This window comes from Rhinichthys klamathensis, unplaced genomic scaffold (assembly GCF_029890125.1).
Source record: "Rhinichthys klamathensis goyatoka isolate OS25496 unplaced genomic scaffold, OSU_Roscu_1.1 h1tg000191l_1, whole genome shotgun sequence".
Classification (NCBI taxonomy): Eukaryota; Metazoa; Chordata; class Actinopteri; order Cypriniformes; family Leuciscidae; genus Rhinichthys; species Rhinichthys klamathensis.
The window spans coordinates 1,759,606-1,831,694 of record NW_026606717.1 but is presented as its reverse complement, the minus strand read 5'-3'; the positions used below and the strand labels follow the sequence as shown (position 1 = coordinate 1,831,694).

The 72,089-nt window shown below is 40.0% G+C and overlaps 3 protein-coding genes across 4 annotated transcripts; 2 read left to right on the top strand and 1 right to left on the bottom strand.

Moving 5' to 3' along the window:
- The first annotated feature begins 13,009 nt into the window (after positions 1-13,009).
- adra1ba (adrenoceptor alpha 1Ba) lies at positions 13,010-19,972 on the top strand. Its single transcript, XM_056262040.1, has 2 exons — positions 13,010-14,280; positions 19,219-19,972. The coding sequence occupies exons 1-2, from the start codon at positions 13,353-13,355 to the stop codon at positions 19,788-19,790; spliced, it is 1,500 nt and encodes a 499-aa protein (XP_056118015.1). The 5' UTR covers positions 13,010-13,352; the 3' UTR covers positions 19,791-19,972.
- Positions 19,973-32,056: 12,084 nt separating this feature from the next.
- On the top strand, positions 32,057-41,306 carry ttc1 (tetratricopeptide repeat domain 1). Of its 2 annotated transcripts, none has more exons than XM_056262038.1 (8): positions 32,057-32,107; positions 32,648-33,249; positions 33,369-33,429; positions 34,673-34,785; positions 36,929-36,965; positions 37,128-37,276; positions 37,576-37,630; positions 40,775-41,306. In XM_056262038.1, exons 2-8 carry the CDS (start codon positions 32,734-32,736, stop codon positions 40,906-40,908), a joined length of 1,065 nt encoding a protein of 354 aa, XP_056118013.1. In that variant the 5' UTR covers positions 32,057-32,107; positions 32,648-32,733; the 3' UTR covers positions 40,909-41,306. The 2 variants fall into 2 exon arrangements, with proteins under 2 accessions (XP_056118013.1, XP_056118014.1); XM_056262039.1 differs by having other exon boundaries at positions 32,058-32,107; positions 32,710-33,249.
- Positions 41,307-45,134: 3,828 nt separating this feature from the next.
- On the bottom strand, positions 45,135-55,913 carry pwwp2a (PWWP domain containing 2A). The gene is made up of 2 exons (XM_056262037.1): positions 54,805-55,913; positions 45,135-47,451 (listed from the first exon to the last, which is right to left on the bottom strand). Exons 1-2 carry the CDS (start codon positions 55,881-55,883, stop codon positions 45,519-45,521), a joined length of 3,012 nt encoding a protein of 1,003 aa, XP_056118012.1. The 5' UTR covers positions 55,884-55,913; the 3' UTR covers positions 45,135-45,518.
- Positions 55,914-72,089: the final 16,176 nt, after the last annotated feature.

The following is a 72,089-nucleotide window of genomic DNA, read 5'->3' as shown; positions in this document are numbered from 1 at the left end:
TATGGTGGGAAGAAAAACACACCAGGAGATATACCAATATAAAATAATGTCTTATTAGTTAGAAGAAGAAGCCTGAACAATGAAGAAAAAACTACAAATCTTGTGTTTTATTGCGAGTTTTTGACAGTTATCGGCTATGTATTTATTTTATGCTATTCAATAAAGCCACTAAATTTAAATATCTAAAAGCAAGTTAAAGAGCCTCATGGTCCCTCTTGTTTATTGAACACAGATGCATCAGTGGACACCAATACATAGATATCGCAGTATGTCAATAGACTGTACTGAGAATGTAAATGACCATCCTACTCGTTTATTTTGCATACACATACAAATATAAATCTAATATTAATTAAAGGCATGTCTTTTTACCTCATTTTTCCCTCTCTTTCCTCAACTTTTCCAGTCATGCTCCTACTCTGGATTACTCATGAAATTGTGATTGCTTTTGATTTTCAAGGCATGTCGCTTTGGATAAAAGTGTCTGCTATGTAATTATGTATAATGCAATGCAGATCTGATGACTCTTTTCCATTAATTTGATCTTTAGAGTACTCTTTGCCTTTGCTGTGGATGCTCTCAAATGAGTGTAAAGAATTAGTATTCATGTGTCTGTTCACTGTGATCTTCCATTTCTGGAGTTTTTCCTTTATCAGGGCAATATGACCCTTGTATAATTTCCCACATCTCTATCTTGCATCTCTCCATTCTGTCCCACATTAAAATCTGGGGGAAAGAGTGATAGATTAAGTGCATTTCCCAAAGCGGGAAGGGGAAAGGGGTTCTGAAATGCAGGAAAGGGAAAAAATCATCAATATGTAGCCTACATTTATGTGAATGCCTTTTTCCTAGAAATCCAATTCTGCAGTTTATGATAATTTACCTATTTTTATGCATTACTTTTAGATAAAGCTTGTTACATTACCAACAATGGGTCTGGGTATATGATAGTCATTTGATTGTATTTCCACTCTATATCTAACTATCTCATATCTACTACGGAATTCAAATGGAGCCACTTCCTGCAATGGGCGAATTATACCGACGTCTGGTACTTTGTGTTCCAGCGCTAATGTGTAAAGCACAAAAGAAAAGGTAAGAGATGCTATCCTCATAACATCCAGGATATTAATACTAAGATAAATCTCATGGACTGATGGCTCGTGTCCCATGATAAACTCTTGGCATTCTTCTCTTCTGCCTTTGAGACTGTGTGATATTTCCAAACACGTGTTTTAAAATAATGCTCATATTCGAATATTCCACAGCCGACCAGAGCAATATTATTTTTGCAGGTATGTGCATATATCTTACAAATTTGCCATATATTTGACTGCTGAGAGAGCAATGTGACCAAAGGCATTATGAAAGCATTTAGACAAGATATGCTGGAAAATGTCTTGATAAATTAATGATTTAACTATAAATCGACATTATCGTTCAAAAATTGAGTTCAATTTTGAGTTTAATTCTTTTGAAAGAAGTCTCATATAAAGTCTCACGAGGCTTCCTTTATTTAATCAAAATACAGTAAAAACAGGTATATTTTCTAATATTGTTATAATTTCTTTTTCAACATTTCTCAAATTAATGCATCCTTGCTGAATAAATACATTTCTTTTAAAAATGGGTAACACTAATGGTTAACATGAACTAAGACTGAACAATACTTCTATAGCATTTATTAATCTTAGTTAATGTTAATTTCAACATTAATAATACATTATTCAAATCAAAAGTTGTATCTGCTAATAATAGTTAATGCAATTTGAATAAACATTTTCAATACCCAGTTTTAAAAAGGCCATGGGAATAAGACATGAGGACAAACAATAGTATATTGCAGTAAAATACCATTTGCGGCATATGTAGATCCTCTAGTAAATTTATAGTCCTCTGGGGAATCATTAATATACATCTGAATGTATATTACTGCATATTTATACACCAGTCATTTTATAAATGCTTTGTGTGTCGAAGGGAGGGTTTTGAGATGGTAGGGTGGCAGCAAAATTCAAACGTTCCCACACATGTAGGCAAACATTTTTATATTGTGACTCTGAGTTACATAACTGTCTAGCTTCATCATCTCCATCACAGAGTTTTTAAGAAATGCTCAAGAGAAATTCACTGTCAATGACTAAATTTTAACCTTATCACTTAAACCGGCAAGAAGTTCCTAGCGATAAACAAAACTTACAATCTTTTACTTGATTAAACAAACCTTTGTAATCTGTATACCTATAGCCACAGTATTTGAGCATAATATTGTTTGCCTTTCTCACTAAAACCCTCACAACTCTGCAGCTAAATGTCTTGTACCCTTGGCCACAGTCCAGACAGATGAAATACGATTAGTTTTTCTTGCTACCATAACAGGAGTCGCTCAGAAAAGCTTGGACTCCATAATGGTCTGTGCCCTTCATACAAGACTGGGGGATTAATGTTGAACTCCTAATGGATACCATAATATCCTTCTCAGCTGTCTAATTCATACATGATGAAATAGCTCTTAAGATCATAATAATTATTTCAGCACTTAGTCCTAAATAAACCTTTCAAGGGTGTGACAGACACTGTGTTTTTGGTGTCCCTAAGATGGTAAACCGTACTAACCAGCCTAACAATATTTGCACTGATGTAGATGAAAACAGGTGAAATTTCTCATTTATTTGAAGGAGTCCTAATTCCTTTGACTAAAATACCCCTGTCTACCACTACTTTGCAACATACACTCTTAAAAATGAATACTTCAGATGCAAATACCTCCGTCAAAAATGATATAACCAAATTGAGCAAATGCTTTCCGCACAGTATACGTTCAAACCCGCTAAATCCCAGCCTCAGCCCATTCAGAAATACCGGTTCACTGGCAGAAACCTCTAAACTCCACTTCCCTTTGCCACCAAAAGCCTCTAAGTTCACAGAACCAATCAGAAGACGAATCATATGATTTCAAGATGAATGACGGCGTGCGTATGAGCCGAGATTTTTTGGGCACACAAACTCGTGAAACAAGGTGGAGTATGATGAAATGGATGAACCTGTCTTTAGAAAGTCCAAAAAGTCTTTAGCAGTGACCAGGGAGGGTTGAGGCAGGGAGGCTCAGGCAGGTCTGGGGTCCTGGGAGGAGTAGGGCGGAACCGGAGGGATGGACCAGGCCAGCTCCGGTGGTTCTCGATTCCTGGCTGAGGGCCCGGGCGATGCAGTCAGCAAGGACGGAGCCGACAGGACAAGACATTTGGGCGGCTCTGTGACGACAGCGGGCTGCTCGGGGTGACAGACTGGTCCGTGGTCAGTAGAACCCATGTGTTTTCTCCATGCATGCAGAACGGCCAATGCATAGAAAGTGAAGACAGCCCTCTTGGCCATGGCAGGACTGATGGTAGAAACGGTTGGCTCAGGAGAGGATGGAGCTGAGGTAGCCAACAGGGAGGCATGTGCAGCCCAGACACACATAATAGCGGCAGCGTAAAGCGGCCGCGACAGGACAGACAGGGAGAGCAGGCTGCTCTGGGATGGCCTCCATGGCCATAGCAGGGAGCTCTGGGACCACAGGACATGGTGAAAAAGCCTTCTTCCTCCTCCTCCACTTGCGAGGGTGAGGCAGCGCTGCAGCCTCTTCGGCCGCCACTGGGGGTGCTGCAGCCTTCTCAGCCTGAGAAGCGAGAAAATCCACAAAACCCCGAAAAGTTAGATGGTCCAGCCCTCTCATTCGCCACCAGGTGAGGGGACCATCAAGGGCACAGTTAAATAAGTCCTTGAGTGCTGCATCATTGAAACCCAGCCCATCAGCAGCACTGCTAAACTCCAGGGCAAACCTCCTCAAATCAGTCCCCTGTTGATGGAGAGATCTCAACGTCTTGAACTGGCGGATGCGCTGGTAGAGAGGGCTGGAAACACTGGATGTTGGTGGATGGAGTAAGCCCTTCCTCCGCTGAGTCCTCATTATGGCTGGTTCGTTCTGTCAGGTGTGGTGGTGGTGAAAGGAGCGACAACCCAGGTGCAGAGTTGATGGGCTTTTAATGATAATAAAATAAAACAAAACAGACAACAAAAACTACCCCGAGGGGGAAAACAAGACAGACTTGAACGACTTGACTGAAGCACACAGCAGGGAAACACACAGTGTACATACGATGACGAACCAGCACAGGACTGCAAACACATGTATGTTACGTCTGACACCGACGCTCCGAAGCTTGCTTCAAACTCGAACGGTCCTACTTGCATTTTATGGTTGTCAGCTTTGTTGCATTACATTTACTTCACCAGGAGATGGTGCTGCAATTTCTATCTGAATAAAGCTTCGAGTAATGAACCGTACAACTGATACTTCGAGTAATTCGACACAATTGTATCAGAAAGCAATAATGCTCCGAAACGCTTCATTTGGCCATCACTACAAACACAAGGAGAATAAATAGGGAGCAAACAAGGCAGGTAACGAGGGAGGAAAGGTGGGGCAAATCAATCAATAATCAGGTAACAAGATGGGAGGGGCTAGAGAATTGACAGGAGAGCACATGGCACAAGGAAACACATGACAAGCCATGTGCTCACAACAAACAGGACTAGAACACAAGCACATGGTCAGTAAACTAAATCACCAGCCATGTGCTGGTGAACAGCTGGTGAACAACCGGGAACACTTCCCATAAATCCTGATGTACTCGTTACATCATAAGAAGAATGGCATCTCACGCTAATATTAGTTTCTCTGTTTATCCCGAGGTTTACCGCAGTCCACCAGATCCAGGCCGTATTCAGATCTGATGAAGGACCTGCGTCTGGACGCGACGACAACGCAGTCCTGAAGTATCAACTAGTCCCTCCCTGTAAAGGCCTCCTTCCCTTTACCTCTGTATAGATAATCGTTGTCGGGATAATTACGGTTCACGTGGCTACACCGAAGCGATAAAATTCTGTATTATAAATTTTAAGGCCAAACAAGTAGTTTGTTGAGGGTTGGTTTTTTTAGGGAAGGACTACATGCCTGCGCACATATATTCAAACGCGCATACCTATAGAATGAACTCTTAATGCACATTTGCACGCTATCAGGGTTCTCACAGGTTCGCATTTTTAAAGTTTGCATAATGAGAACTTAAGAGTTTTCTGTTAAAACGGTGTCGTGTTAATAACTAATGATCGTTGCGACGGAAGAGAATCAATCAAAACTGTATTAGCTGGAAAATAACTTCATTTTAGAGCTGCCATAAAGCCAAAACAATCTGTTACTTTAATTTATTATTTAACCATTATCACTGTAAAGCCGCTTTGGAACAATCTACATTGTTAAAAGCGCTATATAAATGAAGATGACTTGACTTGACATGTGCTCACACAAAACGAGACATGAATGAAAATACTCATACGCCACGTGTTCATACAAAACATGAAAGCACACAGATAGTGGAAAACACAAGCTGTGTGCTACACAGCACAAGACAAAACACGACATGAAAGCACGCGGCCGATGTAAACACGAACCGCATGCTACACAAAACACGTGGACAGAAGAGAGTACGGCCTAAGCGAACTCAAAACCGCACGCTCACACAACAAGACAGAGCGCACGAGAACGAGCGTAAGCTCATCCTGTGCGCTCACTACAGAAAACAAACACAGACCATGGATGTCTGAATCCCGACACAGAACCGAAACCAAACTAGACCGACGTGCCAGGATCCAAACACCATGCCCCGCACATGTAACAAGGCATGTAGACAAGTGAGTGCACGGCTCGAGCAAGCTTGAAACCGTGCACTCAGAAAAAGACGAGACAAAACGTACTCGGTTACTTACGTAACCTTGGTTCCCTGAGAGTAAGGGAACGAGTATTGCGTAGCTAATACGCAGTGGGGGAAACTCCTTTTCCTCAAAATATTGAAACAATAATTTAAAACGCAGTGCAGCTGCACAGTGAACACAGCAGAGCGTCTAGCTCGCTCATTGGCTGTGCTGCGCGCCTCAATGGCCGAGCGCCTCAGACGCGCGACCCAATCAACTGACTTGGCGCCGAATACGTCAAAGCGTGCCTAAATGGGCGTGGCCTAAGCCTATAAAGATCGCTCATTTCGGCCAATATATCAGGTTTAAATCGACTGAAGCGACACATCCTGACAGATTGCAATAGTGCGCCAGGCTACGCAATACTCGTTCCCTTACTCTCAGGGAACCGAGGTTACTTTAGTAACCGAGTACGTTCCCTTTCGAGTACGTTCCCTTTCGAGAACGGTCATTTCGTATTGCGTAGCTAATACGCAGTGGGGACGCAATGTAAAACACCTGAAACTGGCTGAATCCAACTGGAGCCTAGGGAAAACCCCCTGAGGCTCAACAGAACAAGTCATAATAAGTCTTCCAGTATAAGTAAAACTAACCAGACAGAGTCGGGTTTCATGAATAAAGACTGGGGCTCATTAACACTCCCAGGACTACTTGTGCTTATGGACAGTAACATATAATAATAATAATAATAAAGGTTTATTCGGTTACTAAACATAAAACAGAATATATACAACAAATTCATTACAAACAAAGAAGGTAACCGAACAGGTGTAGGCTGAAGCCATGGCTTATTACGAAGCCATGACATATTAGTCAGATAAAGACCAGACACCGTCGGGTCAATTATCATACTGAGATGACCCTGGCCTGCAGGCAAGGTACCTCCAGATTATAAAATCTAACCGGCCGCAGCTCAAATATCTTGAATTGGGACACCACTGGACCAAGCCCACGAAGAGGCCATGCCTCTCGTGAAGTGGGCTTTAGCGCCTATGGGACAAACCTGGCCCACAGAGGCGTATGCTAGCGAGATGGCGTCCACTATCCATCTGGATAGTCTCTGCTTCGTGACCTGAGACTATCAAAGACTATCAATTGAAGCAAACAAAGAGCTGTTCTAACTGCCTAAACGGCGCAGAACGCTCTAAGTATATTTTTAGAGTCCTAACGGGACAAAGTAGATTAGCCTCCCCATCGTTCTCCAAGGGTGGAAGTGCTAATAATGTAATAACCTGAGCTCTGAACGGGGTTGAGAGCACCTTAGGTACATAACCATGCCCTGGTTTGAGAATGACCCAGGAGTCATTTATCCCAAATTCCAGGCAGGAGGGGCTCACAGAGAGCGCCTGCAAATCCCCCACTTGCTTAAATGATGCCAAAGCCAGCAGCGGAGCAGTCTTCAGCGAAAGTGGTTTGAGATCAACCGATTGTAGCGGTTCGAACGGGGGCCCCTTCAAGGCCCCAAGGACCGTGGAAAGGTCCCACGCCGGTATAGTGGGAGACCTGGGGGGGGGGGGGGGGGGTTCAACCTCCTGACCTCCTGAGAAAACGAACGATAAGGTCGTTTCTCCCCAGCAACTGGCCAGCCACATACACTTTGAGTGTGGATGGGGAGCGACCCGCATCCAAAAGCTCTTGTAAGAAGGAGAGTACCACTGATACTTCGCATGAGTGGGGCTCGAGGTCTCTGGCTGAGCACCAGCCAGTGAATACTGACCACTTCAGAGCATAGAGACGCTTTGTAGACGGTGCTCTAGCCTCAGTGATGGTATTTAAGACTTTTTCTGGGAGGTCCCCGGATACCGTTGAGGGGCCATACATGGAGGGCCCATAAGTCGGGGCAAGGGTGCCAGATCGTCCCGTTCGCCTGTGTGAGGAGGTCCTTCCTCGTTGGCACTGGCCAGGGAACAGTGTCCATCATCTGTGCCAGTTCTGGAAACCACGCTTGGGTTTTCCAGAGGGGGGCTACTAGGAGGACTGAGCATCCACTCTCCTTGATCAGTCTGATGACCTGAGGGATCATAGAGACCGGGGGATGGGCCTGTGCCATGGATGGGCCTGTGCGTCCCTGTTCTTCAAAAAGAATGCTGCGCAATGAGCATTGTTCCTTGAGGCGAAGAGGTCGAAAACTGCCTTGCCGAAAAATTTCATATCATACGAACCATCTGTGAGTTAAGAGACCACTCGCGTGGGGGAGTGTTGTCTCGAGACGCCATGTCCGCGCCCAAATTTTGGACTCCCTGGACATGCGCAGCTCTCAGGGAGCACAGGTTGGCATGCGACCAAAGGAGGAGCTTTCTGGCCATGACATACAGGTTGCCTGATCTGAGGCCACCCTGGCGATTTATATAGGATTCCACCGACATGTTGTCCGTGCGGACTAAGACGTGGTGTCCCCTGAGGTCTGGCAGAAATGCGTTCAGGGCTAACCAAACTGCTATTATTTCCAGGCAGTTGATATGTAAGCTCTTCTCCGGGCTCAGCCAGAACCCGGAGACAGGCTTGCCCTCGTACAGCGCTCCCCAACCTTGGTTGGAGGCGTCTGTGAAAATCACCTTCCTCCTGGAGGCCACACTCATTATCACGCCAGACTGGTACCATTTCTGGGCTTTCCAAGAGACCAGAGCTCTTACACAGTGCTGGTTCACCATAATGTGCAGGCGGCCTGACCGCCATGCATGGGCTGGCATACGGTGCTTTAGCCAGTGCTGAAGGGGGCGCATATGCCGTAACCCAAGCTGGAGTACTGACGATGCGGTGCCATGAGACCGAGAAGCCTCTGAAACTTCCTGAGGGGCGTGCGCGCACCTACCCTGAAGGAGGCTATCAGCTGTTGGATAGAGAGAGCTCGCTCTGGTGTTAGCCGCGCTCTCATCGTTATAGAGTCGATAACTGTGCCCAGAAAGATGTGCCCTGATAAAAATGCTCATTTAAAAGAAAAAATGTCAGATGGACTTAGTGGCTTATGCATCTGAAGTTTTCAAAAAAAGGTTTTAAAATAGGGTTTTTCCAGCGATTCCAGAAGAACCTTTTTTTTTTGGTTCCCCAAAGAACCTTTCAGTAAACAGTTCTTAAAATAACAATTTTTTCCACTGTAAAGAACCTTTAGTGGTTCCATAGATGTTAAAGTGGAGGACTCCTACAACAGGTTTACATGCATCAAAGGTAAAAAAACACTTTAATTTTCTCATAATATTGCACATCACCATATTTTTCAATGATTCTCAAACGACTCGTCGAATGAATCAGTCTCTCTAAATCCCTCCTTTCCGTGAGCCTGCTCTGCTCTAATTGGTCAGATGGCCCAGTCTGTTGTGATTGGTCTACCACTTACAGCGCTTGTCGTAATTACCATTACGTTATTTTATAGAGCCACTCACCAGGCCTTTATTGTCCAAACTGCCACAATATGTACAACAACCAACATAATAAAATGTTGGCAGATTCATGTTCACAGGTTTTTTTTTTTTTTTTTTTTTTTTTTTTTTTTTTTTTTTACATGAGCCTGGATTGGTACTAAAATACCTCAAATACTTCACGTAACACATTCTTATGCATAACAATTTAACGTTTTGGTAAAATGGTGGTGAATTTGTATGAATTTGAGCAATTTTATTCATACATTTTCACACAATCGATTCACACCCCATTGAGGGTTAGGTGTAGGGGTGGACTTTTTTAATTATTATTATTTTCTAAAAACCACATGCCTTTGTTTTAATCAAATCATACAAATTCACAAAAAATCATCCACTCGTAAAATAGTTACGTTTTCTCATGAGATCAGGTTGGCCACAATGTTTTTGATCCCAAAATTTTAGAAACCAATTTTTCTATTTAGCTTTTGTAGTTAGTTATTTAAAATGTAATACTAATACACTTAAGTGTTTGAATTTAAGGACATTTTTGTCTTTGGTACAGCGTTGGGCCTCAATTTCATGTCCAATTTTAAATCTGGGTCTGAAACAAAATCAGTTCCCATTTTATAGGCAAAGGTTTTTCACCCTTATGGAAGATGAAAAAAACAATTTGACATCTGCAATTATGGATTCACAGGATGCCAAATAATTACACTTCCTTCCCATACTTTATTTTACCCACTTAATTAAGCGCACTGCGTTGCAAAACACCTCTAGCTTTTCTTTTTCATTATCTCTTCACAACAATGAATAGGCTATGGTTCATTATTTTAAAAGCAATTCTTTATTCAAGAATGAGAACATATGTACTGTGGCTATAATGTAAATTCATTCAAGAGATTTACTCATAAAGAAATGCTTTCTCTCTGATATGGAGTATATATACTGTCACTGTGCCATTTGACAGATGCTTTCCGCCGCCGCTGCGCTGAGAAAAGATGGCGCAGTTTAGTGTGGTCTGGCTGACAGCTCAGCATTTTCCAGCCTTCAAATCTCACCTTTCACTTCAAATCACCTTATGCCATTCATCACCCAAAGCGGCGATGGTATTAAATGTAATCGCCTTAATTCACTTGGAGTGTGTTTGAGCTAATAGTTGGATGGTTTTCAAGAGCTATACAGTGCTGTGTGCATGTGTGTATTTACTGCAGTGGTCACACAGTGGCCTGGCCGCTGTTTCTCCTGAGCTCAGCACTGACGTCTGGGTTGAAATGCATCAGCCATACATTTGGTGCCATCCACAAAGGATATAAGTTTCCCCTTCACGTCACATGCTCTGCTGTTTACCATTAGCTTCTGGTGAGAGTGCAGTTTCGGACAGTGTCTATTTCATTTTGTAATGAACTATCCTTAAGGCTTGGGCTCACTTTTATGCCACTGCAAACTCTCTCAGAGTCTGTGCTCTGAATTTTTAATGAAAATGCTTATTTAATTTCTTAACAACGAGGATATTCCTGCATAACAGCAGGCTTGTTTCCTATTTCACAACTGCTAGATGTAATTTACTTTGATTTCAGTTTGATTTCAGGGGTTTTCATCCATCTGTTTGAGTTATCTGTTTTCTGTTTTTGTTTTTTGGCGCAAGCCATTAAGTGCTTCATCACTGTCAGATTCCTGTTTGGCTGGCATTTGCAAAGAGATTGAGTTAGGGGCTAGTTTATAAAATTACAGATGATTTGCGGGAATATTTGGACACTCATGGCAGTCTTTAAAGATGGCACAGCCAGGAGGCATTTACCAGTGAATGACTTTGTGCTTTCTGCAGTTCATTTGAGTAGGACCAGACTCATGAAAATGTGTTCTAGGATATTAAATTGGTACTTGTTTTTAGAAACTTGTGGACAAGTGGCATGTGTGACATTTTTGTTATTGTATATCTGCACAGTAAGTCCTTGAGACTTAAATTTGTACCTAGATAGCACCACGCATCAACAACCTTGATATTGTTTGCAAGTTTTCCATATTTTAAATCGCGAATGATCCTAAGAATAGAGCGGTTGGTATGCGTTGGCATGCTGTCCTGTTGACATTGCATTACATTACCTGACAGCACGCTGTGGGGCCTTTAGTGACCCCTTTATTATAATTTGCATGTGTCATCATGAAGACAAAATAGGTGTAATATGACAAGCCGTCGTGACATTTGTTCTTTAAAACTAACTCGTATATTTTACCTTCTAGCAAGTAATACAGTAGTCAAGAATCTTTTCACTGCTTACTATTCTTTAGATACTTATTTCAGTAGTGATATTTTAGATTCATCATTACTCTATTTATTGACTAGTCACTGTCTTAGTACTGAAAAGTATAGGCCTAACTATTCCTCAGATCACACAGGTTTGCCATTAGACTTTATTGTATCCAGCAACTTTCCTTATCTCAATGATTATGATTTGATTTTAATTAATTGTCATTTGTAAATACTAGTCAAAATGGCTCATTTGAGCTCAACTTTATTAAAAATGTAAATAACAATTATAATACCACACTGTAAAAAAAGTTGCTGCCTTAAATTTTTAAGTACAATCAACTTGGATGTTTAAGCCATTTCAACTTAAATTTTATTAAACTGAATTTAAAAAAGTTGAATCTTCTATAACTTCTATAAAAAAGTTCAAAATTGCTTAACTTGTTTTAATGAGTTAAAGCAATGTAAAAACACATGTTGTCATAACTTATTGATCTTTTAATTTTTTACAGTGCGTTGTCTAATACATAGTAAATAAACAGGGACTAGTCTATTAATCGAAGTTTGAATAGTTAACAAGTAAAACTGGAAATGAGTCAACTGGAAGATAAAGAGGGATCCAGCAAACACGTGTGGTAAAATAAACTTTGTGTATCTAATGAAAATGTATCAAAATATGTCAACGTATTTTGGCTTTCAACATCTACGCCATAGAATTTAATAGCATCAGAGTTGAGGGTAACACATTACACTTTATTTTAAGGTGTCCTTGTGGTGTAATTATATATTTAAGTACTGAGTAATATTAATCAACTACATGTACTTATAGGGATAGGGTAGGATTAGGATTTGGTTGAGGGTTAGTTGCATGTAATTATGCATAATTTACTGTTATTACTATGGTAAGTACATGTAACATTTGTAACAAGGACACTGTAAAATAAAGTGTTACCCACATTACAAGTAACGCGAGTTACATAATCAGATACATTTTTGTAAAGTAATACATTTCTTTTAGATTTACAAATAAAGTGTTACTTTTTCAAATAAGTAATACAAGTTACATTGTTTTCCCACTTATTGACTGACAGCTCATGTTGAGAGAAATTGGGAGTATGGTAAGTGTTATTGATTTTGATACTAGGCTAATTGTGAGCATACAGGTGCAAACCTGCATAACTATTAAATAATGTACTTTATGTAATTAATCTTTTTAATCTCACTTTATTAACCAATGTCTTTGCTGCTGACCTTCATTTGAAAAACAATCAAACAAGCCCAGGCCAGGTTAGAAAAAAGTAAAGTGACAGTAACGTAACACACTACTTTCCATAAAAAGTAACTAACGTTTTAGGGAGTATAGCAATATTGTAATGCATTACCTTTAAAAGTAACTTTCCCCAACACTGACTGGCACATATGATTAGCAAAGGAATATGTAGCCTACTAATGACTAATAAAAAAATGTATTAGTAGCCTACTAGTTGATGAAACTGAAAAGACTCTAATGGATTACTTAGTAAAAACAAGTATTAGTAACATAAAATAGATGCTAGTAAAGACTTTACGGAATGAAGGTTACAACGGCTTGCCATATGTACAGGTTAATAGGCCGTGAAGATGTACCTCTTTGCCAGGTCTGTATCTCCACAGGGGAGGGGGTTTGGTGGTGAATGCAGGAGTGGTCAGAAGCAGTGCGGGAACACCGGGAGAGACACTGCGGAGAACTCAGCCAACCAAGTTTGTGGACACGCACATCTTCAACTGGACTTTCTACAACCTTTACAATTATGGACTTTTCCTATTCCACGCTTGTTGCGCAACAGAACCGGGTCATTTGAATTGGTAATTTTCATGTCTGATCTTTTTTTTCTGGAATACAGAAATAACAATTTGCGCATTTGAAGGTAAAAACTGCTCTTACTTTGGTATGGAGGTACTGCAGAGGCAAGATGAGTTCTGATACAGATCATTCCGTGAACTTCTTGAGTAATGCTTCCTCCGAACTGTCCGACGTGTACAATTCGAGCTCCGCGGGAAACGGGACCGAGCCGAGCTCGTTCAGCCTCAGCCGCGCGCTTCCACTGGGCATGGTTCTGGGCGCTTTTATTGTGTTTGCTATCGTCGGCAACATTCTCGTTATTCTCTCCGTAGTGTGCAACAGGCACCTGCGCATCCCAACCAACTACTTCATCATCAATTTAGCCATTGCAGACCTGTTGCTGAGCACAACTGTCCTGCCGGTTTCTGCCACGCTTGAAATTCTTAACTACTGGGTATTCGGGAGGATCTTCTGTGACATTTGGGCTGCGGTGGATGTGTTGTGCTGCACCGCATCCATCATGAGCCTGTGCGTAATCTCCATAGACCGCTACATCGGGGTGCGTTACCCACTGCAGTACCCGAGCATTGTGACCGAGAAAAGGGCGCTCTTGGCCATGCTGGGTGTTTGGGTTCTTGCCTTTGTCATCTCCATAGGACCTCTGCTTGGGTGGAAAGAGCCTCCTTCAGAGGACGACACTGTGTGCCTCATCACAGAGGAGCCGTTTTACGCGCTCTTCTCCTCGCTGGGCTCCTTCTACATCCCTTTAGCGGTTATTCTGGCCATGTACTTCCGCGTGTATATAGTTGCCAAAAGAACCACGAAAAACCTCGAGGCCGGAGTGATGAAGGAGCACATGGACTCTAATGAGCTGACGCTCCGGATCCATTGTAAAGGTTCTCAGGCGCAGGATGACTGCAGCAAAGGCCACATAAGGAGCTCGCTGACAGTCAAATTACTTAAGTTTTCCAGAGAAAAGAAAGCTGCTAAAACGCTTGGTGTTGTAGTGGGCATGTTCATTCTGTGCTGGTTACCATTTTTCCTCGCACTACCTATCGGTACGTATGTTTTACTAACCCTCGACCAAAAATCAAAAGACAAACTTTGAAGTATAATTACACCCTCACACACCATCTTCACAAATTCATTGTCAACAAATTAAACATTTCAGTTAAAGGCAAGTTCACCCCAAAATTCTGTCATTATTTACTCACGCTCAAGTTGTTGTTCCAGTTTCTTTCTTCTGTTGAACTAAAAAGAAGACATTTTGAAGAATGTTGGTTAACCAGACAGTTGACGATAGCCATTGACTTCCATAGTATATATTTTTTTATTATTATTTTTATGGAAGTAATGGCTAACGTCTGTCTGCTTACCAACATTCTTCAAGATATCCTCTTTTGTGAAACTCATACAGGTCTGGAACAACTTGAGGGTGAGTAAATGATGACAGAATTTTCTTTTTTGGGGGGGTAAACTATCCCTTTAAATAATTCACTTGTGGTGCTACGGCCCTCCTTGCATGTGAATGTAACAAAACAACATTTAATATAATTTTAAATGTGAAAATAACAGGCACTGTTTTAAACTTAACTTAAACTTTAAACTGTATTTAAGACAGATCAGTACAAGTCAAACAATGGTTTTAGGTTTATAGCAAAGGGCTATATGTTTGATGCACTTTATATGCAAAAAAAGTTTAATTTTTTGTCTATAAATGATCTCTCCCTGTTTGAAAACAGTGTTTTTAGAACATGTTTTTTTGGTGGGCTAATGTGGTCTACCAGCCTGATCAAGGTCTTGTGGGCCCTACTAGAAATCAGATTTGTAGTTTATAAATTGCAGCAAACATATAACTTGGCTATAAACCTAAGCTCATGATCTGTTCCACATTTAAATCAGTGCATAGCTATGTTCAACATTCAGTCATTATGCGTATTCATAATTATATTTCTAAACACAGAACCACACTTGCACCTCATATATTTCATGTACAAGTATTATTGTTGTGGCATAAAAGAGTCCAGGACGTACGATTAGAGACAGTCTGCCCCATTATTTCATTAGTGTTTGATAAGAGATAAAGTTCAACCCTGTTGGACAAACAAGAGACAAACCCATGTGACATTACCACAATAATTCGATTTTTATAAATATTTGTAGCAGCATGTGTCTTCTATGGAATTTATTGTCAATTACAGCCGTTCCTGAGGTTGATTATTAACAGTTGAATGCATGCAAAATATTATTGTCGGCTGTAGAACCATGTCATAGATTTATTGCACATTATCACACTTTTAGAGAGGGAATATGGATTATGTAAATATATTTAGGGTCTTATTTAGGCCTTTCTTACTCTTTCATTGTGGCACTTTGCTGGTTTTGCTCCATGCATTGCAAGAGACCATATGATGTAAAATAGCCTTAGCGTGCCAAATTATATTTTAAATGATATATTTATAGTTTATTTTGGTTTAGTAGTAACTAATAAAACATGCAAGGGTATTATAGACAGTTGTGGATCGGTTGTAAAGTCACATTGCTTTTGGCATGATTTAAAATAATCATAGGCAGTAATTTTACAGATTGAATGTCAAGATAGTGCCACTTCTGACACTTTAGAATGTGATCCTGTTGCCAGGAAAAACTACACGTCTCCAGCTCAAATGTTTCATTGGTTAATTCAGGTTCTGATTGTGGCAGCCATCTCTGTGCTCTCAGTCCAAAATGTCTTAAACTGTTAAAGTTCAATACTGTTTACTCACGGAAAAGAATAGTGTTGAGTTCTGTCATGGACGAGATCCAGTGGAACACATGCAGAAGGTTAATTGCAAGGACATAATATATGACCTCACTTAATTTTTTTCTTTTGCAATATATTCTAATCACTGACAATGTATGAAGCCTTGACTCGTGCGCTGGTTTGAATTGAAAGCGACGCCTGTCCTGTTAATCTGATGTGTGGTCATTTAATTTAGCAATGGATGAGTTATACAGAGCTGGTCCCTGAAGCTTGCTGTGGTCTCCTGTTGGAATGCACTGGAGATGCCAATGTCTTCAGAGCTCTCTCATTCCCAGGCTCACTCCCTATCTTAACCCAGAATTTTCTGATGAGGTGTGGGAATATAGAAGAGGTACCATTCCCACCACAGAAAAATCTGGTCAAAATGTAATCACCCTCCTATTCACTTCATGACCTGTAAGTTCAGCTCCCAGTGACCTTCTAAAGGGTCATATTAGCAGATAGACCGATATGTTTTTCCTGCAAATGAGTAAGGAAATATTTTGAAGGCAAATATGTGTTTGACCTTGAGGAGTTAACTTCCCTTCTTTGAGTGGCCTTTGTTTTCATATGCCATGTTATGAATATTGGAGTTAACTGTATATGAGAAGGTTGCTTTGCATCAAGATTTGGTCTGGATGGTTAATGTTCGCAGGCAACGTTTGACTTCCTTTAACTTTCTCATTTTTACCGTGATTTCCATTATGTTTTACTTCCACAAATACTCTGTTGAGTGTTGCTTTAGCTTAAAAGGCTTGCAAATATTAATTTACTTTTTTTAGTGTTGCAGGATAACTCGTTTTCTTAATGGCAGATTGAATACAGAGTGAATACAGATCATTGAAAAATCAATGACCACTTTGCCACCAGGCCACATGAGAGTTTATCCATCAAGTAATGTTTTTTCTCAAAGCAATACTATTTTGGTCAATGATATCTAAAGTCTTTATTTAATCACGGATTAAGGCGAGGTTTCTCAAAATGCCAGCTGGACAACAGAACTGAAAAGAAAGAAACAAGGTTGCTGTAAGATTGTTTGTTGACTTCTTAGTGCAGATTGGCTTAGAGATGTCTGAGTGACATGTGATTGAGAGAAGAAAGAGGTGAGAACATCTTAGCGTAATGGAATAATTCACTTACTGGCAGAGACAGAAGCTGACCGCAGGGCAAGGCTTCACACCTGCGGCTCTTCTTGAAGTGTGGTAATGAACCCAAGTCTCATTCTGCCTTGTACTGATATACCATAGCAAATTAGACCAATCATCTCTCGCTTCACTCATGCATCCTGTTCATCCGAGCAAAAAAATGTCAGAGGAATTATTGAAAATATAAAACATATAAACTTTGAGATGAACAGAGTTATGTCTTGTTGACTTATTTTGTCTAGACTTATTTAGTAAGATCAGAACAGAGTGAAGGAGACGAGAGCCAAAAAAGATTACGGGCTGCACATCAGGCATTTACAAAACATGGTAAATTCCTCAGGGAAGAGTGAGTTAGTAGTAAACTCATTAGCGGAGATGAACTACAGTCTAGAGTCTGGAAAAGCATGATGGATTTGTGTGACCTTTTATTTAATTTTTTTTTGAGAGCGAGGGAGTGTAAACCTGAGAAAGATTTCCATTTTGAAAATGGCACCCCTAGAAGTGCCAGACTTTTTTGGTTGTTGCTTTAAATGGATAGTTGGTTGAAGCTGGAGTAAAATTGTAAAAGCACTATAAATCTTCCTTATGAGGTTTTGGAATTTAAGAACTTAAGATAACCATTTTAATAAAAGCTTACAGAGTGCACAGCAAAGAACAGGTTATTCAAATTATGCTCTTTATGGCAGGATGAGAGTGTTCAAAAATAGACAGGTTTTTAGACAGAGACCGAATTAATGCTGAATTAGAGGCTGACCGGAAAATATTAATCTCACGAAACCAGTCAAGAACATATATGGATTATATTCGAAATCAAAACAGAAATAAGGAATTATATTTTGCTCAACTTTTATTATAATATTTTATCATTTAAAATTATAATACTGTTTATATAACTGTGCAAACATCTTAGGCACGTTAATATTTTCACCCCCAAAAATGGTTTTAAGCCAGTTATTTATATCTTTTGTTGCATTGTGTTAGTTTACATTTCCAAACATTCCTTTTGCCATTAATTGTAATAATCCAGTGAGATTTTTGTATGCACAAGGAGTCTGACAACAGCCGGTATGATCCACACAGAGATCTGAATCTCACCGTCATCATGTATGTCTGTGAATACAAACAGAAAAACTGAGACAGACTAAATCCAGCAGAACTGTGGCAACATCTCCAAGACGCTTGAAGAAACCTTCCTGTAAAGCTTCCTGAAAAACTGTGCAAGTGTACCTGGCAAAAAAGCTGTTTTAAATGCAAAGGGGGTCACACCAAATTCATTTGATTTAGTTAACAGAAGTTATTACAATATTTTTGAAAGCATCCTCACTTTACAGCATTTTTACACATGTGCCTAAACCTGTTCACAGTACTGTAGCTTTGCAGGTATGTTTCTTCAAGCATCTTGGAGACATTGCTGCAGTTCCTCTGGATTTAGTTTACTGTTTCTTCATGTAATCACCGACAGACTCGATGATTGTGAGATGATGGTTTGAAAATGTAAATTGATATGTCCTACGGACACACTACAGCAAAATATATAAATAACTGGCTTAAAACCATTTTTTGGGTGAAAATACTAACATGCCTAAGATTTTTGCACAGTATGTATATAGATTTTTTTTTGCCATTGTGACATTTTAATGACAATTATGATTTCCTACCCTCCATTTGCATTATCAAAATGCAAACGAATAATAATAATAACGATAAAAAAGATCCATTATTAGTTTAAAGTAAAAAAAATCGAATGGCTGTACACATTTGTTGTAGTGCCTTTAATGCTGATTTTAAGGAAACAAAACAAAAAATCAAGTATTATGTTCACATAACGCTAATGAGAATTGGGGATATATTTACTGTCAAGAAGATTAGAAGATTAACAAAAAAAATCTTTAAGTTCTTTAAGGTAACACTGCTGATTTAAGCTTGAATATGAAGGAAGAAAGATTAGTTGTGTTTCTGCAGATACATGTGAGTTGGTAATGTCTGCCATCTATTGGTGACAGATGAAAAAAGTCTACGCATGCAGATTGTTCCCCCAAAAAATGACCTCTCGTTTCCTCTATTTGTAGGGTCATTTAACACCAGTTTACGACCACCTGAAACATTCTTCAAAGTGATCTTCTGGCTGGGCTACTTCAACAGCTGCCTGAACCCCATAATTTACCCCTGTTACAGCCGTGAGTTCAAGCAGGCTTTCATTCGGATCCTCAGGTGCCAGTGTCAGCAGAGGAAACAACAGGGCTGGAGGGCGTACAACTACCGCGTCCAGACGGGCTCGGCCATGCAGGTCTACACAGACACCAGCTCCATTTGCATGAATGGCAGCCAGCAGACCCTGGCCCCAACGCACCCCAGCCCAACATTATTCAGCAGAGTTGTGGGCTCTCGTCCAGCATCAGGCCTTCTACCAGGCTGGGGTCCCTGTACCTCATCTTCCTCTTCCTCCCTATCTGGGAGCCCTTTTCCTGGTATGATGAGATCCAGCTCCAGGGCGACGAGTCCCTGCGAATCTAACAGGATGGCTTCGCTGTTCCCCAGTGGGACCCATTCCAAAGGACCTCAGCATGCCAATGGACAGAATGGGAAGCGAGACACAGAGCATGAGCCAATATCTAGAACCGCACCTGAGACTACTATCTAGCTTGGTGTCAAGAGGGACTTACATGCCAGTGATTTCAGACTTTCAGTTTTTTTTTCCGGATAGATCTGATACATTATTGTAGATGTGAAATACATTGGGCTTCTTGTCATGCATGTCTACATTGTTTCATTTGAGAGTTGCAGTAGCTACGTAAGGGATAATGTACAGTCAGCTTCTAATTATTACAAAATAAACCCCAACAAGGTGATCAGGACGCAGACGTGAATAAGTAAATAAATACGTGGACGTGATTTATTTGATCATTTTATCTGCTTATTGTCTTAAAGCTTCCGCTAACAAAAAATAGTCCAGGGCAATGTACAAATCAATTGACCTAGCAACAAGGCGAACAATACAGTACTATATTAACACAGACTTCACAAATTGGCAGCTAAGACGCAAGATGGCTGCAATTGCGTTTGTGTAAAATGAGAGACAGCGAGACTGTGGACATGAAATAATGGTTTTACACTGAGCAGTCTGACCCCATTGCAGGCATGATGACGAATATAAAGGGCATTAGTGCCCGCCCACTTTTTCAGCAGCATTGGTTCCAGAAGTATTTTTCCTTCTATTTTCCCATAGGGAAAGTCTTTGTTAAAAAGTTATAAGCCATAAACCAAACCAACCAGCTATTAGGTGTACAAGCTTTGATTTGATGGAAAAAAAGTATTTGAAAATTGGATAAAAAGACAAAGGTACTTAACGGCTTTAGTAAGGTGGAAATAACTACAATCCCATGAAGCAATGCAAACAGCATAATCGACATAATACTAATGGAGAATATCGATTATATATATATATATATAGAGAGAGAGAGAGAGAGAGAGAGAGAGAGAGAGAGAGAGAGAGAGAGAATATATTTTACGTTTATTTCAAAATATGCATATGTGTAATCAGTGTTGGGAAAAGTTAAGTAATGCGGTACAATATTGCGTTACTCCCTAAAAAAAGTAACTAATTGCATTATTTAGCCTACTTAGTTATACTTTTTATGGAAAGTAATATGTTGCGTTACTTTTTTCACATGTACTGAACTTAATTTTATGTTATTTATAATAACAAAATAACAAAAGTTCTATTTTTGGCAAATGTAAAGGCCCTTTCACACCAAAAGTTAAATGACTCAAGAGAATAAAAGTTCAACACTCTTACTTCAGCAATAAAAACAAAAATTAAACACAAATGTGATGTTTAACTAAAGTAATTTTTGCTTATTAGTATGGTTGAATTGGATCATCAAAGGTCAACAGCAAAGAAATTGGTTGATAAAGTGAGATTAAATACATAAATGATGTATTATTTAACATTTTAATTATTGCAGCTTTTTAATAGCTTGCATTTTACTGTTTTTATTCATTAAGGAATAGTGAATCTGTTTTTGTGCATGTGAGATGAGTAAATTGCTCACATTTAGTCTAGAACTAATACCAATCATGTTCACACAGCGCACACAACGCCTCTGCTCTTACTCACCATTTTGCTCAACATGAGGACAGAAGAGCTGTCAGTCAATACAATAGAAAACAAAGTAAACTTATTTGAAAAATTAGTTTTGGCATGATTTGCTTTTTTAGAATCTCCAATTGGTGGAGATTTCTTTGCAGAATCCTAGGTAATGTAGTTTTTCCACCAGGAATTTCATGGTCAGACATGATTATTTAAAAAAATACTCTGAAATCATGCAGGCTGATATCATGGATGAACACCTTATAGCTCACAGTAAGTCTGCCTTCAAAGGTTTATAGATTTGTTAAAAATCGATTCCTGTATTGAAAAAAATGAATGGGATGAAAAGTGCTGTTGCACTCTATAAGTGAATAATGAATATAAAAAAAGAACTTTTCTAGATTTGCAAGGTTCATTTTTGTAGAAATGTCATGTCTGTGAAAAATCTGGAATGGAAATCTGGGGTTATCAAAATTAGCCTTTTAACATCCATATTGTGTATTATTGTGTAAATACTGTTTTAATTGAGTAGTTTATGAAAAGTCTATATTTGGCCTGTTTGATTGTAGTGGATATGATAGTAACGTTTGCATGAATAAAGGGATCAGTTCTGCACCTGGACTTACTGTGCACAGCTGTGAGCAGCACTGATAAAACTCAGTATGACTTGCTCACTGGTCTGTTCACCTCCTTTATTTCAATCCCTTTTTGATCTTCATGTTATTCAGATTGTGTCGGTTTTATAATAATGCTTATTGGCCTGGTCAAGATTATTCTGTTAGATTCACAGTTAGAGATAAATCCATGACGCCTTGTGATCTCCAGTTCAATAGGTGAAGGTGTTGAGGATGTCAGGTGTCTAAACTGGTTTTGCTTTTGGGTCATTACAGCACACTTTTTAACAAATGAATGGATGGCATGAAAAGCTTATGTTTGACTGAACAATTCAAGGCACAAACCAACATATTGTATGCGCTCTGAACCTGCAAATTGGATTCTTTCAAGGTGTAAATGTGTTATACAACAAGACTTTGTACTTAAAAAGAAAACATGGCCATTGGTTCTTCATTTACCATTCGATTTCAACCATTCAGTGGATATAATAGGAAAATATCTTTCAATTTCAATTTCATTCAGCCTTAATTTTTTTTTAAAGGAAACATTAGTGCATCATTAGCAAAAAGAGAAGTTGTGAATTTCTCCTGGTATGTTTTTATTATCTTATTTACTAAGTGGACCATATCAAATTTGTCACCCTATATTTAAAGTGTTATATTGTGTACATAAAGACTTATTTTTTTCCTCTCAAGACAAGTGCATAATGAAGAAATAAATTTCATTTGTGAAGGCCCCTGTTGCCGTGATTTTGTAAGTTATTGTGTTCTATTAAACAAAAAAAAAACATGAAAGTATTTTAGTGTCTGCTTGACATACAAGTTTTAAGCTGATACCAAATGTAAAACACATTCAAGGATGTGTATTAGGGTGTTTCATATGCTACATGATGAGCCCTATTGTATCTGTGATATTTACATATGGTCCATATGCAATTCACCACTTCATTAACAAAATATTAATCTCCAACACACGCGCTCTTGCAACAACGTCTGCTCTCGCGTCAGCACAACACGCATACGCCGTGGTGCTCTTGTGAACACGTGTTGGAGATTAATATTTTGTTAATAAAGTGGTCAATTATATTTTTTGCGCAAACAAAGCACTCGCACCGCTTTCTAAAATTGAGGTTAAACCACTGGAGTCACATGGATCACTTTAATGATGTCTTAACTACCCTTTGAAACTGGTAGTTGCGTAGACTGTCAATGTCTACGACTGTCAATGTCAAAGAAATCTCTCGGATTTCATTAAAAATATCTTCATCTGTGTTCCGAAGATGAACGAAGGTCTTACGGGTTTGGAACAACATGAGGGTGAGTAATTAATGACATAATTTTCATTTTGGGTGAACTATCCCTTAAACAAACTGATGTCATTGCACTTTTATTTGCACAAGGAAGGAAAATTAAGACAAATGTTGGGAAGGAACAACTAATCAGATTAGTTGTTGCTCCATTGCGTCAATCACTTTCTGTTCCTGATGAGCCTACCACGCTACCACTTGGGTTTCTCCAGGATGTGCACTTAACTTTACTTTCATGGTCAAAGTGGATATGTTTAAGTTGTGCCTCAATGATACTATACCACACAACATACTACCTCAGATACCATGTCTAATAGGATAGTGCCATTCAATGTCCTGTGGTCTGACTGTGCCGTTCATTGTGCTAAATATTCATGCTGGACCTAATTAAAACTGTTACTTCTGATTCCTGCCTCCTGTGTTCTGACCGGCACACCAGTGCGAGCACAGCTATATTGAACCAGTGCAAATACAGTACAGCCCAGTGGCGTGGCATTCCAGTTCAACTAGACAGGAGACAACTTATAGGGGTCCACAGCCAACCATACCAGACTTCATCCATCGAGACCCAGGTGAATTTACCAGGCTAAAGTTAGCTTTGGGAAACTTGTTACCAGAGGATGCAAATGAACTGTTTAAATACCAGGTGCTCATTGACCACTTGAAACGAATGGAGGCACGCCTGATAGCGGACTCGTTCTTGAACTCGCTCACCCCATATACAGACACCATGGAGGCGTTAACTGAGAGATATGGCCGTCCTCATCAACTGGCTCTAAACAAGATAGCAGCTGTTATGGATTCTGCAGATATCCAACCTGGTGACACGGTTAGCTTTGAACGCTTTGCTCTCCAAGTCCAAGCACTAGTAGGCCTCCTCAGGACATTGGGGTCAGAGGGAGAGGTTGAACTACGCTGTGGTTCCCATGTGGCGCGACTTCTCACTAAATTACCTACAGAGCTACGTTCTTGAACTCGCTCACCCCATATACAGACACCATGGAGGCGTTAACTGAGAGATATGGCCGTCCTCATCAACTGGCTCTAAACAAGATAGCAGCTGTTATGGATTCTGCAGATATCCAACCTGGTGACACGGTTAGCTTTGAACGCTTTGCTCTCCAAGTCCAAGCACTAGTAGGCCTCCTCAGGACATTGGGGTCAGAGGGAGAGGTTGAACTACGCTGTGGTTCCCATGTGGCGCGACTTCTCACTAAATTACCTACAGAGCTACGTGCAGTCTTTAGAAGGAGCATCAGTAATGAACCTGGTACCATGTACACACTCAATGATCTGGCAAAGTGGCTAAAGTTTGAGTCATGGTGTCAGGACCATGATAGCTTTGCGGGAAACAAAGCCCAGAGAGACAGAGTCAGACACAAAGTTGACTTAAACAGAGAACCCAGATTCAAGTCCAGACCAGCCACATTTCTTCATGGTGCAGATCAGACAACTTCAGCTGAAATAGTACGGCAACCATCAAATAAATTTGAGAAGAACAATGCATTCTGTCCATACTGTGATAACAGAGAACATTATCTCAGCCAGTGCACCATTTTCCAAGAACTCACTAAAGACCAAATCACAGACTGGATAAAGAGGAACAACAGATGCTGGAAGTGTGCACGCTCACATCGATCTGCGCAATGTACTTTAAAGAAGCCCTGCCACAGGTGTAATCGCAAACACTTACAGATCTTACATGACGTCAATGTTAAGGCAGCAAATGAGGGTACTTGTCTGGTGAGCTCTACCACAAAACCACTGCACTTGGACAGACCTCCAAGTTCTAAACGAGTCCTTTTGAAGGTGGTTAGAGTTGTCCTGGAGCATAACGGGCAGAATCTGGACACCTATGCCGTACTAGATGATGGATCTGAGCGCACCATCCTCCTGTCATCAGCAGCCCAAATGCTAGGACTCAAAGGAAAGACAGAGGATTTAACCTTAAGAACCATCAGGCAAGATCTTACTACACTCAAAGGTTCAGCAGTGTCTTTCAGAATTTCAACACCCACTCAACCACACAAGAGTTATAAAATCCAGAATGCCTTTACAGCTGAACCCTTGAGCCTGGCGGAGTACTCGTATCCTGTGGCAACCTTACAGCAGAAATACAGCCATCTGAAAGGCCTCCCACTCCAGCCCATTCATAAGGCTCGTCCATTGTTGTTGATCGGAGCTGACCATCCACATCTCATTACCACAATAGAGCCAGTTCGCCTTGGACCACCAGGGGGCCCAGCAGCTGTCAAGACACGACTGGGATGGGCTTTGCAAGGTCCGGCTCGTGTACTGGAGGTAACGCTTAACATTCAGCAGTGTTTACATGCCACTTTTATCCCTTCACAGGCAGAGTTGCTTCAAAATGTGGAAAGGCTTTGGCAGGCTGATGTCATTCCAATCAAATCAGAGAGGTCAGTCACACGATCAAAGCAAGACCGAGAAGCTATAGACCTTCTACAAACCCAGACCACAAGAGTATAAGTTGATGAAATGTATCGATATGCCACCCCCTTACTGCGCAAGAAGGACATGCCACTCCTTCAGGCCTCAATGGAAGCAGTGCTACCTAATTTAAGGAACACTGAAAGGTGCCTTGAGAGAGATCCAGTCAAAGCGGCTGCATATAAGGAAGAAATAAAGAAGCTGGAAGTCGCTGGTTATGCTGTAAAACTTCCCCCCCATGAAACCAGCAAAGAGGGCGAGTCATGGTTCCTACCTCACCATCTAGTTCAGCATAATGGCAAGAACCGTGTAGTTTTCAACTGCTCCTTTCAGTGTCAAGGCCAAGTTTTAAATGACTAGGGTAGGGTACCGAAACTCGGTGCCAATAGGGAACCGGTTCCGACGTAAACGGTAGTAACCAGACCGAATAAGAACGAAAATTTCGGTGCCTGATTTCGGTGCCTAACTTCATTAGGAACACACGCGCACACACACACACACACACACACACACACACACACACACACACACACACACACACACACACACACAAGGTCTATCGCTCTCTCTCTCTCCGCCGTGCGTGTGCTACACAGTTTGGATCACAGTTTCTTCTGTCTCGCATGCGCGCTCTTTCTCGCAAGGTTTGGCTGCATTTCACGTGTAAAATTACGTGTCAGAACGCCCTCTGGGTGTGCCGATAGTCTGAATCCCATATAGAATCAAGCCAATTCATTGGCTGATGGCGCGGGCGCCGCATCGACGCACTTACGTCGTCATACTATGTTGGCGCGCGCGCGCCATCTGCTCCTCAGATTTCTCTGCCGAAAAATGAAGCTGGTCGGCAGCGCGAGGAGCTTGGCAGCGTCCTGTTCCCTATTGAGAGATATGTTACACCAACCAGAGATGTTCTCTTTCATAGGTTCACTCAACGCTGCGTAGCTAAGAAGCAGTGGATTTGTAGGCTGCTGTATCACGTGCCGTTTGAACTGACGTGCTACAGCGATCTGTCACATTTCAAAGAGCCAAAACGTTATTTATTGTGTGAATCTCGTACAAATATTGACAGAATCTGACAGCTGTGGATTTGTTCCATATCAAAAGTAACCTTCTCTGTCTTGTCTGTCTTGTCTGTCAGTGTCCTCTTTGTCCGCGATTTTTCTGTGTGAAAAGGGTCATTTGCGTGAGTCTCACGGTCAATGCGTGAGAGTTGGCAGCTCTGCCTGCTAGTAATCTCTATTAATTTCCAGTATTATTACATTGTTTGATACAATATTGTTTCATTTGATATTATGTAAATATGAATTTTTATTTTATGTTGGTTTTATTATTACCATATGTTACTAGTATTTATATTGTTTAAAGATTTAAGTTAATATTGTGTCCAGTTTGGCCCTGTAAATTAAAGGGTATTATTTTTTGATAAAGTGTGTGCGGTTTCATTTTCTTAAGTACCGTTTCAAGAACCGTTTAAGCACCGGAACCGTTTAAAAAATACCGAGTAGGTACTGGAATCGGATAAAACCCAAACGATACCCAACCCTATAAATGACTACCTGCTGCCTGGTCCAGCTCTAGGTCCATCATTGCTAGGCGTCCTTCTACGCTTCCGTGAGTATACTGTGGCTGTGGGTGGTGACATCAAGAGAATGTTTCACCAGGTCCGCCTTCTACCTAAAGATAAACATCTCCTTCGCTTTGTGTGGCGTGACCTGGACAGAAACAGGCCTCCGGACATATTTGAGTGGCAGGTGCTACCCTTTGGTACAACTTGCAGCCCGTGTTGTGCCATTTATGCTTTGCAGCGGCATGTCAATGATCACAGTGACCCTGGTGATGAGGTCAGATCCACAGTTGAGAGGAACTTCTATGTAGATAATTGTCTGCGGAGTGTTCCATCTCCTCAAGAGGCCAAACAACTAGTTGATAGACTGTGTGGACTCCTAGCTACTGGAGGTTTCCAACTCCGTCAGTGGGCAAGTAATGTGCCTAGCGTGATTGAGCATTTGCCAACTGAAGCACGATCTGACAGCACTGAGCTGTGGTTATCCCAAGACCGAAATGACACCCAGGAATCCACTTTAGGATTGAAATGGCACTGTCAATCTGACACATTCGGTTACAAGCCCCGCCATGTAAAGCCAGGAAAATGTACTCTGCGTCACATTTATAGAGTATTAGCAACTCAGTATGATCCCCTTGGATTTATCCTTCCATTCACCACACGGGCTAAATTGCTGGTTCAGAGACTGTGGGATAAGCAGAGAGAATGGGATGATCCTAATATGCCCCAGGATCTCCTGGAGTCCTGGAATAACTGGGAAAGGGAATTCCCTAACCTGGCCAACATTACACTGCCTCGTTGTCTTGTGACATCAAATACAGACCAGTCTACGGTTACCAGGCAGATTCACATATTCTGTGACGCTTCGGAGAAGGCATATGGGTCCGTCGCCTATCTACGGTCAGAAGACCTACAAGGCCAAGTTCAGTTAGCCTTCATTATGGCGAAATCTAAAGTTGCTCCTAAGCGACAACAAACCATTCCCGACTGGAATTATGTGGGGCATTGAATGGTGCTCAACTGGCCAAACTCCTTGAAGCTGAACTCACTTTAGAAATCAGTAAAGTGGTCATGTGGACAGACTCCACAACTGTCCTTGCATGGATAACGTCTGAATCCTGCAGATTCAAAGTATTCGTTGGGACGAGGATTGCAGAGATCCAGGAACTGACTACTGGATGTACCTGGAGGTACGTAGACTCGTACAGTAACCCAGCTGATGACCTTACCCGAGGTAAAATGCTTGCAGAGTTATCAATACCCAACAGGTGGAGCCAAGGTCCATCATACTTGCTCCGACCCAAACCGGAATGGCCAGTTACTCCTCCTATTCAAGATCCCATGGATAAAGACGAACAGCGAAAGGGTATTTTCTGTGGATTACTAACAGAAACTACTGCCCCTAACATTCCTGAACCGGCCAACTATACTTCCTGGAGTGACCTCGTTAAAGCATCAGTTAAAATTCATAACCCCAATGAAACCCCTTCTGCAGCGGACTACCAGGCTGCAGAAATGCTCCTCTTTCAGAAATCACAAATTGATAGTTTCCCTGAGGAGTACAGACTGCTCAAAGAGAAAAGACCAATTCTCTCCACCAGCCGGCTGTTAACCTTAGCCCCAGAATATGATGAGTCTTACCAGGTAATCCGAGTTGGTGGTCGTCTTCGTCGTGCAGAAGGAATGGAGCCATCAGTGATCCACCCTATAGTGCTAGATCCTTATCACATAGTCACCAAACTACTAATAAAAGAATATGATGACAAGCTCTGCCACCCCGGACCAGAGAGGGTATTTGCGGAAATACGGCGAAACTTTTGGGTGCTGAGAGGGCGTGAAGCCATCTGTAGGAAGCAACATCTATGCAAAGAATGTCGCAAGTGGAAAGGCAAATCAGTCATTCCAAAGATGGCAGATCTGCCACCAGCCAGACTGAGACTCCAAAAACCACCTTTCTTTAGTACGGGCATGGACTGTTTCGGACCATTTCAAATCAAAATTGGCAGACGCAGTGAGAAGAGATGGGGGATAATCTTTAAGTGCCTTACCACAAGATGTGTTCACCTCGACTTGCTTACCTCTATAGATACTGATTCCTTCTTAATGGCCCTGCGGAGGTTTGCAGCCCGTCGTGGCAAACCATGTGAATTATTCTCAGAGCATGGCACAAACTTTCATGGTGGAGAAAGAGAACTTCGAGAGGCCTTTGCATCTCTCAGCCCTCAACTGCAACAGCATCTGGCCAAGCAGAAAATATCTTTCCATTTCAACCCACCAAGTGCTCCACACTTTGGGGGTGCCTGGGAACGAGAGATCCGCTCTGTAAAGAATGCTCTTCGTATCACCATCGGCTCACAGACAGTATCTGAGGAAGTGCTCCTGACAGTGCTTATTGAAGTGGAAGGGATCTTGAACAGTAAACCTCTTGGGTACACATCTTCCAATGTAGCTGACTTTGACCCAGTTACGCCCAATTACCTACTCATGGGGCGGCCTGATAGTTCATTACCACCTGTTATATATCCAGCTACAGTGCTCATGGGGCGGCGGAGATAGAGGCAAAGCCAGGTGCTAACTGATCAATTTTGGTCAAGCTTTATGCGCCATTACTTGCCAACACTCCTAGCTCGTCACAAGTGGTGTAAAGATACGAGTGACATTTCCCCGGGAACTATTGCTATGCTTGTAGACCCACAACTCCCACGTGCCATGTGGTTGGTCGGCAAGGTAGTTAAGACCTTTCCTGGATCAGATGGTCATATCAGAGCAGTGGAAATCCAAGTGAAGAATAAAGTATACACTCGGCCAGTTGCAAAACTAATCCCACTTCCAGTCCTTGCAGATGACGAACATGACAAAGACTCAGATCCCCCTAAATGACTGTCCCATTACAGTAGCAAATATGTTCAACATATTTGGGGGCGGCGATGTTGGGAAGGAACAACCAATCAGATTAGTTGTTGCTCCATTGCGTCAATCACTTTCTGTTCCTGATGAGCCTACCACGCTACCACTTGGGTTTCTCCAGGATGTGCACTTAACTTTACTTCCATGGTCAAAGTGGATATGTTTAAGTTGTGCGTCAATGATACTATACCACACAACATACTACCTCAGATACCATGTCTAATAGGATAGTGCCATTCAATGTCCTGTGGTCTGACTGTGCCGTTCATTGTGCTAAATATTCATGCTGGACCTAATTAAAACTGTTACTTCTGATTCCTGCCTCCTGTGTTCTGACCGGCACACCAGTGCGAGCACAGCTATATTGAACCAGTGCAAATACAGTCCTAAGCAAACTCATTAATAACAAATATACAGGAAAAACACTTTTGTTATCCCACTGTCGTTATTGTTTTAATGCAACTGCAACAGAGCATCACTTCCCAATAACATTTTAATACTTGTCTCCATATTTCTGACTCACTTCTATTGGCTACACACTTCTGGCAGCTGCTTGTAATGCTTTATTTGATGGTCTGCTAGACATTTGAAAAGTTTTTTTGTGTGTGTGTGTTGCTTATTTTCCCCTGAATGTCACGTTCGCCTCTGTGTCTATATTTAAATTTCACATCACATGTATCACAAGACCTTGCATGAGCATTCCAGGATGTCACACAGACTTCTGTTACTATCTTGGTCCTTCTCTGTCCTTTTGTTTTCACTGTTGTCAGTGGAAAACATGAAGTCATACACTAAAAATATGGGCTTATATGCTACGTTTCAAAGTCAATTTATTTCTATCAGTGGGTTTTATGATCCCTTGCTATGCCAGGATCTACCAGGTGGCCCAAAGGCGAGCCAGACAGAGACACATTGCAGTATGAGCCAGAACTGTCTATCATGTCATTCTCTCAGCTCCTCAACACATCAAGCTGCCCAAGTGAGAACTCGGAAATGAGAGAGGAAGACTGCCAAAACTCTGTCTGGCTTCATATTAGTATTCCTGTTCTGCTGCCCTTAACCACTGTTGCACATACACTCAGGGTCAACATTTAAAAAAACAAAATAAAATAACTAGCCCTACATGCTAACCACAATACAATAAACCATGCGGCCCATAGTTACAAAACATTGTCATGGTAGCCATATAGTTTCTGCAAACTGGTGTTAGAGCACTGATTAAAGCTTTATATTCTCAGCCATAATGTAAACATAATAATTTTGAAGCACAAATTGTGTTTGTTTGCTTAAGTATTTATATATTTACATTTAATTGTCTCCTGATATTTGAAAGACAATTAATCGTAAAAATTACTGTCTCACTTTACCTGATGTCCCATTTTTGCATGTATATTCTTTATATTTATTAGGCTAATAAAATAAAATAAATCATAATCTTTCTGTCATTTTATTTATTTACTTGTATTTATTTATGATTACATTTAATTGTCTCCTGATATTTAAAAGACAATCAATACTGAAAATTGTTTGTCCAACTTTACCTGATGTTCCATTTTACTGATAGCCTATACATTATTATTGATAGCCTATATACTGTGTATTTATTATTAACATAAAATCATTACAAACATGTATTTGTTTATTTATTTATTTACATTTAATTTGTCTCCTGATATTTAAAGCACAATCAATACTGAAAATAATCTGTCCCACTTTACCTGATGTCACATTTTTGGTGATATGTACATTATTGGTATATTTATTTATAATTAAAATTAAATTATCACAAACAATGGTCTTTATATTCATTCATTCATTGAAAATATTGATTTTGGTCACTGTGGAAAATATTTGTAATGATGAAGACAATACAGATATATTTTTACGTTTATGTTGTTGGTGTTTTTAAATATCACTCAAATATGTGTGTACTACGAACTAGAACTACATATCCCAGAATCCGTTTGTACCCAAGCGTCAGGCAGTGCACGATTAACCGGAAGAGACGGTATGGCTCATTTCTAGAAGGTGAGGAAGAAGTACTGAGTGATTGTTTTTATCTAAAATGTTCTGTTTAAAATGTGTTATCTTCACAATACTTATAAATATTAATATAAATGCAAGTTAAACTTAAAATAATGTATTCGTGTTTGCCGAATGCAGAGCTGCTGAAGTGAAATCAGTCCTGTTAACACATGTGCTAATAGTATGTTTTGACTGATATTTTGATCTGAACCTGGTAATCTAAGCTACTATCCATCACAGTCGAATGTTTTTGTGATCGCAGTTTTTTATTTAATGAAGTTTCTGGAATGCTGAAGAATTATTCCATTATAAATTAAGTATGTTACGAGGTTTAGCAGCTCTGAAGTAAGCATGACATTTATTTGATAACAATACGGCGATTCAAAGTCTGTTGTATTATTTCAGCACATTTAGCTGCACATGGTACTATAAGCTGAAGTATGTACTTTAGACTTATTCAATACTTGCTTTATATGACATGCTGTATTTTTCCCCCCCAAATAGGCTAAATGTATGATCATTTTATGGTAAATTGTTTTGCAGTGTTGGAGGAGGTGAATATGGTTTGAGGTCATTTACATTTACCTCACTTAAATACTGTTCAGGTTGTGGTGACAGCACAACTCCAGATGGAGACGGAGTCCGAGACGCTCTCAGCCGCCATGGCTAACACCTTAAAAGTGTCAGAGACCAGAGAAACCACTGCAGACCATGAAGAAGACTGTTTCTATGACTGTGAGGACAAATTACCCGGAGAAGAGGGACACACTGACGTTAAACGCACAGAGAGGGCTCACAGTGATAGACTGAAGTCAGATGCCAGGACAGAAAAAGACAACAGCGTAGAAACTGAGAGCCTAGAAAACATGGATGACACTGACCGGTTGTGTTTGGATAACACATCATCAGAGGATTCTGAAGAGCACGAGGACAGGTCGGCTGAAAAGAGACATGACTCATTAACAGGAGATCCTGGGGAAGACAATGGTGAAGAACAGGAGAAATGTGAGAGGTTTTTGGAGAACGATGAGAAGAGAGAGAGTGACTCAGATTCAGAATTTAAAGAAGAGGAGGTCAAGGTGACGGAGTATGATGAGGAATACCTGCGCGAGCTGGAGAAAGACCTGACGGAAGAAGAAAAAGAGGTTCTCCTCTTATTATTTTTCACATCCAGTTCAGCCTGTACCATATTTCATGCCATTGTCATTGATGTGCTCACTGTCTCTTGATATTTATATTCATTATTTCCTTCTTCTAATTACAGAGCAGAAGAAAAGAGAGTTTAGAGCTGAAGGAGAAGGGCAACGTGCAGTTCAAGAATGGAGGTAAGACAATCCCAGTCAAAGATAAATCGGATTCTTGCTGTCTGTTCCCACCTATTTTATTCTGTGGCACTAACTTCTGTTTGCATATGAATAGTTCACCAAAAATAATAAGAATATCTGAAGTCCTTACACAGCTCTTTTCAAAACAGTGACACTTCGTCACATCTGTCAAGCTCCATAAAAGACTCCATTAAAACAGAGATATTAGACTTCATACAAGTATTCTGTAACTTGTGTGCTACACACTACTAACATTTTGAGGTCAGTACGTAAAAAAAAAAATAATAATCAAAAGTGACAGTAAAGACATTTATAATATGAAAAAAGATTTATCAAATAAGCCTGAAAAAAATATTACGCAGCACAACTGTTATTTGAACATTGATAATAATAAGTTTCTTGAGCAGCAAAATCAGAATATTAGAATGATTTCTGAAGGATCATGTGACACTGAAGGCTGGAGCTGAAAATTCAGCTTTGACATCACAGGAATAAATCGCATTTTAAAATATATTCAAATTGAAACAACTTCTTTTAAATTGTAATAATATTTCAAGCTGTTACTGTTTCTGCTTCTTCTGTTGATTAAATAAATGTAGATTTAATTAACATAAGATACTTATTTAAAAAAAAGATTTTGAACGATAGTGTGTTTCAAGTCAAATCTGAATGCATAGAATGACACCAAAATCTAAGTAATTATGCACAATATTATGATAATCAGTGAATAACTTAACTTTTAGTGTTCCTTCCCAACATTATCATATTACTTGAATATAGTGCACCAGTCTTATGGTCTACTTTTATAAAGCCTGGAACACACCAAGCCGAAGCCGACGAACTAGCGCTGATGAAAGCCGACTGTGTTGTCGCTTCAACATGTCGAATCGGCCGAAACAAAGCCGACGAGGACCAATTTCAGCCGACGGCAAGGAACCGTGCGGAACACACCGAGGAAACTTAGTCGGCCGACGCACAAAAACTGCCCGCCGGCCGACCGTCGGCTTGGTGTGTTCCAGGCTTAACACTTTTCTGGTGGTTTTATGTGATCAAAATGAAAAGAGCTACATACAAGATTCTTCACAAATTGTATGTTCTAAGAAAATACCAATAATACATAAATAAATAATGCTATAATTTTTTCAATTTTGCCTGAAAAATCCCTCGTTTTGTAAGGAAGCTTCATATACATATTAAATATATTGTGTTTGTGGATGAGCTTCTGACATGTGATTGTTTACAGAGCATGTGGATGCTGAGGAGTCTTACATGGCTGCCCTGCGTGTGTGTCCTGTGTGCTACAGTAAAGAGAGATCCATACTCTTCTCTAATCGAGCTGCCGCACGCTTGCATCAGGTGAACTTTTGCTTCTTTTTATACAGATACAGAATGTATATTTCTGTTTTATTTTCTGGTGAGTGGGTCAGGTGTACACTGTCTGTATAAACCTTTTAAAGGTTTGTTTAAAGAGATGTCCTCTGAGGACACATACTGTAGTGTTTGCTTACAGCACTGCATTGGATAGATATAGCTTAAAGTCATCATGGAACCAAAATGGATCATAATTTTTTACAGAATGTTGCATTGTTTACATTAAATGATTTATCCGTTCACATCATTATGTTTTTTTTTAATTCATGTGCACTCATTATCTTCAATCAAAAACGTTAACCTCCCCTTCCCCATTAAATCTGCAGTCCGGCGTTTTTCCTCTTTGTCGCCATCTCTGTTCGAAATCTGCAATTGCAGTCATTCGCGGAATTATCAACTTTACGCGAGTTGTACTTCGACACGGCACAGCGCGGATGAACACAATGTTTGAGGAGAGTGTGCAGCTGTCAGTCACCGCGCCGGTGTGGATACTGGCATTCAGAATCACAGATTATTCTTTTTGGAAGTGTGACCAACATAATAATTTTCACCGGAAAATGTCATCTGAACTAGTAAGAAACATCCACTTTTGTTCTGGTTCTGACATTGCAGTGATTAAATCTAACAATCGCTTATAAGTTATCATATCACACAAAACCGTGCAAATTATACTGTGTTCTCAAATTGTTAATGTTAACAACGTCAGCATTGCGTGACTACATGTAATGTCCTTCCGATATGTATCCTTGTTTTCGCACGGGTCCGGTTGCAGTCTCTTTTTTTCTGTAGCCACTCCGAAGTCCGAACGAAGTCTTTTGCATTTTACAGCGGGTGAATCTGTTGTCACTGGTGATTGTCGTTTGAACCTTTCTGGATCCGCCATCAAATTGATAAGTTTAATTATATCAAGTGCTGTGAGAAAAGGCTATAAATCTCCACCTCCAACATCCTCACACGCAATATAGCGTATACTAGCCGAGACTCTTCTTTATGTGTACAGATTAGGGCCGGGACTTTAACGCGTTAATTAAGATTAATCAATTACAGACTTTAACGCGTTAATTAATTACAGAAAAAAATATTTTTAATCGCACTTATTTTTGCACCGCGGAACGTTTCTCACTGGATGAGTTTCGGCGGACCGATTATACTGGCGCACCAACTAGCGTTCATGACGAAGAAGCTGACGAGATCGCTTTGGTTGGCCGGTGGATGGGAAATTTTGTTACAAAAAACGAACGGATGGAAGCGTCGATAAGAGCATGGTTGTGTGCAAGCTATGCAACAAGGAATTCGCTATTGCTATTAGTGTAGTGTAGCAATATGCTATTGCTACACTTAATGACAAAAATTGCACTGGTCTGCTGGACTTGGCTGAACAAAAATAAACAATATTTTGTTGCTTAAGCTTATGTATTCAGTCATTATTCAATGGTATACTAAAAATCCATGTGAAAAAAATTACTTCTCACTGTTCTCAGGTCAAATATTTATGCAATTAAAATGCGATTAATTTCGATTAATTAATTACAAAGCCTCTAATTAATTAGATTAATTTTTTTTATCGAGTCCCAGCCCTAGTACAGATGTGACGCAAAGACATGCTCGAATCTCCCGCGGAAATCCACCAGTACCACTGGAATTAAAAACATTATTACAAGCTTACCGTTTTGAATCAAGCTAAGGCAAGCAGATAGTTTTGAACACTGGCTGGTTATGTAGTTGCTCAAATATGTATTTTGGATAATTTTTAACCCCCAAAAAGCTACAGCTTTAAGTTAGCAACGCACAACTTTGTACGATCCAATCAATTCCCGAGGATGAAATCCAGACCCACACTATGTTTTTTGTTTTTTTATTTCACTCAGAAATATGTCACAATAGGGAACAAAAGACTATGGCAAATTCGGTTTCATGCTGTCTTTAAAGTATGTTCTTATAAGCAAATGCACACTCTCATCGTTTTTATTTTATTTTTTATCTCTATTTTGGAATCAGTATAGTGTAAAAACATCTTGATACAATCACTACTTTAAGTTCTCAAATTTGATTGTTTTTCCTCCAGTGTGTGTTCTTCTACTCATTCATAGTTTTACATTTTAACTTTATTTTTCATTTTATCTGACAGGATAAAAAAGACAGCGCTATCAGTGACTGCTCTAAAGGTGAGAGTATATCCTTTACACATTGTGTTCTGTATCTAGAGAAAGTCTCACAACTGTTTTTATTTTCTGTCTCTGAAGTGTATCTTTATTTCCTTTTCCTGAGGAAATGTGATTTGAAACAAAGACGTTTCAGACAATGTGTATTGTATTTGTCATCCTCAGCCATAGAACTGAATCCAAATTACGTCCGTGCCATCCTGCGGAGAGCAGAACTCTACGAGAAGACAGAAAAGCTTGATGAAGCTCTAGAGGACTACAAAACTGTCTTGGAGAAAGACCCGGGCATCCCTGCAGCTAGAGAGGCCTGTATGGTGAGTGTTTCTATGCCAGTGGCCTTTTGACTCCCAAAAGCCTTACACATAGTTACATATCAAGATTCCATTTAATCATTAAAGTTATCTAGAGGACCACTTGGAAGTTTGCTGAGGCCCCCTCGTCCTCATCATTAGGCTTCAATATATTTTTCATCTAATATGTGTTACAGAGTCAATTGGAAATCACAATTGTAAGCATGTAAGACAGAAAATATACAGGTTGTAACAACATGAGGATGAATAAATAAAACAAATAAAAAACATTTATTGTCTCTAAATTTCTATTTCTCTTTTAGCGATTGCCACGGCAAATTGAAGAGCGCAACGAGAAGATGAAAGAAGAGATGATGAGTAAGATTACATTTTTCTTTTTTGTATTTAATATTTTTGTCTGTCTAAGGTCAGAAACACCATGATAAGAGGTGTGAGATTAGTTTATTTAGGGCAGTACTAAATAAAAAATAAAATCCATTTTTGATGATCCCTTTTTTTTTTAAATTTAGGGCTGATTTTCCTAGTCGAGTGTTAAGGCCTGTACACACCGGGACGAATATCGGCTCGCGTTATTCGTCGGCGTTTTTCAACGCGTTTTTTGTGTTCACACCCAAACGATTTTCGCTGACGATGAGCCGAGTGAACACGCAAATTCATTCCCTGACATTAGATGGCGCTTAATGTAAAACAGAAATACCCCGGTCCACAAAGTGGCGCTGCGCAACTACGCTTCTGACACTCGCTTGTCACTCAGAAGAAGAGAGCAAGTTTGTCGCGTTTGTCATATAGTTCTTTATTGTCGTTGGTGTCTCTTTATAAAGACACCAACAAGACCAGCAGCTCTACATTCATCTAGCCTTGCATCTTCCTCGTCTTATTTCTTCCCGGCAGAGTGTAGACGCTGTATATCTTCTTCGCCATTACGTATGTGTGCTCGGCAAGACCGTTTTGTGTTTGAGCGCCCCCAAGTTGTGTTTTACTGTAACTTCAGAAGCTCCAGACACGTGAGCAAAAGCGCCAATCTCATTGGTCGGATAGTTTTTGACGCTGCGCGTCAAACCAAAAAAACGAACCCGAGGCGTTTTTTAAAAAATGACGCTTTTACGCGTGGCGTTTTACGCGTCGGTGTGCACACTCGCATAGGCGCCCTTTGTTTAGTCACGAGGCGTTAAACGTCGGCGAATAACGCGCGCGAAATTCGTCCCGGTGTGAACAGGCCTTTAGTCGTTCATTTACGCCATTAGTCGATTAGTCTGGGGAGAAATAATAAACCATAATAATGAGCATTTAAAATATAAACTAGGCGCTAATGACCTAAACTGTATGTTCTGACCATCATTGACTCTTGATTATATGGTTGATCTTAGCATATTGTTTGCAGGATACAGATATTCATGTGAATTTAATCAAAATGCGACTGTACTGTAATTTGGAAACACACATAAGGCTACAGTATTGGGGATATTCAAAGGGATGTCATCAGTCTGAGTGTTTCAGTGTAACAGCACTATTCATTTTGAAGGTTGTCTAGAAAAAAAAGAAACACTTTCTATTAAAGGTATTGCGATTAGAAAGTTCTAGTCAACTCCATTAATTAGTATATTTCAGAGAGTCCTTATAAACCAAAGAACCTTGGCTTGAAAAAAACCTTGTTGCATATATTATAAATGAAATCTCTAATGCAGTCTTCCTGGATTGTTTTATGCATATTTTCACTTGACCATAAATTGCACTGCATTGAGACAAAGGCTTGTGTCCATAAAATGGCTGTATAGAACAGTATAAAACAACAGCACAGTCAATTAGTGCAATTACTGGAGGGGTGGATAAATGTATTCCACTTTTGTCATAATTTACATTTATTATTATTACTATTATTATTAATATATTTATCTAAATATAAGTATATCAAATCTAATGTTTAATGATTTGTTTTTAAAAAGCAGGGAAAAAAATGGTTTACACATCAGTTATCAGACACTTGCACATTAATGAATTAATTACTATTGGTGTCGATCATAAAACAACATCGGCTGAGCTCTAACTACACTTTTTTTTTGCCAACACTATCATTTTAGTAAAAAAAACAATTCATACTACAAATGAGAACAGAGCGCAACAGCTCAGTCATAAGACAATGAAAATGAAAAGCAATTACACGAGACAGATTAATAAATGTCTTAAATCTTCCTCTTTTATTCCACTTTGTCAATTTACATCATGATGATAATAGTTATTATCAATACTTCTAATACAAATTTTATGTAGTGTTAATAATTGAGTACTGATTTTATCAATCATAAAACATCGGCTGATCTCTAATTAAAAAAATAACATCTGTATGTTTCTCTAGTAGATGGGTAAAGCAATATGATTACTAGTGTAACATGGATGTCTGCAATTTTCTCTGGTTTCCATTACTGGTTAAATGTTTCTTGTTATTTTTGCTATGCTTTCTCAGAGCACATGCTGCTATTGTCTGATTTAAGGTATTAATAAATGTTGCAAACACTATGTTTCCTCTAAAGATCAGATTTCCACTGTTGTCAGGCTGAACTTACTGCAGCTCACAGGGAAGGGTGTTTCTGTTTAACACTTCTTCATATTGATCTCACTGCAGTCCCAGTCACAGAGCCAGAGACAAAGCTCTCCATAATCACATTAGAGTCTTTTACCTTTTTCAGGCCAGGAAACTTGTTGGAGCAGTGGGACCCTGTTACATGTTGCATTTGAAGCCTAGCTTATATTAATGTATTCAAACACTTCATTAATTGCAAATCCAATAAAATTAATCATTGTTGATGTACGGATTCATACGTGCTTTACATTTCAATTTTATTTAATGCATTTTAATGAGGTTGTTTCAAAGGGATGGTCAAACAAAAGTTAATTCTGTATTTCTGTTAAATGCAAATGTTCTGTTTTTTCATAAAAATAACATTATCGTTCAAAAGTTTGGGTCAGTAAGATTTCTCTTGAAAGAAATGAATACCTTTATTTAGCAAAGATTTGAGAAAAAGGTGACAGCGAAGAGATTTAAATTGTCACAATTTTCTCTATTTAAATATAATAATTTCTATTCGTCAAAAAAAAATGTATGATGGTTTCCACAAATCTATTAAGCAGCACAACTGTTTTCAACATTGATAATTAGAATATTTTTCTTGAGCAGCAAATCAGCATATTAGAGTGATTTCTGAAGGATCATGTGACACTGAAGACTGGAGTAATGATGCTGAAAATTCAGCTTTGCATCACAGGAATAAATTGCATTTTAAAACATAATAAAATAGAAGAGTTATTTTCAAGTACTTTAAATAATATTTTACAGTATTTAATTTTTTTTCCTTTATTTTTGATCAAATAAGTGCAGCCTTTGTGAGCCCAAGAGACTTCTATTTGAACTTTTGAACCGATGTGTGTGTATTGAAGATCAATAAAATGAGCTTTTTTTTTATTGGCAGGTCATATTTATAATTTGTTTTCGCTTTGTCTTCTCAGGTAAGCTGAAAGACTTGGGCAACATGATTTTACGACCCTTTGGTCTCTCCACCTCCAACTTCCAGGTCAACCAAGATACCACAGGATCCTACTCCGTTAATTTTGTTCAGAATCCCAATAACAACAACAGATAGCAAGCTAGAGTCCGTTATTACAGTGATAAACTGTCGACTCCCCCGTCCAAGTGTTCGGACTATCCAATCATATTCCCTGTAACGGACAAATAATGTAAGCTGTTTCCATTTGATTTGGCCGATTACATAATCAGCTCATGTCAGGTGGCTTTTAAGTCTGTATTATTTTGGTCATTGTTTCAGCATGCCAGAGTGTTACGTGTGCAGTGAAGCTGGTATCAGTGACCCACAGACTGTCAGTTGTGAACAATGAGAATAATGGCAGTAATCAACCAAACCTGCGTTCACATTAAACCAGTGGTTATTAGAGATCCTGTCCGCATTGCCTATTGTGACTTTCTTTGATGTATTTAATACAGCATGATTTATTAAAGAATATGACACAGTTTGGTACAAGGGGGGAAAAAAAAACAGGTTTAATTTCATAAAGAGATATTCATTTAATACAGTAATAAAACAAATGTATGCCCATGACCCCCATCTTCATTTGTATAGTCAGGAGAGCTGTCAGATTGTACTGAAACAAGTATTTACAACAGCAAGCTGTTCCTCACTCGCTCTAAATTCCCTTTTTACAGGACTCGGGTTGAGCATGTGCAATGAATGATGCCCTCTACGGCTATTATAGGAAAACCTTGAGGCGAACAATCTGAAAAAGCTTTGTACGACTGAGAGATAGAAAAGATGCTGTCATGTTTGACTGTTTGTATAATTAGAAAATCATTTATAAATGCAGGGGAGCACAAAAAAAAGGGGAAAGTCAACTAAACTGGCTCAGAGTGATTTGTAACGCTGTACAGATTGCATTGATCATTTCATGTATGCTGTGTCACAGAGTGGAAAACTTCAAGCTCTCTTCAAGAACAGTCTAGACTGCATTAAGGCTCAGAATTTCTCAATATAAACGAGTGTAGATGTTAGGAAAGGACACTGGGATTTCATCCAAGACTACAAACAGTTCGACCCAATTGCAATTGTACTGTGAAACATTGCACATGCATTATTTATTGCATTTTTACATCAATTCTTTTTTTTAAATCTTTATAAGTTATCTTAAAAACCCTGCATTAATGTGTGCCGAATCACCACCTCGAATCCACGCGTCTCTGTGCTGTTCAGTGTTTGCAAGTGTTCTTTCACATGCTTTAAACACAAAAGCCTGGTTTGAAAAATTCTTTTCAGCATGATTGATCAGGAAATAGGTGGAGAAAGTCTGTAATTCACTGTAATAAATATATAATTCTTTTCTTAAATAAAAATAATTTCTCCATTACACCTGCTTCTCCAACTGGATGGCTCTTCTCATCTGACTGGCTCTAGACCAATGGAAGTGCTCTAGGCAACAGACCAATCAGCAGCTCTTCAGAGTTTCAGCACTGCAAAAAAGAAAAAAGACAACAGAAGGTCAGATTTTTTTTCCTCAGGATTATTAAGTTATTATTTATAAACTATATACACATTAAGTTTCTAGGGAACTAAAGTATAATGTGAGAAACGCAGTATAACAGTAACCAATATTTTGACCAACTATAACTGCTAGTCTTATTTTGTTTATCTCAGTAGTCTTATGGTTGAAGAGCAGAGAAAATCTTCCCTTTACTAATTCTGTTGGTACGGTGAACCATAGACCTACTGCGCTTAAAACAATTGAAATGGTTTATTTTAGGCTTAATCTGACTTTCATTTAGGAATAATACTGACTTGCTTCCTGGTCCAAAACTGACATTATTGTACAGAAGATTTGATTCACAGAATCTCCCCCCAAAAAAAACCTCTAGAAATGGATGAGCTTTACATTCTGTATATTAACAATTTATGGATGAATAAATGCTCATATGATGCCAGACAGGGAACTACATAAAAAAACTTTAGACCAATTAAACATGTATATTCAAAAGCAATTCAAACATATGATGGAATTAAGGTCACTTTACATCGTTTCATATGATTGTTAACAATGCCAAGCTGTTTTTCTATTGTAATGTCTGATCTTAAAAGAAAAGAAAAGCCAAGACCATGTGGACAGCACAGATCAGTAAGTCTAAGACAACCCTGTGAAGCTTAATCTACCATCTAGTGTAGACTAAATTTACTTTGTAGAACAAAGTCTGACACATTTTTGTCAAATCTTGCCCTACTGTTTTCTCATCTGTTTGCAGGTAAGAAAATCTGTCTTTTTCATGCATTGGTTAATTGTGAAATGACAGAACAGTCTTGGTAAGGCTGTCATGATTTATCGAGTAAAACTTTCAATTTAGAAAAACAGCTTTTCCCAAAGCAGGGTTGTGCGCTAGGCTTACACCTGAGACAAATATGGTTTGGAGTGAGAAATGATATTAGGAAGATAAACTACAAAAATAATGACAAATAGATAAAATTCTTGAAGTTCACAGTTTATTTATATACTCTTAAAACATCAGAAAACATGTACACAATATCTTCAACTGTTACTTTTTTTCAATGGTTTTACAGCATTCTCTGACCTGCAAACAGATAGAAATAAAAGTAAAAAAGATGCTGAAATAAAACAAAGCCAACCACCAAAATAAATACCGTTTTTACTCCTTTACACAAACCTCCATCAGTCAGTCAGTCAGTGTGGTCTACCAAGCATTGTTTTTTTCTCCCTCAAGTCATTGATCTCTATACCTGCAAGTCATATTTGAAATGACCCAGATATCATACAGTATATTTCCCTTCTCAGATGTGTAAATAAAACTGGACAGTTCAAGATGCTAATGGGTATGCAATGCAAGGACAGAACCATGATTACAGACAAGAAAAAAAGATAATGCTCATCCACACAAATAAAATCGTTGGTTCTCAGCATTGAAATAAGATCCAGGCCATTCATCTTCAAATCAATCAATCAATCAATCAGGTAAAATACATTTTGAACACTTTTACATACAAATGTGTACTCTAGACCTTCAGCCCTATTATGCAAATAGTGAAATGACAGAAAATAAAGTTCAGGCACAACAAATAAATTTAAAACACAATAATCCTTAGCAAAACATTTCAGATGAGAGACAATGAATACTGGCATCGGAACAAATCACTGAACAACTAAACCAGCCAGAGGCCCATAATTATGACGAACAATCACACATGAGAACTGCTGCCTTGTGCTCCAATGTCCCACTTTGCAGGGGGACACCACAGTGGACAAGTGTTTTAATCGAGTTATTTAAAGGAACTCAGGTTAAGAGTTTTGCATTCCACTGCAGCTACATCAAAACTTATAGTTTGCTTCGTGATGTGATATGCCTAAATTGGATAAACATATGGAACCATTAAAAATGCTCATTATTCCATTTAACATATATGCACTCCCAAATCCATGCAAAGACAGTCGGGGTGGTCGGTGGATTGGCTGAACAACAGGAACATTTTCGCCATAATCAGATATATAAAAAGCAGTCGAAGACACAAACAAGACAACGGGAGAAGGGAGCAAAACAAGTGGGGGAAGAGAGAAAAAAAAGCTGCGAACAGGGCAAGTAGATTAGGGAGGAATGAGCTTGGGAAGCAGATGTTGTAGCTGCAAGGGGTTCGGAAAGAGGATGCACAGTTAGGCTGGCAGGTTTCTCCATGTCTGAGGTGGTACTCTCTGCATTTACAGAGTCGCTGTGCTCTCCTCACAGTGGCACTTGAGGTGACTTCGGCTTATCGGCACCTCCCCCCGTAACGGCAGCTCGACTGGCTGCAAAGCCACGGCTGGCCAAGAGCCACGCCCAGATCAACAGCCGTCTGCTCAGATCACTGAACTTGGATTAGTCGTCTCAGAACGCCTGAGAAAGATCAGCACCAATTAAGTCTCTTTTTCTACCTGAGCGAGGCACTCTACCCAACAGGGTCAACTTTTACAGTTACACAACTTCCATAATAAAAGAAAACAATTAAAGGATGGCCTAACTTGAATTCTAAGACTTTAGCTCATGTAATCTTAGGGCGATTGGACAGAGACGCTGTCTAGAAACACTGTAGTGATAAAAAAAAAAACTAAATGCAGCAGGAATGATCTGACACTGTGAATCTATAACACTTCCTCTGATCATACAAAAGGAAGCATTAACTGTGCTAAGTTAGGGATGCGGATAGAGTAACAATCGACTTGTAAGGGCCACCATTTAGTTGGTAATCATTTGAGAATGGGTTCAAGCAGACATTTTCACATGCCTAATTCTTCATGAAAGCTATTCAAGCTCAATAAAAAAATGTTTACAGGGATCTTTAACAGCAGATAGTGACCAAGAATAACTCAGTTTAAGGCAAACTGAAATATTGTGGGCACTCAAGAACCCATAAAACCTTTTCCTACTAATCTCTGTCATCCATTTTCATTATAATAAAGGTATGATGATATGACAAGATCAAAAGACCGGTTACATATGGGCGAACATTAGATACTTAACATGAAAACCGTTCAATTCAATCCCCTTCTCTTGCCTTCTCAACAAAAATAAATTAGTCCTGGTTTTGCCTGGCTGACATTTTTCTGTTTCACTCTGAAAGCTGACTGGGTACAGCAAAGTTTGAGATGTGTCAGAAGGGGTACAGGGCCAACTCGGTTGCCTGTTTTGCCTACCTTACCAAGGCATATCACCTCACGTCTCAAACTGAGTTAGCAAGGCTCGGACCTCAGGAGTGAGCTGCTTGGCAGCCTTGGCAGCCTCAGTGATGGCTTTACGATACAGGCCCTTTCTCTTCTTGTCAAAGCGAGACTGGAAGTTTTCTAGAAATGGGGCAAGCTGAGTAATGGCCAGGAAGGAAGTGGTGGGCGACCCAAACCAAGAGACCCGGGCCTCCTGCCTGACTAAGAGCCCATTATCTTTGCGACTCACTGTGATGGCTAGGATGCGGGCGGGCCACCAGGGGAAGCCAAGGATTTTGGCCCAAACAATGTCCCCAACACAAATTGTCCTGCCATCCAGGGCAACGCACTTTGTGACGTTTTTGGAAAAGACTGTAGCTTTGAGGGATTTACTGCGCTTTTTGTCGTCCTTAGGAGCAGAGGGAGAGGCAGAGGCAAAAGTGGAGGATGTGCCAGGGGCAGGGGCCGAACGCAAATCACCAGGAGGGGGGAAGTCAAACGTTTCGGTAGAGCTACACTCAGAGTTTGATGACTTTAAGTCATCTGCACTATCGATGCTGCACATGGATGTACTAGAGGAGTCGGGCTGGCTGGGGTTAAGGGTCATGTAGACCACTAGGTTACCAGCCTTGCTCCCACGCGTCTCCCGCTTTTCCTCCCGCCCCTCCTGTTCCTCTGTCTCAGCCTGGGGTTCCCTGTATTCCGGAGCTGGAAGGGGATCGGGTTGGGCCTGGTTGAGAGGGGACTCAATCGGTTTGTCTGGCCTCTGGGGCTCTACAGCTGTGGCGACTTGGCTAGCAGAGCAGGAGGAGGAGGAGGAGCGTGTGGAGGTGCAGCGGGGCACGGCTGGCTTAGGCAGTGGTAAACGGCCCCCTCCCGGCACTTTCTCCAAGCAAGGCGGCTTACATGAGGAAGAATCGTTCTCTTCATTACGGTACCTTTGGGGCTTGATGCGCATCCTGGGCGGCAGGGGGTTGGAACCTCGACCTCCACTAATCTGCTGCAGTCGCCGGGTGAAGTGGACCTTCTGGTGGGCTTCCTGGAGGGCTGCGGCCCTGGTTATGGCCTTGGTGTTTCCGCTACTGCCTGTGACTGTCTCTTTCTGTCTTCTCTGAGCCTTGGCCATCTTCAGCACCTCTCGTACTTTGGAGTGGTCAACATTTTTGCTCTGAAGCACTTTTTTGGCATTGAGCTGCACTCGAGAGTTGGCCGAGGACGTTGTTGTAGTGGACACCCCCTTTACCATTTTGTTCCCTGCAGCTGCACCTTTGACCTGACTATGGCCCAGAGAAGAGGCGGTGGATGATGACACCCGTATGGCTGAACCCTGCCGTTTGGGCCCATCGGTACTACGGCCCTTCTCTTCAGAACGTGGATCACTACGGGGCCGCTTACCAGCAGCTGCCGTTGCGTTGTCATTACGCCGTCTTTTGGCATCGTCACTCCGGCAGTCTGAAATGGGGCCTCTGCGTGTCTCACGCTTGTCCCCTTGCACCACAGCCCCTTTACATTTATCACACAGAACTTGTCTTGGTCGGAGCTTGATGGCATTCATTATAGAAGTGGGCTCCTCTCGATACAGCCTGCGCTTGGGCCGCTTGATTTTGCGGGGTAGAGGCTGAGGTAACGACTGGTTGTAGGTGTCCCTGATGAACAATGGAGGTGGATAAGGGGCCCCCTCCTGAAACAAAGGAGGGGGTTTTGAGGTCCATGGGTTAGGTTGAGGGTTGGGACAGGGCTGGGGTGCTGCAGGAGTCTCAGCAGGGTCCTTCAGAGGGGCATCCGGGGCATCCACAGGGTCCTCAATTGGGGCATCACTAGTTCCTTGAGCAACACCCTTATCCGTCTCTGATTGGAATGCTTCCGTCTTCAGCTGCATAGATTCTGGCTTGTCCTTATACTCTCTCTTGGGGAACACAGTTATAGGAATCCCATAAGGTCCAAACCTGAGGTACAGAGGATGAGAAAAGACACTAAAGTTAAACTGAACAGAACAGTGAGGTTGGGGTCTAATCCCCGTTTCCTCAAATCTAAACACAAATATCAAGATACTAGATTACTACTAACAGATTATGGATACGAATATGCAACAACAAAATGTAGCAGAGTTGTTTGTTCAGTCCTAGAACTGAAGAGTTACTCTGAGGTCTGAAAGCATTACATTCATAGCCTAGTGTTCCTTTGTAATTTTGCAGTTATTCTGCAGAGTTTTAAATCATTATTTTGCAAAAAAAAAAGTTAAGCATTAGTAACACTATTGTTCTGGTTTCATTTAAAATATATCTTCACAAGACTTGGATTTAAAATCACTGACTTTGATCAAATGGATTTCAGTTTTGGTTACCTGGACTTTCAATAGAGGGACAGAAACCTCTAAGGTTTAGGCTATATATCATGTCTGTATTCATGACTACAGATGGGAAAATTGATGATTAACTGTCAAAGCAGAAGTACAGCAACGGATAAAATCCAATGTGGGCCAAGAAGAACTTACTCTGCAGAATATTAATTATTAATTGTTATTGTAGAGTAAAGTACTAACCATACAGTTTATTTCAGAAGTGAATCGCCACCTGTCTATTTGTATCACTACGTAAAAAGGTACAATGAATGCAAGTGATTTTGATACTGTGGTGTAGAATAAGAGACGTGTAAAAAACTGTGACAACAAAGTACTCTCCCTTAAAAAAAAATGTGTTGAGTCTGTGATCTGTTGAATGTCAGAGGAATATACATTGTTCCTGACTTACAGCTGAAACTGGGAATGGCCTAACATTGAAAATGCAAATTAAGTAAGCCCTCAGAGCGCAAGCTAAAAATAAACTGGACAGTATGTCTGGCAAACCACTTCAACACCATGTCACTGACAGCGTTCAAGTTCAGTTGATGTACTGCGGCTGTTACATCACAGAGGAAAAGTTGCACCGATACTTGGTATCGGCTCCGATACTGCCATTCTTTGCCGGATCGGGTAACGTTCAGACGAGACCAATCCAAATCCGATATTGTGCGTATACTATTCTGTTATTGTTAAGCCCCACAAAAGGCACAAAAACATTATAAGGCACCATTAAGTTTTCGTGCACTATATTATAAGTGTTCTGAAGTCATTCTATAGTATAATGTGAGGTTGTAATTAATATTTAAGTCGTTAAATTCAAGTTCATGTAAACTCTTCCCTCCGCTGTTGCTGTCAGTCATTCTCCATTCAGCATTCAAACAGCGTGACGCGCTCGGTCACGACAGTCAATACGAAACTCTCCAAGATGATTCAATGTCACTATTATTATACTTGATTTGTAGAAAAAAGGCGGCGGTTTCACATAAAACAACTTTGCTGGACTTTATTGCTGTACCTTAATCATGCTGGTTGAGGAGAGAACCCCTGATATGATTGTAAAGCGCTTTGGGTGTACAGTAGTACATATGAAAGCGCTATATAAATGCCTCATTGATTCATTCATTCATTCATTCATGTTACTTTCTACCGGGTGTCTACCTGGAGTAGAGTAGAAAGCACTATAATTGTTCTTCACGCGCACAGTAACTGAAAATTAAAACTGTTAAAAGAAAAGGCTCAATCAACTATTGCATAGATAGATACTGTATAATACACTACTCATCAATATGTCTTTCCTTTGTGCTTTGAACTTTTCAATGCGGACTCGAATTGCTGCGCGCTGTGACTCCATGTTGCTTCAAGAGCATCATTCTACCCACGGGATGCGCATATGCGTTTTCTGCCCCATTGTAATGGAGCCTTTCATATAATACTTTTGCCCAATGAAAGATTATTAATAGCCTTTCTTGTTCTGTCCTATCATATGTTGCTGCCTCATTAAACACATGCGTTATACATTTAAAATATGTCTTAATTTTATAGTATATACTTTATATAGGCTACTTGTTTTTCATGAATGTATTTTACAACAATAAGAGCAATGTGTAACATTTTACCAGATTTACACTTATTGGGTCTCATTCATGAAACATTCGTAAATATACGAGTAAATATGCGAGTGATTTGCACGTAAAGAGACCTTCACGAAAACTCTTCTCCTGATTCACAAATACTTCGTAAACGTCAGATGTGATAGTGAAATGTGTGTGTGTGTGTTAATGAATTCCAATCAGTCGTAAATGGGATGCGCGTGCACGTTCATTCTCAATTACCATAAATCCCGCCCATTAAATCCGACTGACAACTATATATGGGCATCATTATGACATGAATGCGAATGAAAAAAAAAAATTCTCAGATGCAGAAATTGAAGTTTTATTATCAGAAGTTCAGTCAAAACGCCACATTTTATTTTCAAGCGTACATAGTGGCGTATCGGGTCCTAAAAAAAGGAAGTTTGGCAGCATATTAGATGCAGTTAATGGAGTTTCATCTGTTAATTGAACATTCCCATAAGTGAGAAGAAAATGGTTCGACATTAAGCTTGAGAGCAAAAAACGAATTAGTTCACTTCGGAAAAATAGTATTCAAACTGGAGAAGGACCACCATCGCAGATGCTATTACTGGCTCTCATAATAAGAAAAACCGTATGTAATTACTATATATAATATTTTTTCAAAATGCTGTGCAAATATGTACCCGATTAAGGTGAATTAAAATGCAGCCTTATTAATGAGCAAAACGTTCGGGTGTTAAGCGCACTATTCACGCGTGGCTGGGAGCAGGTGTAGATTTCTTGTGTACCAACTAACATTTGGAAAATACGAACATTTTAATGAATCCGAAAATTTACGCCAGAACCACTTTACACACGATTTACACAAAAAATCGTTCTGCTCGTGTTTCATGAATGAGACCCAATGTCTCTTATTTGTTCCCCACTAAATAATGTATTATTTTCACTAAATGTTCAGATTTTATACAATTATTGTGCACTCATGATTTTTCTAGAGTAAATTTTACTGCTGAATTATCCACTAATTAGTTTATAATGGCATTTTTGTCAGATTCTGATCATATATTCTTTTGTTGTTTTTCTTTATAATAAAGTTTTCTGTAGTTAGTAGATTGTGTTTAGCACACAAAAGAGTGATTATCAGTTCAACACACAAGAGTTATAGAAATTCTACTTGATTAAAAAAAACTGCAATGGTATCGGATCGGTATACTCAGAAGTTTTGGTATCGGATCGGTTCTGAAAAAATGGTATTGGTGCATGTGCATCCCTAGGAAAAGTGGGACCTTCAGAAGGAAATTATTCCACACCCAGGACATTAGTTGTTTTTAACCAATTATAGAATAAATATCCATATATGTCCATCTTGTCACCACTCCAAAACATGAGCAATTACACTGAAACCATTAAAGACAAAATGGAAATTGAAGAGAGGAAGTTTGAGTTTTCCCACACTCTCACAGATGGCCCTACTCACAGGAAGCATGGAATTAGCTGAGCTAGTGGCACTTTCTCAATTAAGAACATATTTTTGCTTCTGTTTGAGATTCAGAGCTGTAACATGTTTCATCATTAACATGTTAGAGCACAAAATACCAATGCTGGGGGCCTTAAACGAATACAAAGACTTAAATTAAGTTAAGCTTCAATAGCAGCATCTGTGACATGCTGTGAAGTACAGAACATAATTTAATTTCATCCCACAGTCTGTACAAATAAAAAAACAAGCATGTACAATGGAGGTCTTAAAGGGTTAGTTCACCCAAAAATGAAAATTATGTAATTAATGACTCACCCTCATGTCGTTCCAAGCCCATAAGACCTCCGTTCATCTTCGGAACACAGTTTAAGATATTTTAGATTTAGTCCGAGAGCTTTCTGTCCCTCCATTGAAAATGGACATCAGTGGCTTAGTTAGAATGTTTTGACGCATCGAAAATACATTTTGCTCCAAAAATAACAAAAACTACGACTTTATTCAGCATTGTATTCTCTTCCGGTTCTGTTGTCAATCCGCGTCCACGAGTCCGCAGTGACGCTGGTGACGTAAGACGCTGCTGACATGTTATCTGGTGTGTCCGTGTATTCGGGTTCAAATAAATATGGCTGGGCAAAAAAATGCAAGTCTTCCTCTGTGTCGAAATCCTTAGACATGTTTGCGAAGATTGTTTTGTTTACAGCGTGCGTGTCTCCCTCAGACTGTAAACGAAGCTCTTTCGCACCAGATAACACGGACGCAGCAGCGTCTTACGTCATCAGCGTCACTGAACGCGGATTGACAACAGAACCGGAAGAGAATACAATGCTGAATAAAGTCGTAGTTTTTGTTATTTTTGGACCAAAATGTATTTTCGATGCTTCAAAACATTCTAACTAACCCACTGATGTCACATGGACTACTTTGATGATGTCTTTATTTCCTTTCTGGACAAGGACAGTATACCGTACATACATTTTCAATGGAGGGACAGAAAGCTCTCGGACTAAATCTAAAATATCTTAAACTGTGTTCCGAAGATGAACGGAGGTCTTACGGGCTTGGGACGACATGAGGGTGAGTCATTAATGACATCATTTTTGGGTGAACTAACCCTTTAAGCTTAACTTTTAAATCCAGAATATTCCTTTAAATAGTGGTCTGCCATGTCAGGGTTCCCCAAACACCCCTGGGAGTTCAAGAGGGAACTAAAGGGGGTTTTGTGATTTGGTGGAATGATATGATAAAATCAAGTAATTTTATTTTCTATTGTACCTTTCTAGAGCTTTACATCTAAACATAAAAAGGAAATCAAAATAAGAGTGACAGACATTACAAACAGAATCGGATAAGAGTGATATAATGATCTGCTAATGCTTTCAAATGCTAATGAATTAATTATACAACTGTGTAGTCAGATGCGCTGCGTGTTTCAAAGTGATCGGCTTGGTTCATAGCTAACTTGCATTAGAGTATGCAACGTGCACTTGGTTTACTTAATTTATATATTCGCATAATATCCAATATGTTTCAGGACAGATGTTTAAAGCATTTCACTAGTATTTCCACGAATATAAAAGCTTGAGGGTTTTAACTTTTGAATGTGAAGAATTTAAGACAGGGGCGCCCAATCCTGGAGATCTACCTACCTGCAGAGTTCAGATCCAACCCTGATCCAACTCACCTTTCTGAAATGATCAAGTGCTCCTGAAGATCTTAATTAGCTGCTTCAGGTGTGTTTGATCAGGTTTGGAACTGAACTTTTGCAGGAAGGTAGATCTCCAGGAACAGGATTGCACACCCCTGATTTAAGACATAAATATTATTGAAACTTGTAGTGTAAAATAATTGTTCTAATGTAATTCACATAGAAATATTTTTTCTGTCTTTGTTTTTAGTTGCAGTTAAAAACAGTATTATTATTATTCAATTAAATTGGGTTTCTAAAATACCAGTGTGGATATGTGGACTGAGACACTATCAACCTAGAGTCTTGTGTCCACTTTAAAGTCCATCTACAAAGTCAAAATAAATAAAATAGTAAAAAAAAGATTAAAAAGTTTATCCATTTACTTGCATGTCATGTGACCACTAACCGACTTCATAGAACTGTGAACATGCGAACGAGTCATTCAATTATTGAAATATTAACTTGAAATCTCAGGGGGTACTTCAAGTAAATATTTTACGTCTAATGGGTTCAGCTGAGAAATCACTTGGGGAATTCATGGTCTGTGTCAGTTGTGTTAGAATAAAGATGATGGGCATTTTTGGGCTATGCCCACAGCATAATCTTGCTTTTAACTAATCCTGGCCTGTGTAATTAATTGGTTGACTTGTATGGTCTATCAGCATAGAGAAATCTTCCATAATTTCCAGCTGATGTAATAATCACTTCCTAACAATGTTGCTGGACAGGTTCTTCAAGACACCTTCCCTACACAGCAACATCACAAGAATGTTTCATGTTGACTTATCTAAAGTGAGAACTGAACTGAGAGACTGGAGATCCCACTGCAGGCCACATGGATGGCACTATAAATTGGGCTCAGCTATGATTCATATCTGACACTGAGAGAAAACGTGTGAACAAGGGTGTTGAGACAGACAAACTGTGGGAGCAATTTGTAGGGTGTTAATCACCAGCATAACACCATTTCCCCCCTTGGTTATTATGTTCTTGTGTCTACATAGGCTCACACTGCGAGCCTTAGTGCTCAATTCCGATTTATTCCTCAGATCCAATTTTTTATTTTTATTTTTTTTTTTTAAATGTGGCCAATATCAGATTCCAGTTTGAACAGATAATGGTCCTGAACTGACCCGCAAGCGCAAAAGAACGATAAAAATGACACGCAGCACGTTGTCATACAAAAGTAAACATGGAGGGCATTAAAGTAAGTGATTACGTGTTTATTTACAGTGTGACCTGCCGCGGAAACCAGGCAATTTAAAAAAACAAAGACGAGGATGAGAAAAAAAAGAGTTTTTAAACATGTATAATAAGAGCCCTCGTGTTTTGCTTGTATATAGAGCTGTCACTGTAATACTTGTGAGTTCTGACACATCACTGTACTGTCCTTCACTGACTACCTTTCGCAACTGTCTTGATAACTTCGAGCATGTATAATCTTTGAAGTGACTATGATGAGCGCAGAATTGTGACAAATGTTGCACTAGTGAAGTAAAAATCGCATGAATTCCAATATGACTGGTCAGACCTGTCTCGGATGTAGGCCTAGTACCACATATGAAAGTGGCACAAATCAGAATTGATTGTTTGTGCTGCTCAGCCTGTCATGAGAAAAACAGATCAGTCACATATGTGAAAAAACATTTTTTATTTTATTTTGGGCCACATTTACGGATTTGAGCCACATTTACCTGCAGTCTGAACATAGCCTTAGTTACTAAGCTGAATAAGGGTAGCTGACATTTTTTATATTTAAGTAGTGATAGTAGTGTCATGGAATATGACTTCAACACTGTTTTTGTTTATTCTTGTATAATGTAATTTTTATGACTTGGAATACTTCAATTTTACTATCGTAATTTATACATAAAAAAGGTTGATTAAAATAGTATTTTTTTTTAAAGACTTCACCAGTCACACCAGCGCCGCAATTAATAATTTCCTGTAAATAATAGTTTATTTATAAACAAACATTTTAGGAGAATAAAATGAGTAAAACTATTAAATAGGACAGATAAAACCAATAACTTACAAGCTTAGCTTAACCTACACTCCAAACTATAATGATAATTTATAATCTAAAATGTAATAATGACGACGCTCTTTACTCTATCTTTATGACAGCTACATAAGAAAGCCAACTTTGGGAAGTAACGTTATGCTGAATGTAAAAGTGGACACTAAAATTTCTTTGCGCAAAATAGTGTTTACCTTTTTGAAAGGTCCATAAGTACCCCGGAGAAGATCTTCTCGCCTAAGCGAAACGACACCACGAGCGCATCGTCGATGATGTGATCCAGCGAGACTCGAACCTCGGACCCGAGCACCAGGCGCTCCGCCGTGTCGGCCTCCGCCGCACACAGAACCGGGGCTTTCGTCTCCGACTCCCTCTCGGGTTCGCTGAGGTCCGTTTTGAAGCTCTGATGATGATGATGATGATGAAGAGGATGCAAGCGCACTTCTTCTGACTCTACCGATGAGATGAGCGACTGATTCACTACCGTTGGAAGTCCCCGAGAGTCCTTGCTAGAAACAGTAGAAAAGTCACTAATGTAGCTCTGACCCACCGATTCTCCAAGCGAGGTCTCCTCTGCATTGGACAGACAGTCCAGGTGATCTGAGGGGTGCGGGATGTCATGAAAAGCATCCTCGTGAGATTTGAGTTCCGACCCGAGAGCATCGTATGCGGGTTCGGGCTCCGGGTCAGGCTGCGTGAAGCCTATGAGTTCACACTCCAGATCGGTAGGGTGGCTTGACAAGGGATTGGAGTCGTATTCGACAGCCAGAGACAGTCCGGTTTCAGGCTCCGACGGAACCTGAGAGGGAAGGGAATGCAAGGAGACCACGGAGTGCTGGGAGTCTGAGATGGAGCTGGGGAGCAAAAGGCAGGGGCTGGATTCGAGAGGACTGACCTCGTTTGCAGCCTCCACCTTCGGCGAGAAGGAGCCCCCGTAATCAGAAACGCCTGTACACTTGTAGTCCATAAGCACGGGCTGCTCAGCAGTGTCCAAGCGGCCCCAGGAACCCCTCGTTTCGGTGAGCTCACCGTCCGCATGGGCAGCGAGGGCTTTTCCCGCGGCTTGAAGGTCCGGCCTTCTGATTTCCAGTTGGACCTGGCTGCATTCCTGAACTGCATCCACATCCTCGGGTTGGTGACAAAGCTCCATTTTCGGGACGGGGTGTGCCTCTAGGTCGACCACATGCTCTCCTGGCTCGGGTTCGTATTCCACCCCGTCCCCCGCTGTTGTTGATGCCGCAGCAGCTCCTGGCTCCGCAGCCACGGCCGCCATTTTCTTTCCGCTTTGCAACTACTACTTGGCCCTCTCCTCCTGATAAGATTAGAGCCCGCCCACTTACAACTACTGACACTTTCCATTAGCTGCTTCAACGTGTGGTTGTTATTGATTGGCTCAAGGTCTTGTCGTTCAAAGGAAATCCCTGGAAACACTATTGTGATTGGCTAATATTATGTCAATATACTTTATAAGGATACAACTTTGGTACCACCAGGGGCGATGTCGAGTTGTATATACGTCAGGGTTTGTTGGTGTGGTCCATTTGTTAAATCCTATTCTAAAAACAGTGCTGTTTGATTTTGGTAACATTTCAACTTACAAACAATTTCTGAATATCCATATATTTCCAGTTCCATCAAAGGAATATAATACCTCGTTATCAATAAATATAATAAGCTATCCCAGCAGGTTTAACCCAATTAAGCAAAAATCACCTTTTAAAGGTAACAGTGTTTATCCGGCTTTTCGCTTAGGTGGTAGCCGGTGGTAGCCTACTGACCTTTTAGATCGGAAATGCATGCAACAACAGACAAATTCGCAAAATCTTTCAAATGAAAGAAAGTAATCAGAGGGATTAAGGGGTAAATTCTATTGGGGTTCTTTTGTTACAAATGTAAATTGGAGAAAGGCATGGCTTTTGCCAAGTACATTTTGTGTCTCCAACAAAATGAAGGAAATTCATTATAAAATCCTTCATAAAATCTATCTTGTTTCTAAATATTCTGATATTGACAAAACTCGCTCTTTTTGTGGTTTTGTTGAAGAAACAGCTTCTCATTAGGGCCCAAGCCCAAAGGGCGAAGGCCCTATTGTTTTCCTTAGGATTATTTATTATTATTATTATTATTATTATTATTAGGGCCCAAGCCCAAAGGGCGAAGGCCCTATTGTTTTCCTTAGGATTATTAGGGCCCAAGCCCAAAGGGCGAAGGCCCTATTGTTAGGGCCCAAGCCCTGAAAGGGCGAAGGCCCTATTGTTTTCCTTAGGATTATTTTTAGGGCCCAAGCCTTGAAAAGGCGAAGGCCCTATTGTTTTCCTTAGGATTATTATTATTATTATTATTATTATTATTATTATTATTATTATTATTTTATCGACTATTCGGGCACTTTTGGGGCTCTTAACGTGCACGAAAACTCTTGAAACTTTGCACACTGGTCAGAACCCGTGGCCATCAGGGCCGGGCTGAAGCTGGTACCCGGGCGTGGCAGGGGGGCTCGACAGCGCCCCCTGGAACGGGGTCCGAAAACTTGGTCCATAAATCAAACACGCTTGCATGTAATAATATGAAACTCGGTACACATATAGATCTCATCGATTTATATATCCTTTGTACTTTTACTTTTTACCCCAGCCCAACAGGAAGTCGGCTATTATGGTTTGTTTGGAAGCGTATGCCCCTGGAATTCGATATACTCCTCCTAGAGAATTCAACCAATCGCAACGAAACTCGGTCAGCATGATGTCAAGACATTGAGGATGAAAAATTGCCAGGGGATTTCTGATATCTCGAACGGTTTGGCCGTGACGAGGAAACGAATTTATGGCGAATAATGGAAACAGGAAGTGTGTTATAACTTCTGCATACATTAACTGATCTTGATGAAACTTCAACAGTGTGTTCGCTGTAAGAAGCCGATCACATGGATGTGACTATTGTGAGTCAAAGTTATAGCGCCACCAACTGGCAGCAGGAAGTGTGTCACTTTCAAAATGCTTTGAAATCACCCTCTTATTTTTACCTGATTTGCTTCAAACTTGATGTGTATAATGTAGACACTCGCCAGATGTAGACCTGTGAAAGGATTATTGATATCTTAGATACTGTTGCCATGGCAACGCATCAAACTTTAATATTCTTTTTGGATGCTTTTGAGACTCTTAGCATGCCTGAAATTGCTTAAAATTGCATGAAACTCGACAGACAGATCACATTTATTAGCCAGTAGACATGTGCAAAGTTTCAGAAACGGGCGTGGTGCAGGGGCTCAGTAGCGCCACCTTTTGTGACAAAAGTGGGTGGGGGGGGGGGTTACTTTCATCTACAGTTACAAAACTTTTTCAACTTGATGAAAATACATTAAAGATGCTAAATTGTGAACGGATATTGAATATCTCAAACGGTTTTGCTATGGCGAGGGATTATGTCAAAAAGAGAATCAGGAAATGTCTCATATCTTTCTAAAATGTAATTATACACCATTTATTTTTCTATAAAATTATACTAATATTAGAACTAAACCCATTGTATTCCTTTTTTTCAATTTAAGATTTATGTTTAAGTTTAAAAACAGCCAGAATGGTTGTTTAGCCAAAAAAATAAAAAAATAAAAATCATTCACAGTGCTTTACTGCCCTCTTGTGTTCAAAATCAGGTAGGCCAATTGTATTAAATTGTAGGGATGCTACTATGGGAATATTTTCCCACCGTGACTCCGCTGGGGGCTTTAAAGTCGCTAACTTGAAAGCGAAAGTAACGGACGTCTCCACAAGACGTGCAGCTGTGAGCATTTTCGTTTCATTTTAAAAGAAGCCCCATTTCGGGGGCGGATTTCTTGAATGTATTTTACAAAATCACAATGTTGTGTTTGATTGCGAGTATCCAAAAATAAGTAAACACTTTGCAGTTTGAATGATCTTCTTGAATAAAATGACGGAGTAGCCAATGTTTCCACTGTTCGATCGCGGACGTCCACACGGACATTGATAATGGTGGTGCGTGCAGAGCGCTCGAGGGAATTCCTATGGAAGTAGGAATGAACTAAAAAACGTTCACTCTGTTCTGCTCGCTCATCGTCGTGGACGCGCAGCGTTATGAATGCCCGTGTGATGCAGCATAACACAGCAGAGAGAGACGCTCACTCTCAACTCGTGATTAATGAAATTTGACTCCGGTTGCTGATCTTTGCTGCAACTTTCGTTCAGCTCACAATTTAGTAAGCAAACCCGTTCAGGTTTTAATTGTAGTGACTAAATGATTTTATTAAACACACACACACACACACACACACACACACAAACACACACATCAAATTGACGGTGGGGGGCAATGGTATATTTAAATCTGCAAATTGTAATATATGCAGGGCACCCCGGTCCAGTCTTATTAAATGTATGCTTCATCTTTCATTTTTAATTTGTAAATTTGATCAATAAATTCAATTATTTAGAATGATAAGACACTATATGGCTTTTACCCTAGGTAGGGCTGATCAAATTAAATCGTTTACACTGAAAAATAACAATGCATTAAATAATGTTATGAGATTGTTTTAAATATAAGTCAATTAAAAATCGTTGGGAAGAATGATACTTTTAAACATAACACTAAACCGTCATTAGGTGTCGCCAGGCGACCGTCTTAATGAGCGAGTCATTGATTCATTCGTTCAAACAATTCGTTCGAACGGTTGAGTCATTCATGAATGAGACAGATTATGGATTGGTCATTGAATCTTTGAGTCAACCGATTCGTTCAAAATGCTGAATCATTCAGTAATGAGAACGCGTTGCTGTGAGATGCTCGATGGTTCTGCTGTGATCTTTGTTGAACTATTTTCGCTGCTGAAACAGAAAAAAGTCAATATTGCATCTAAAATGTAAGTGATTTGACTTGTGTGTTTGTGTGTGTGTGTGTGTGTGTGTGTGTGTGTGATTGCGTCTGTTACAGTGATTGTTTAACCCTTGTTAAAGTTTAGGCCTTGTCTTTTTGGATATATATCTTTTTAAATAAAAAAATAGGCATACAACCCATATATTTTAAATGTATTGTTTGCTTTAAATTACATTAAGATTTGTATGTTTGGTAATTGAACCTGAATGAATTTTAAATGAATGTGCTATATATCAGATCATATATTTGTTTTCCTTAACATTTAAACTAACACTAACTTTATTCTCATCTGAATGATAGATTATTTATTTCTGTATATAATAAAAACACATTTGATTTTTCTTTTTTAATCAATGTAGAATGTGTAACTGAAAAAATAAACAGATTAGGGCTCTGTTCGAGAACAAGAAATGAAAACCAATGCAATATGCTGAATGTCCAAAAGATTTTTTTTTGCTTTTAAACTACGTGTATGTGTGTGTGTGTGTGTGTGCGCGTGTGTGTGTGTAAGAGATTTTGGTTGGGTGACATTTGTAGTTTACAGTTTGACAAAAGCACAATGTTGTGTTTTATTGCGATTGTACACAAATATAAGTAAACAGTTTGCAGTTTGAATAATGTCCTGTATGAACAAAAGGACGGAGTATGTTTTTATGTCTACATTGTTCAATCACGTCTCTCACACACACACACACACACACACACACACACACACACACACACACACACACACACACACACACACACACACACACACACACACACACACACACAAAAACAATTTTTTCTAATCAGATCAGGCAAGTAATATTCTGTCTTGGCACACTTCATATAACTTTCAATCTTGTGTACTTATTTCATGTGTCCATTAAGTCCATGAGACCGTAGGGTGTCTCATTTTTCATTTTAGGATTCAGAAGTTTGCTCACGCATATGATATGTGCCCTCAATGCACACTTTTGCAGAGCCCACACCAATGCAAGCTCTACAGCACACATCTTCTCAACAGTCAAAGCGGGGTTAAGTTATTACCCGTCATGCACAGTAACCCTTAAGGCACCAGGGTGGCGGTGCCACCGGCTTGTTTATATATATATATATATATATATATATATATATATATATAAATATAGCTGCGAGCAGCGATGAAGGGCCAAAGCCGGCGGCACCGCCACTCTGGTGCCTTTAGGTTACTAAAGGCACCGGGGTTGCGGTGCCACCGGCTTGGGCCCGTAATCGCTGCTCGCAGCTATATTTTTTTTTTTTCTCTTTTATTTTTCTTACGACTATTCGGGCACTTTTGGGGCTCTTAACGTGCACGAAAACTCTTGAAACTTTGCACACGGGTCAGAACCCGCGGCCATCAGGGCCGGGCTGAAGATGGTACCCGGGCGTGGCAGGGGGGCTCGACAGCGCCCCCTGGAACGGGGTCCGAAAACTTGGTCCATAAATCAAACACGCTTGCATGTAAGAATATGAAACTCGGTACACATATAGATCTCATCGGTTCATATATACTTCATGCTCTTACTTTTTACCCCAGCCCAACAGGAAGTCGGCTATTTAGGGTTGTTTGTAAAACGCATGCAATGGAATTTAAAGTACTTCTCCTAGAGAATTCAAAGAAATGCTACGAAACTCGGTCAGCATGAAGTCAAGACATTGAGGATGAAAAATTGCCAGCGGATTTTTAATATCTCGAACGGTTTGGCCGTGGCGAGGAAATTAAATTATGGCGAGAAACGTGAAACAGGAAGTGTGTTATAACTTCAGCATACATTAACTGATCTTAATGAAACTTCAGCAGTGTGTTCGTTGTAATAGGACGATCACATGGATGTGACTATTGTGAGTCAAAGTTATAGCGCCACTAACTGGCAGCAGGAAGTGTGTCACTTTCAAAATGCTGTGAAATCACCCTCTTATTTGAACCCAATTTGCTTCAAACTTCATCTGTATAATGTAAACATACGGCAGATGTAGACCTGTGAATGGATTCTTGATATCTTTGATACTGTTGCCGTGGCAACGCATCATACTTTAAAATTCTTTTAGGATGCTTTTGAGACTCTTAGCATGCTTGAAATTGCATGAAACTCGACAGACATGTCACATTTATTAGCCAGTAGACATGTGCAAAGTTTCAGGAACGGACGTGGTGCAGGGGCTCAGTAGCGCCACCTTTTGACAAAAGTGAGAGGGTTAGTTTCATAGTTTTACCTGCAATCATAAAACTCGGTAGGAATATTGTTCAGATCAAGCCAGACAACTTTCTAATTTACAGATTTTGGCTCCGAACAAAAGAAAGTCAGATATTTTGGTTTGAATGTGGATGTTTCGGAGTAATCTCTGTCACTCTCTCCCTCTCTCTGCGTACCTCTGTGTCTGTGGGGGGAGGGGGATGTGTCTGTTTGAGTGAGAATGCTTTTAATTATTGTTGTTCAAGGTTTCGGGGGCTTTTGGGGCCCTTAACATCCTCTAAAACTCTTGAAACTTTGCACACGGGTCAGAACCCGCGGCCATCAGGGCCGGGTTGAAGCTGGTACCCGGGCGTGGCAGGGCGGCTCGACAGCGCCCCCTGGACTGGGATTCGAACACTTTTCCATAAGTCAAACACACTTGCATGTAATAATATGAAACTCGGTACACTTATAGATCTCATTGGGTTGAAAAACTTTCGTGCTCTAAGTTTTACGACAGTCCAACAGGAAGCCGGCTATTATGGTTTGTTTGGAAACGCATACCCCTGAAATTCGATTTAATTCTCCTTGGGAATTGATCGGATTCCAACCAAACTCGGTGAGCATGAAGTCAAGACATTGAGGATGCTAAATTCCAGACGGATTTTTGATATCTCGAACGGTTTGGCCGTGGCGAGGAAATGAATTTTATGACTAAAAAAGGACACATAAAGTGTGTTATAACTTTGCTCGTTTTACCTACAGTTACAAAACTTGCCACGGATATTGTTCTCATAAAGCCGATCAATTTTCTAATTTAAAGTCATTAGCTCTGAGCAACAGAAAGTCAGATATTGTAGTTTGAATGGATTTCTTGTGCCCCCTGCCATTCTCTCTGTGTGTGTGTGTGTGTCTGTGTGGGGAGGGGAGCAGAGGGGAGGGGAGGGAGGGAGGGTTGGTGTCTGTGTTTATGTGTGTGTGTGTGTGTGTGTGGCTGGCTGTATGATTTTTCCTGCATTAAAGGATAAAGAGATCTCTAAGTCCTTGTCTTTTCGCATAACAATTTTTGTATTTTTTTTTAAATGACAAAATATTCATATAACCCCCATCTTTTAAATGTATAGTTTGCTTTAAATAAAAGTAAGATTGTTTTGGTAATTGAAGCGGAATGAATTTAAAATTGTTTTCCTTAAAATTTTAAAACACTAACCTCATTCTCATCTGAATTACATTTTTTTTTTCTGTATGAAATAATACTCTGACTAAAAACACTTTTGATGTTTCTTTTTTAATCAATGTAGAATGTGTAACTTAAAAATAAACAGATTAGAGCTCTGTTTGAGGACAATCCTGTGTGGGGAGGTGGCAGGGGGATTTATCTTTTGGGTGAGATTTAATTTAAATTATTGTTTTTCAATGTAGCATTCTAATCAGGTAAAGCAAGTAATATTATAAGCAAGAAAATGACTCCTCTCCCTCCTCCTCCTCCTCCTCCTCTCCCTCCTCCTCCTCCTCCTCCTCCTCTCCCTCTTCCTCTCCCTCCACCTCCTCCTCCTCCTCTCCCTCCTCCTCCTCCTCCTCTCCCTCCTCCTCCTCCTCCTCTCCCTCCTCCTCCTCCTCCTCCTCCTCTCCCCCTCCCCAAGGTCTTTGTCCTTGTCCCTTACGCACAGAGATTTCTCCAGTTTCTCTGAATCTTTTGATGATGTTGTGCACTGTAGATGATGAAATTTGCAAAGCCTTTGCAATTTGACGTTGAGGAACATTGTTTTTAAAGTGTTCCACAATCTTTTTACGCACTCTTTCACAGATTGGAGAGCCTCTGCCCATCTTTACTTCTGAGAGACTCTACCTCTCTAAGACATCCCTTTTATAGCTAATCATGTTACAGACCTGATATAAATGAACTTACAGTTTTTCTCGATTGCTTAAACACATTTCTTGAAACTATGCCTCGTATTCTCAAAACAGTAAACACAAATCCATAACGTCTCACCCAATTCCCCAAACATCCTATTTTCAGTTTAAAATGAAGCTCTACACTCAAAACCATTCACTCTTGCTGAAAAACCAAACTTTGCCCTCAGACAAGACACACAAGCCCTCAAAAATACACACACTACAACATAGTCTTACACACTGGTGCTATAAATTCAAAACAACATTTCCAAAACTGGTAATTCATGTAGCTTGTGGTCCCCCGCCCTCCCTCCCCCCATCTTCTTTTTTTCCTCTCTCCTACTCGTACGTAAGATGTGTGTGAGCATCATATGACAGTAAAAGAGCACACACAATCCTTATTCAAATCTGGAATTGTATTGGAATGGTAAAGAGTGTTGGTACATGCCTCCACTCAAGGAGACAATATGATGAACAAGTCTAAGAATGTTCCACATATGGTTGAAATACCATCATTGGCCTAGAAAGATAACATTCTGGGAGTCAAGACTATAAAGGAGAAAGGATGCCCTCCCTTCACTGTCACACTCTGCAGCCACTCTGTGTGACTGTACGACTGCTGGCCTTTTCTTGCAAGAACATAAACCTCATCAAAGACAATTGGAAATGTTTGTCTCTTATTCAGTTATATAAATTTGTTTGCCACCACACCTCCCTGAAGGTTCTGATGATGGAGGCGACGGTGAAGCGACTCAAATTTGGCTGTACTCTTTGCCTAGCCTCCCTCATAGTCATACCATGGCAGCCTGTTCTCATCCTTTGGCGTCATACATGTGACGCTTTGGACATTTCGTTGAAATCTTACGCACATGGCATCCTTTAGCATCAATATGAGACGCAGAACCCAAGGCGTCATACAGGTGACGCTCGTCTAAATCCAACGCACATGGCATCGTTTAGCGTGAATATGAGACGCAGATCCCAAGGCGTCATAACCGTAACCCGACCCCAGACCTAAACCTACCCATAACAGTGCGTGTTATATTGACGCTAAAGGATGCCATTTGCGTAAGATTTCGACGAAATGTCATATGGCGTCATATAGGTCGAAAAAGGATGAGAATGCGTTGACCATGGACAAGGACATGGCCAACTAAAGTGGCTTGAATTTCATCCGAGACTGCTTGTCTTCTTGCCCTTGCCCTTCCTCCTCCTACTCCTCCTCCTTCTTCTTCTTCTCCTCCTCCTCTTCCTCCTATTCCTCTTCCTCCTCCTCCTCCTGTTCCTCTTCCTCCTCCTCCTCTTCCTCTCCCTCCTCCTCCTCCTCTTCCTCCTCCTTTTCCTCCTCTTCATCCCCTCCTCTTCCTCCTCTTCCTCTCCCTCCACAACATATTGCTTAATTTCTCTGTGGATCCATTGTTCCAAAACTCAGTAAACTGATTTGTATCTTTTATAAAAGATTGTATAACCTTTTATCTATCTATTGAAGGATCTGACTGACGTGTGTTCAATTTTGACTCTTAGTGTTTTCACCTGGGTAATTGTGTGCTAACTGAGCTGAAGCTGTGCTGACTTGAGTGAACAATATTGAATGCTAGTACTTTCTAAATAACCACGTGGTGTAGGCAATGAGAAATGAAGGGATTTGTGTGTAGAGTTTTGCTGTGACAGTTCAACAAATCTGACTAATGTGTCAAAACAGGGGAATAGTGTTCATAATTCAGTGAAATTGGTGTGCTTTTTGATAAATGGCATTATAGTTTTGAAATTTTAGTTCAAAACCCTGGTTATAGTGTTTAAACAATCGAGAAAAACTGTAATAGGTACTAGTATCTAAAAGGTCATTTTCTCTTTCTCTCTCTCTGAGCCAATATGGCAAGCCGTTTTAACATTTAATCATTTTAACCTACTAGTCTCTATTTTCATGCTACTAGTACTTATTTTTTAGATACTAGTATCTATTCCATTAAGTACTAGTACTTATTCATTAGCGACTAGTGCTTATTCTGTTTAGAATATTCAAAGTGCTTATTCAATTTTTTTGCTTATTTATATTTTCAGAGCAGAAAATCCGATTTTTCTGCTTATTCAATATTGCATCTAAAAATGTAAGTGACTTGACGTGTGTGTGTGTGTGTGTGTGTGTGTGTGTGTGTGTGTGTGTGTGTGTGTGTGTGTGTGTGTGTGAGAGAGAGAGATGTGTCTGTTACAGTGACAAGAGTTTAACCCTTTAAGGCCTTGTCTTTTTGGATATATATTTTTTTTATTAAAAAAAATGTGCATACAACCCATATATTTTAAATGTATTGTTTGCTTTAAATTAAATTAAGATTGTATGTTTGGTAATTGAACCTAAATAAATTTTAAATTAATGTGCTATATTTCAGATCAATATATTTGTTTTCCTTCATTTTAATCAACACTAACTTTATTCTCATCTGAATTATAAAGAATTTATTTCTGTATAAAATAAAAAATCCCGAATAATCCAGACCAACCAGAGCGCACTATTTCTACAACATCATCAGTGCTGAAGCGAAACTACCAGAGCCGTTCGGCAGATAGCAAGCAGATATTTTGTGTCACGTCGTGCACAATAACCCTAAAGGCACCAGGGTGGCGGTGCCACCGGCTTTATATATATATATATATATATATATATATATATATAAATATAGCTGCGAGCAGCGATGAAGGGCCCAAGCCGGCGGCACCGCCACCCTGGTGCCTTTAGGTAACTAAAGGCACCGGGGTTGCGGTGCCACCGGCTTGGGCCCGTAATCGCTGCTCGCAGCTATATTTTTCCTTAGGATTATTTATTAGGGCCCAAGCCTTGAAAAGGCGAAGGCCCTATTGTTTTCCTTAGGATTATTAGGGCCCAAGCCTTGAAAAGGCGAAGGCCCTATTGTTTTCCTTAGGATTATTATTATTATTATTATTAGGGCCCAAGCCTTGAAAAGGCGAAGGCCCTATTGTTTTCCTTAGGATTATTATTATTATTAGGGCCCAAGCCTTGAAAAGGCGAAGGCCCTATTGTTTTCCTTAGGATTATTATTATTATTATTATTATTATTATTATTTTATCGACTATTCGGGCACTTTTGGGGCTCTTAACGTGCACGAAAACTCTTGAAACTTTGCACACTGGTCAGAACCCGCGGCCATCAGGGCCGGGCTGAAGCTGGTACCCGGGCGTGGCAGGGGGGCTCGACAGCGCCCCCTGGAACGGGGTCCGAAAACTTGGTCCATAAATCAAACACGCTTCCATGTAATAATATGAAACTCGGTACACATATAGATCTCATCGGTTCATATATCCTTTGTACTTTTACTTTTTACCCCAGCCCAACAGGAAGTCGGCTATTATGGTTTGTTTGGAAGCGTATGCCCCTGGAATTCGATATACTCCTCCTAGAGAATTCAACCAATCGCAAGGAAACTCGGTCAGCATGATGTCAAGACATTGAGGATGAAAAATTGCCAGGGGATTTTTCATATCTCGAACGGTTTGGCCGTGGCGAGGAAACAAATTTATGGCGAATAATGGAAACAGGAAGTGTGTTATAACTTCTGCATACATTAACTGATCTTGATGAAACTTCAACAGTATGTTCGCTGTAAGAGGCCGATCACATGGATGTGACTATTGTGAGTCAAAGTTATAGCGCCACCAACTGGCAGCAGGAAGTGTGTCACTTTCTAAATGCTTTTGACAAAAGTGGGGGGGTTAGTTTTATCTACAGTTACAAAACTCAGCGTGTATATTCTTCTCCTCAAGCCAAACAACTTTCTAATTTAAAGTAATTAGCTCCGACCCTCAGAAAGTCAGATATTGTGGTTTGAATAGGGTCATTTTCTCTCTCTCTCTCTCTGAGCCAATATGGCAAGCCGCTTTAACATTTAATCATTTTAACCTACTAGTCTCTATTTTCATGCTACTAGTACTTATTTTTAGATACTAGTATCTATTCCATTAAGTACTGGTACTTATTCATTAGCGACTAGTGCTTATTCTTTAGTACTAGTGCCTATTCTTTAGATACTAGTGCTTATTCTTTAGATATTCTTTTGAATACGTATTAGTAGCTAATGAATAAGTACTGGTATCTATTTAATAGGTACTAGTATCTAATGACTTAGTACTAGTATTTATTGAATAAATACTAGTATCTATTAATAGGTACTAGTATCTAAAAGGTCATTTTCTCTTTCTCTCTCTCTGAGCCAATATGGCAAGCCGTTTTAACATTTAATCATTTTAACCTACTAGTCTCTATTTTCATGCTACTAGTACTTATTTTTTAGATACTAGTATCTATTCCATTAAGTACTAGTACTTATTCATTAGCGACTAGTGCTTATTCTGTTTAGAATATTCAAAGTGCTTATTCAATTTTTTTGCTTATTTATATTTTCAGAGCAGAAAATCCGATTTTTCTGCTTATTCAATATTGCATCTAAAAATGTAAGTGACTTGACGTGTGTGTGTGTGTGTGTGTGTGAGAGAGAGAGAGAGATTGTGTCTGTTACAGTGACAAGAGTTTAACCCTTTAAGGCCTTGTCTTTTTGGATATATATTTTTTTTATTTAAAAAAATGTGCATACAACCCATATATTTTAAATGTATCGTTTGCTTTAAATTAAATTAAGATTGTATGTTTGGTAATTGAACCTAAATAAATTTTAAATTAATGTGCTATATTTCAGATCAATATATTTGTTTTCCTTCATTTTAATCAACACTAACTTTTAGGGCTGCAACAACGAATCGATTAAATCGATTAAAATCGATTTTTGAAAGAGTTGGCAACGAATTACATAATCGATTCGTTGCATCGCGCGACACGGAAATGTTTGAGTATAAAAAAAAAATTGGAGTTGAGCGCGGAGCACTGTCGCTCAATCGCGGAGCGAGCGCGAGAGAGACCGAGTGTGTCCGAGATCGCGCGCACGAGAGAGAGAGAGACCGAGTGTGTCCGAGATCGCGCGCACGAGAGAGAGAGAGACCGAGTGTGTCCGAGATCCCGCGCACGAGAGAGAGAGAGAGAGAGAGAGAGAGAGAGACCGAGTGTGTCCGAGATCGCGCGCACGAGAGAGAGAGACCGAGTGTGTCCGAGATCGCGCGCACGAGAGAGAGAGACCGAGTGTGTCCGAGCATTGGTAATTTGGTACATACTACAGTAATATATAATTAGGCCTACTATATAAGATATAAATAAAAATAACAATTACATTCTTACCACTGAATTAGCTGACTGTGATTTGAATCAGATAGACAGACGATGAAAACAGTTTCTTTTCTGTCCAAATAGCCTACCACTACAAGGGCAGGGGAATATTTTTTCCACAATTTGCAGCACTGATTTTTTCGATCTTTACTCTAATGACTCAGAGAAACACTATACGTATATAAACAAAATACCTTACACACCATAGGAGATGGTCAATCCATTGTATTTGTTTTTAAAATATTATTTAATATTGTATTTATATTTTATATACATTGTATTTATAATTAATATTAGGATAGACTACAGATATTATCTTCTCTTATAATTATTATTATTGCTATTATTATTACCTATTATAGGTAATATGATAATAGGTGCATTTGCTTGTTAAAAAATGTCAAACATTTTGTTAAAGATTATAACATCTTTGACTAAAACAAAACACAAGTTTGTGAGTGTGTGCATCTGTGAGTGTGAGAGTTTGTGAGTGTGTGCTAGTGTGGTGTAGAGAACAAGTTCTGACGTTCAAACAAATCCTGTTAAGTTTTCTGATTGGTATTTTTCTTTATTTTTTATCAATTATTTATTGTTCTGACAGCAGCTCACTTTATTTTTAAAAAGCATATATTATTTGGCAGATGTAAAGCATACATGTGTATGTTTTTGGTTAGTCTATTTTTTTGCACTGGACTTTTTTTCACGGTGAATTTGCACTGTCAGTTCTGTTTTTTAATAAAGGATTGGAAATTAATGCTTTTTTTAATTATCCGATTCATCGATTAATCGTAAAAATAATCGACAGATTAATCGATTATTAAAATAATCGTTAGTTGCAGCCCTACTAACTTTATTCTCATCTGAATTATAAAGAATTTATTTCTGTATAAAATAAAAAATCCCGAATAATCCAGACCAACCAGAGCGCACTATTTCTACAACATCATCAGTGCTGAAGCGAAACTACCAGAGCCGTTCGGCAGATAGCAAGCAGATATTTTGTGTCACGTCGTGCACAATAACCCTAAAGGCACCAGGGTGGCGGTGCCACCGGCTTTATATATATATATATATATAAATATAGCTGCGAGCAGCGATGAAGGGCCCAAGCCGGCGGCACCGCCACCCTGGTGCCTTTATTTAGGGCCCAAGCCTTGAAAAGGCGAAGGCCCTATTGTTTTCCTAAGGATTATTATTAGGGCCCAAGCCTTGAAAAGGCGAAGGCCCTATTGTTTTCCTTAGGATTATTATTATTATTATTATTAGGGCCCAAGCCTTGAAAAGGCGAAGGCCCTATTGTTTTCCTTAGGATTATTATTATTATTATTATTAGGGCCCAAGCCCTGAAAGGGCGAAGGCCCTATTGTTTTCCTAAGGATTATTATTATTAGGGCCCAAGCCTTGAAAAGGCGAAGGCCCTGTTGTTTTCCTTAGGATTTTTTTTTTTTTTTTTTTTTTTCTCCTCTTTTATTTTTCTTACGACTATTCGGGCACTTTTGGGGCTCTTAACGTGCACGAAAACTCTTGAAACTTTGCACGCGGGTCAGAACCCGCGGCCATCAGGGTCGGGGTGAAGATGGTACCCGGGCGTGGCAGGGGGGCTCGACAGCGCCCCCTGGAACGGGGTCCGAAAACTTGGTCCATAAATCAAACACGCTTGTATGTAAGAATATGAAACTCGGTACACATATAGATCTCATCGGTTCATATATACTTCATGCTCTTACTTTTTACCCCAGCCCAACAGGAAGTCGGCTATTTAGGGTTGTTTGTAAAACGCATGCAATGGAATTTAAAGTACTTCTCCTAGAGAATTCAAAGAAATGCCTCGAAACTCGGTCAGCATGAAGTCAAGACATTGAGGATGAAAAATTGCGAGGGGATTTTTGATATCTCGAACGGTTTGGCCGTGGCGGGGAAACGAAATTATGGCGAGAAACGTGAAACAGGAAGTGTGTTATAACTTCTGCATACATTAACTGATCTTGATGAAACTTCACCAGTGTGTTCGCTGTAAGAGGCCAATCACATGGATGTGACTATTGTGAGTCAAAGTTATAGCGCCACCAACTGGCAGCAGGAAGTGTGTCACTTTCAAAATGCTTCGAAATCACCCTCTTATTTTAACCCAATTTGCTTCAAACTTCATCTGTATAATGTAAACATACGCCAGATGTAGACCTGTGAATGGATTCTTGATATCTTTGATACTGTTGCCGTGGCAACACATCAAACTTTAAAATTCTTTTTTGATGCTTTTGAGACTCTTAGCATGCTTGAAATTGCATGAAACTCGACAGACATGTCACATATATTAGCCAGTAGACATGTGCAAAGTTTCAGGAACGGGCGTGGTGCAGGGACTCAGTAGCGCCACCTTTTGACAAAAGTGAGAGGGTTAGTTTCATAGTTTTACCTGCAATCTTAAAACTCGGTAGGCATATTGTTCAGATCAAGCCGGACAACTTTCTAATTTACAGTTTTTGGTTCCGAACAACAGGAAGTCAGATATTTTGGTTTGAATGGGATGTTTTGGAGTAATCTCTGTCCCTCTCTCCCTCTCTCTGCATACCTCTGTGTCTGTGGGGGGAGGGGGATGTGTCTGTTTGAGTGACAAAGCTTTTAATTATTGTTGATCAAGGTTTCGGGGGCTTTTGGGGCCCTTAACATCCTCTAAAACTCTTGAAACTTTGCACACGGGTCAGAACCCGTGGCCATCAGGGCCGGACTGAAGCTGGTACCCGGGCGTGGCAGGGCGGACCGACAGCGCCCCCTGGACTGGGATTCGAACACTTGTCCATAAATCAAAGACACTTGCATGTAATAATATGAAACTCGGTACACTTATAGATCTCATTGGGTTGAACAACTTTCGTGCTCTAAGTTTTACGACATCCCAACAGGAAGCCGGCTATCATGGTTTGTTTGGAAACGCATACCCCTGAAATTCTATTTAATTCTCCTTGGGAATTGATCGGATTTCAAGCAAACTCGGTCAGCATGACGTCAAGACATTGATGATGCTAAATTCCGGAGGGATTTTTGATATCTCGAACGGTTTGGCCGTGGCGAGGAAATTAATTTTATGACTAAAAAAGGACACATAAAGTGTGTTATAACTTTGCTCGTTTTACCTACAGTTACAAAACTTGCCACGCATATTGTTCTCATCAAGCCAATCGACTTTCTAATTTAAAGTCATTAGCTCAGAGCAACAGAAAGTCAGATATTGTAGTTTGAATGGATTTCTTGTCCCCCTGCCATTCTGTTTGTGTGTGTGTG

What these genes read in the sequence shown, in the direction of transcription:
- ttc1 (XM_056262038.1), top strand. Translation starts at nt 32,734, where the DNA reads ATGGAGACGGAGTCCGAGACGCTCTCAGCCGCCATGGCTAACACCTTA. An exon ending in TGACGGAAGAAGAAAAAGAG is followed by an intron (nt 33,250 to 33,368) that starts GTTCTCCTCTTA and finishes TTCTAATTACAG; the next exon opens with AGCAGAAGAAAAGAGAGTTT. An exon ending in TATCAGTGACTGCTCTAAAG is followed by an intron (nt 36,966 to 37,127) that starts GTGAGAGTATAT and finishes TGTCATCCTCAG; the next exon opens with CCATAGAACTGAATCCAAAT.
- adra1ba (XM_056262040.1), top strand. Translation starts at nt 13,353, where the DNA reads ATGAGTTCTGATACAGATCATTCCGTGAACTTCTTGAGTAATGCTTCC. An exon ending in TTTCCTCGCACTACCTATCG is followed by an intron (nt 14,281 to 19,218) that starts GTACGTATGTTT and finishes CTCTATTTGTAG; the next exon opens with GGTCATTTAACACCAGTTTA.
- pwwp2a (XM_056262037.1), bottom strand. Translation starts at nt 55,883, where the DNA reads ATGGCGGCCGTGGCTGCGGAGCCAGGAGCTGCTGCGGCATCAACAACA. An exon ending in CTTATGGACCTTTCAAAAAG is followed by an intron (nt 47,452 to 54,804) that starts GTAAACACTATT and finishes TCTGTACCTCAG; the next exon opens with GTTTGGACCTTATGGGATTC.